This window comes from Staurois parvus, unplaced genomic scaffold (assembly GCF_062004578.1).
Source record: "Staurois parvus isolate SC_StPar_1 unplaced genomic scaffold, SC_StPar_1.0 ptg000575l, whole genome shotgun sequence".
Classification (NCBI taxonomy): Eukaryota; Metazoa; Chordata; class Amphibia; order Anura; family Ranidae; genus Staurois; species Staurois parvus.
In genome coordinates, this window is record NW_028318371.1 from 6,777,915 (window position 1) to 6,847,812 (window position 69,898).

A 69,898-nucleotide genomic window follows, 5' to 3' on the forward strand; every position below is an offset into this window, starting at 1 on the left:
ATGACCTGCTCCCCCGCAGTACAGAGATTGTTTGCCCGACGTCTCTGGCGTTCTTCAACCGTTAATGACGGTCGCGTCAATCCCAATTGCACGGGTTCGGGCATCTCGGTGGCTTCCGGGTTCCGATTCCCAACAGGAGAGGTAGACTGGAACGGAATGCTAGGTAGTACCCATGTTGGTCTCTGACCCTGGCTGGACCTAGCGTTCCCGCAATCTGCAGTCGATCTGGACGGCCAGAGTTATGAGGTCTTCTAAGGTATCGGGTATGCCCACTCTGGCTAGTTTGTCTTTAAGTGACTCGGATAAGCCCATGCAGGGCTGCATCATTCCAATGGGTGTCCCCCATCCAACGTCTGAACTCCGAGGCGTACTCTTCCGCTGCTCAGCGACCTTGTCTGAGTGTATGCAGGGCTGTTTCAGCCGATGCTGCCCGCTGCGGGTCGTCATATAACACTGCCATTGCTTTAAAAAACGTTGTTACCGAATCCAGATGTGGATGGCGGATCTCGAGTAGTCGGTGGGCCCAGCCCTGGGGTTCATCTTGCAGTAGGGATATAATGAACCCCACCTTCACAGATTCTGCAGAAAATGTCCGCGGCTGCAGCTCAAAGTATAGTTGGCATGCATTGCGGAATGCCCTGAATTTTCCTCGATCCCCATTGAACCGTTCCGGCATCGGTACACGGGGTTCCGGTGGAGGCATTGAGACCATTGCTCCGACAAGAGGTTCCGAGGGGTTCCTGGTCGAAGATGGAGTAACCGGTTTCTGAGATGTGGATGCCGGCGAGGCTAGCGTTTGAATACGACCTTCCAGATGTGTGTAACCCTCCTGTAGCATTTTAACCGCTTGGATGAGCGCCGCCAGATGTTGGCATATATCGTCCAGCGGGGATGGTCCTCTTCCAGGCTCAGTCATGGCCGTATGGTTCTGTCACGATCCACCCGGCGGTATCTCTAGCAACCCACAGAATGGGATTCCCCAGGGTGCGGGGTCTAAGCCCCAGTCTGCTTATTCACCAGGGACCCTGATGGTGGGGATGGACTTGGAACAGACTGAGACCAGGTCGGGACTCCTGAGTACACCCGACTGTGGTAGAGTGAACCACCGGAGGTATGTATCGGAAGAGAGCCTGATGTGAAGAGGCTGGCAGACCTGGGCAGTGGTGAGCGGATCCGTGCAGGATGGATGGATGACAGAGTATGTGTAGCGTAGTCAGGCAGGCCGGGTCGGTAACAGCAGAGGCAGAACGGTACAGAGCAGCAGACAGAGAGTAGTCGGGTCACAAGCCAGGTTTCAGCAACAGGAGGTCAGGTAATCAGGAGTAAGCAAAAGAATAGTCAGACGAGCCAGGGATCAGAGCAGGAGACGGTCAGCAGAGGTCAGAGTCAAGCAGGGTCGGCAACAAGGTATCTCACACAGGTACAGACGAGCAGGGAATAGGGAATGAAGACCATACGGCAATGTGAGCATTGCATGAGCTGGTTTAAATAGCCCGCCCAGCGCCAACAGGCGCGCCTGGGTCCTAGTGCCTGTCCGGCCGTCATTGGTGACAGGCGCGCCTGGGTCCTAGTGCCCACCTGCCTGTATGTCTTGTTGGGATCCTACAACTGTGCAGATTCGTGCGCCGTGGTGATCTCTGGGATTCCTGACAAGGGCCCTTAAACCCCTCGCGTATTTTATTGTATTGTTACTGTACTGTCCCATGTATTGTCTCCCATTGTAATGTACAGCGCTGAGCAAACTGTTGGCGCTATATAAATACTGTATAATAATAATAATAATAATAATGTCATCAGAACAGGATGCAAGAAGGTTACCAGTGGGATCCCACTTTATTGCGGTCACTTCATTTGTGTGTCCCTGGAATGTGTTTATTGGCCTGTCTTGTCCCAATTTGCAGACATGAATGCACATATCTGTACTGCATGATGCAAACGTGTTGTTACTTTGCCAGTCCACATCTAACGCTGGTGCCGTGTGAAAAGGAAACTGTTGTTTTGCCCCCCCTGTGTGCGTCCCAGATTATGGTCGTCTTGTCTACGCCTGCACTTTAAATAATATTTCCTTTCTTGTCCCATTTCAAGGCAAATATAGGTCCTTTGTGTTGCCCCAAGGTGCTTGCAAGGGTTCCATCTTCTGTCCAGATTCTGGCAAAGCCATCATAGGATCCAGTGTCTAGAAGTGTTCCTTCACTATTGCAATCTAAGGATCCTTGTTACTAGGACCATCTTGCCCCCCCCCCTCGTATACAGTGTCTAAGGACCAGCTGTGTTGAAGCACTAGTGCTGTTTTCACTGAGATTCCATATCCGTGCCGTCCAATCACCTGACCCTGATGCCAATAGATCACTAACTGGGTTCCAGGCACAAACCAACACTTCTGATTCCTGACCACGTAATACTACTGCTTTGCTAGATGGGATTTCTACATCTCCATCAACTTCCATCCTATCAGTGTGGTTATTTGCCAGTCCCTGTCCTCCATTCTCCTCCCCGTTTGCTGCATTTTCCCCATTCTTCGCAGATGGCTGCTGGTTGTTTGCCGTTGCAGCGGCTGCCTGTTGCTGCACAAGCTTGTCTCTGTATGCCTGCTGTCTTGTCTGTACCACATCAGGTATAACTGCATCAATCAGGGAGATTCCATCGTCCTCCCGTCACAAAGTGTGCCATCCTCATCAATGCTCACTTCTGCCTCAACATACTGCAATCCTTTGTGAATGATGGAAATGAAAGCAGCAGGTGGCACCAGGGCACCATTGATATCAGACCGGCTGATATGGCTCTCTATACCAAAAGTGAATGCTGAATGGGAGAATCCCGACTCCTGCAAGTATCGCTACACCACAAAGTATCCTCATCACGGCTTATACTCATCTTTATGCCACCTAAACCAGGACTTCCCAGCAAACTGAGAAAAGACACCTTTGCAACCTTTGACTTCAGATGTTATGGCAGTCCTTCCATGTGATGGCTGCATTAGTTTTCTCTTTTCAAGCCAAGCACATCTTCTCGTCCGAAAGTCACACTCTAAAAGCCGGTATAGTACTGGAGCAAACAACAAGGGAATCTTGGCTCCGTGATGGAGGAACCGCGTGTGCACCCGGATTCGCCTTCCTTGGTTACACGTCCATCACTCCCGGGGCAGCGGCAGCCGGTAAGCCGCTTATGTGGAGGAAGATCGGTAAGAGACGAGGGGGGGAGACAGGAAAGTGCGACCCCCCCTCAGAGTTCCACAACAATAAAAAGTGTTAAGTGTTTAACCCCTCGCCTACAGAGCACTTCTACCCCCTTCTTTACCAGGACAATTTTCAGCTTTCAGCGCTGCCGCACTTTGATTGACAATTGCACGGTCATGCAACATTGTACCCATATGAAATTTTTATAATTTTTTTCTCACAAATAGAGCTTTCTTTTGGTGGTATTTAATCGCCGCTGGGTGCTTTACTTTTTGTGCTATAAACAAAAAAATTGCAAAAAATTAAAAAAAAAAAAAAGTTTCTTTGTTTCTATTATAAAATTTTTCAAACAGGTAATTTTTCTCCTTCACTGATGTGCATTGATGAGGTAGCACTGATGGGCACTAATAGGTGGCACTGATAGGCAGCACTAAAGGGCACTGATAGACAGTACTAATGAGGTGGCACGGATAGGTGGCACTGATAGGCATCACTAATGAGGTGTCAGGGATAGGCGGCACTGATAGGTGACACTGATGATGGGTACTGATAGATGGCACTGATAGGTGGCACTGACTGGCATCACTGCTGGGCACTGACTGGCACAACCACTGGGCACTGACTGGTGGCACTGACTGGCAGCTCTGCTGGGCTGCACTGGTGGGTGGCACTGGTGGGCAGAGGTAGGTGGCACTGGTGGACACAGGTGGGTGGACACAGGTGGGTGGCACTTATGGGCACAGGTAGGTGGCACTTATGGGCACAGGTAGGTGACACTTATGGGCACAGGTAGGTGCACTGCTGGGCACAGGTGGGCAGAACTTGTGGGTGGCACTGCTGGGCACCGATCATCAGGGCACTGATCGTCAGTGCCCTGATGATCGGTGCCGATCCCTGCTCTGACAACTGCCGGTTCTCGGCAGTACTTTCCTCACAATCTGACAGCGTGAGGAAAGTGCAGCCGAGAACCGGCAATTGAATTTCCCGCTGATCAGCGTGTCATTGGACACGGCTGATCACGTGGTAAAAGGCCGCTGTGATTGGCCTTTTACCACATCATGTGATCAGCTGTGTCCGTAGGACACAGCGATCACGGAGATAGCTGGGGCGCGCAGGAGAGCGTGTTCTGGGAGGACATCATATAACGCCCACCCAGAACTGGCCGGCCGCACTGTAGCCGTCATCTGGCTATCTGCGGTCGGCAAGAAGTTAAAAAATTAAAAAAAAGACAAGTTTTAAAAATAAAAAAGGTTTTACTGATAAAAATGTTTTAGTTTTACACAAAACAGTTTCAGTGTTAAAAAATAAATAAAACAAAAAATAGTTTATGTGCTAAAAAATAAAAAAAAATGCTTTAGTGTTAAAAAAATAAAAACATTTATTATTGTTAAAAGATAAAAATAAAAACTATTTCATCCCTGCCCCCCCTTCTCTCTCCCCGCCCCCCTCTTCCTCGCTCCTCCTCTGTCTATCCCTAACTCCCCACGTAGCTCTGGAGAGTCATTACCCCCACCGATCAAATTCTTTCTGATATGTTACTACCTCTTACTAATATTTGTATTCACTGGACACCATCAGATATGCTGCATTGTTTTCTTGGCTCTTCCCCTCCCCCTCTATATACAGACATTGATACTCTGCATACTTACCCCTGAATCTTGTTGTCAATATAATGTCTAATGCCTCCTGCTAATGTCTCCATCCCCATGTTATCATGACAAGAAAATTGTTTGAACAAGAAAAATAAAAAATGTTAATAAAAAAAAGTGTTAAAAAATAAAAAATGTGTAGTGTTAAAATTAATTTTTTTAAGTGTTGGGGTTAAAAATAAACAATTTTATTGTTAAAAACTAAATAAAAACAAAAAATGTTTTTGTGTGAAAAAATAGAAAATGTTTTAATGGTATTTTTTTTTTAAACTTGTAGTGTTAAAATAAATTACAAAAAATTTTAATGTCAAAAAAAAAATAAAACGGTTTTATTGTTAAAAAAATAAAAATAAAACATTATGTTAAAAAATTAAAAGGTTTAGTGTTAAAAAAAAGTAAAAAATTAAGTTTTAGTGTTAAAAGTAATAGAAATAAAAAAAGTTTTATTGTAAAAAAAAAGAAGTTTCGTGTGTCCTGTGTTGTGTATGGATTGGTGCAGGTCAGGACTACAATCCCCTCCCCCCTCCATACGAGGACAGGTGTGTGCTGTGGGTGGGGAGTTGTAGTTCCAGCTCACGCCTGCAGTACCCATGTTCCCACACTAGATGTCTCCCCCGCTCAGCCCCGCTCCGCCGGCTCTCCATCCCCGGCTGTCCTCATTAACCCCTGTGTGTCCGGCGGGCGGGGTGCCGGTGGGGTGTCGGTCCCTCCTCCCCGGTGTGCTCAGTATGGAGGGATGGCGGTAGAAGGCGGGGTGGAGGTGCTGCTCCGGGACGGTTGGTACACAGTTGCGGGGAAGTTGTCGGAGGTCTCCCCGGTGCTGAGCGCGGACCGGTCCGGGGACAACGGGGTGACCAATGGATCGTTCCGGGGCCCCTCCGAGCCCCCCCAGCCCGAGGCCATCGCCAACCAGAAGCGGACGGTGCGGGTGGTGGAGCCGGGCGGGCTGGGGATCCATGAAGGGGGGCCGGGAGAACAAGATGCCCATCCTCATCTCCAACATCTTCCGCGGGCTGGCCGCCGACCTCACCCACTCCCTCTGTCGGGGGCGCCATCCTCTCCGTCACTGGCACCGACCTCCGGGATGACACACGTGACGAGGGCGGGCAGGGAGGTCACCCTGGAGGGTAAGTACCACCTGTGACATGGGATGGGGGGGCATGCATGTGTAGGGGACATGGGGGGGTAAGTACCACCTGTGACATGGGATGGGGGGGCATGCATGTGTAGGGGACATGGGGGGGTAAGTACCACCTGTGACATGGGATGGGGGGGCATGTATGTGTAGGGGACATGGGGGGTAAGTACCACCTGTGACATGGGATGGGGGGCATGTATGTGTAGGGGACATGGGGGGTAAGTACCACCTGTGACATGGGATGGGGGGAGCATGTATGTGTAGGGGACATGGGGGGGTAAGTACCACCTGTAAAATGGAATGGGGGTGCCATGTATGTGTAGGGGACATGGGGAGGGTAAGTACCACCCGTGACATGGGATGGGGGGCATGTATGTGTAGGGGACATGGGGGGATAAGTACCACCTGTGACATGGGGTGAGGGGGTGTCATGTATGTGTAGGGGACATGGGGGGGGTAAGTACCACCTGTAACATGGGATGGGGGCATGTATGTGTTGGGAACATGGGGGGGTAAGTATCACCGATGGGATGGGGTGCCATGTATGTGTAGGGGACATGGGAGGGTAAGTACCACCTGTGACATGGGATGGGGGGGCATGTATGTGTAGGGGAAATGGGGGGGTAAGTACCACCTTTGACATGGGATGGGGGGCATGTATGTGTAGGAGACATGGGGGGGGTAAGTACCACCTGTGACATGGGATGGGGGGGCATGTATGTGTAGGGGACATGGGGGGGGGGTAAGTACCACCTGTGACATGGGATGGGGGTCATGTATGTGTAGGGGACATGGGGGGGGGGTAAGTACCACCTTTGACATGGGATGGGGGGGCATGTATGTGTAGGGGACATGGGGGGGGGTAAGTACCACCTGTGACATGGGATAGGGGGACATGTATGTGTAGGGGACATGGGGGGTACATACCACCTGTGGCATGGTATGGGGGGCATGTATGTGTAGGGGACATGGGGGGGGGGTAAGAACCACCTTTGGCATGGAATGGGGGGCATGTATGTGTAGGAGACATGGGGGGGTAAGTACCACATGTGGCATGGGATGGGGGGGCATGTATGTGTAGGGGACATGGGGGGTGCATACCACCTGTGGCATGGGATGGGGGTGCCATGTATGTGTAGGGGACTTGGGGAGTAAGTACCACCTGTGGCATGGGATGGGGGGCATGTATGTGTAGGGGACTTGGGGGGTAAGTACCGCCTGTGGCATGGGATGGGGGGGGCATGTATGTGTAGGGACATGGGGGGTAAGTACCACCTGTGGCATGGGATAGGGGGGCATGTATGTGTAGGGACATGGGGGGTAAGTACCACCTGTGACATGGGATAGGGGGCATGTATGTGTAGGGGACATGGGGGGTTACGTATCACTGATGGGATGGGGGGAGTCATGTATGTGTAGGGGACATGGGGGGTAAGTACCACCTGTGGCATGGGATGGGGGGGCATGTATGTGTAGGGGACATGGGGGGGTAAGTACCACCTGTGACATGGGATGGGGGGCATGTATGTGTAGGGGACATGGGGGGGGGTAAGTACCACCTGTGACATGGGATGGAGGGGTGCCTTGTATGTGTAGGGGACATGGTGGGGTAAGTACCACCTATGGCATGGGCTAGGGGGAATATATGTGTAGGGGACATGGAAATGGGGGGGCATGGGGGTAAGTACCATGTATGATATGGGGGGTGCCATGGCAGAGTCCTATTCTGTTGCCATTGGAGGGGGGAGGGTTGCCATAGCAATGGAAAAGTTTTATGAGGGGGAGTGGCCCCTCAGTCTACTGTGGATACTGTATACCATGGGGGGGAGGGGGACCTGGCATGGCAGAATCTTTTTGGGGGTCTTGCCATGGCATTGGGGAAGTCTTACCCAGACGGTTCTGCCATGGTAAAGTCTTGTTCTGTATGTCATTGGAGGATGGAAGGACCTACCATGGTAATAGGGGAGTCTTACTGGGAGGGGTCCTGCCCTGGGAAAGTCTACTTTGAGTACAATATTCCATTGGGGGACTCTGGACCTGCCATTGTAATGGGAGAGTCGTAGTAGGTGGTCCTGCCATGGGAACCATTACAAAGTCATCTTCTGGTACCAATGGGGGGAGGGGGGACAAGTCTTATTCTGTATGTCATTGGAGGGTGGAAGGACCAGTCATGGTAATAGGAGAGTCTTACTGGGGGTCCTGCCATGGGAAAGGCTTGTTCTGTATACCTTTGGGGGGGCCGGGTACCTACCATGGCAATTGGAGAGTCTTATGTGGGGTCCTGCCATAGCAAAGTCTATTTTGAATACTGCATACCATGGGGGGGGGGGACCTGTCATGGTAAAACGGTCAACACATGTACAAAGGATTTGCAGATGAACGTTTGACAATCTACTAGTGTATAGCCAGCTTTACTGCTCTCCAGCCAACCAGGTTGGATGGGTTGACTGCCTTCTTCCTCATCTCAAACAATGGTTCTTCCCACCACGCTGGCTATGATGTGGCTGCAGGATGCCTGGACCACCATTTTCAAATATATATATAAAACAATGCCTTCAGTTATGACTGCGATCTCTTCTACAGGAGGAGGGATGCCCGCCCCCCTCCCCCGCCACCAATTCCTTTCCTGGGCTCTCTCATTCCATTGGGGATCCTGGGACCGCTCCAACCGGCAGCACCGACTTCAATACACACAGAGAAAGGAGCTGATGTAGTTCCTCCCTCTCTGTGGGATCACAAAATGGAAGCAACAAGGATTTTGTCACTTTTGGTTCTGGTTCTGTGTTTACTGGGCAGTTGCCGACCAGCTACTGTGCTGACCCATATGTGTCTGATCAGCTGCATTGGAGGCCAGAGGAGAGATCTGGGGTCTGATAGAGCCAGATGTCTCCATAAAGAGGACCTGTCATAGCCCATGCTGTCACAAGGGATGTTGTACATCCCTTGTGATAGCAATAAAGTTGATTTATAAAAAAAAAATAAAGGGACAGTTAAAAAGTTTAAAATAAAAGATAAAAAACACATTTTAAAGTGTCCCCCCCCCCCCCCGTGCTCATGTGCAAATGCATACACATATGTAAGTCCCGCACACATATGTAAATGGTGATCACACCATACATGTGAGGTATCGCCACGAACGTCAGAACAAGAACAATAATTCCAGCACCAGACCTCCTGCATCACTCTAAACTAGTAACCTGTAGAGGCTTTTAAAGTGTCACCTGTGGAGATTTGTAGGTCCCGTAGTTTGTAGATGTTCCACGAGTGTACTGCACAGTCTATTCCAAATCAAAACAGAAAGAAAAATGTTTCAAATTTGTTATTACTTTACAAAAAGTGAAGAAAAAGGAATATTTGGCTGTTCAAAAGAAAACATGACCTCTTCAAGTATCTGGATGTGTTCAATCTGATCCATGATCCCTGGTATGCGATAAATAGGCCCAACACCGTAGTATGAGAAACATCCCCATATCATGATGCTTGCACCACCATGCTTCACGGTCTTCACAGTGTACTGTGGCTTGAATTCAGTGTTTGGGGGTCGTCTGACAAACTGTCTGCAGCAGATCCAAAAAGAACAATCTTACTTTCATCAGTCCACAAAATGTTGCACCATTTCTCTTTTGCCAGTCAATGTGCTCTTTGGTAGATTGTAACCTCTTCAGCACACGTCGTTTTCCCAACAGTGGGACTTTGCGGGGGCTTCTTGCAGATAGCTTGGCTTCACATAGGGGTCTTCTAATTGTAACAGTCCTCACAGGGAACGTCACACCTTCTTTCATCACCCGGAGCTGATCATTGGCTGTCTTTGCCATTTTGGCTATTATTCGATCCATTCAAATGGCAGTTTTCTGTTTACTTTCACGTTTTGGTTTCCATTTTACAGCATTTGAGATCATTTTAGCTGAGAAGCCGATCATTTTCTGCACTTATTTATATATTTTCTCCTCTCCAATTAACTTTTTAATCAAAGTCGCTGTTTTTCTACACTTTGTCTGGAATGAGCCGTTCCTCAGATTTGTAGAGATATATTATATATAGAGGTATATTCCTTTCAGCAACACTGGCTATATCCATATGAACGTCCAACCTCCAGGAGCCACAATATACCGGGCAGAAAACAAACCTTCCTCACAAATTCACTATTCAGTGTCTCTCCAAAGAAAAGCCAAAGGGATCTGCAATAATGTTCTGCCATAAAAAATGTTCTTTATTAAAACCCGACCGGTACTTACATAATAGGAAGAAACAAGAGCGACAATCATACAAAACGCACTCATATCTACATCTCATTGGTTGGTTTGTATTCCCACAGATGGGGGGCCCAGTTTTTATTTCTGGGGCCTGTTTGTTGCCACCTTAGGCAGACTGTAATGGTTATTATATGGGATTTATTTTGTTATTATATACAGTACATGTTGTTCCTTAAAGCAGTTAGGGTGGATCCTGTCATCTCTAGGTGCATGGAGTACACTCACAGTCCTAGAAAGCTGGACTCTAAATACAGATATGAGAAATGTTTTCCTGTCAGAAGATTTTTATATCTGTTCATCCATTGCTGGGATTTACACAGCTCTGCCAGACAGCACAGCCAAGCAGACAAGACTACTTACAGTTAGGAAATACAGTGGTGTCCTCTGTTCACCCCCAACCGTCTGATTGGATGGTGAAACAACAGCAGCAGACTGATTAGGTCATCTCTTTGCTCTCTTCTCCTATCAGTATGTTCTGTGTTGGTACATGTGCATGCAGCACACCTGATTGGCTCTCGGTTCTGCCCCTTCTTCTTCCAGTGCTGCTGCATAGTAAGAGGCTGATACCAAATCAATTTCAGGCACTTCCACTAGTGGCATTAAAAACACACATTTCCAGATGTATTAACCCCTTCCTGTCGGATGTATGTATATATGTGGCAGCACAGAGATTGGCCGTATTCTGTGCCTCCACGTATACACATACCTGTTTTGTGTTGGCAGCATGCCCCCAGCACTCTGACAGCACCGTCACTGACAATTGGAAGCTGGTAGGATGGGCTTCCAATGATCTAATCATCCAATCACAGTGATCACATGGTGCGGAAGCTGAGCAAGCAGGTAACGATGCTCCGGTGTTACTATCTCTTAAAAGGCTGGGAAGAAGGGGTTAATGAATACAGAGTTGTATTCATTTGTGTCTGTTATATCTGTCTGGAGATTAGTCCAAAGATGTACAGTTTTTATTCAACTGTGTGTGGCAAAATATCCTAAAAATCCAGAGCTATGAACAGGGGATTCTAAGAAGATCCTGGGATTTCCCGCTGTAAACGCATGTGTTCTGTATTGCAGACATCTAGAACTGCATTCACCTGATGCCAAGCATACTGCGGTGCTGCGAGCAAAAGATCCTGCGGCGGCCCAGACCTGGTTCAACGCAATTCACGGGGCGGTGACGGAACTTCTTCCCAAGGTGATGGCCGAAGTCCAAACTCAGCTGGGAAAAAACGGAATCTCTGGAAGTCATGAAATTCGGCACATGGGCTGGCTAGCAGAAAAGGTCAGTTTGTTGTGTCTTTGGCTTTATATTGTTTATCTCACGAGCTAAATGACCACAAAAATGTCTCATCTGAAGTCCCTTTAACCCTTTTCCGCCTACTCCGGTGTCCTTGTACAAAGTTCTGAGTGCCTGGGGGGCGGGAAGATTTTCGATCATGTGACTGCTGTGTTTTGCTGTCATAGTGGTCACATGATCAGGAGTCGTTCCACCGGCTATGGATTATTAGTGAGGGCCGAGAGCTGTCTTTGACAGCCCAGTGTCTGTGCTGGGAGCTTGCAGTGAGCTTGTTCTCAGCACAGAAACATTGGCTGCCCAACAACGCACATGTGGGGGTGTTAAAGCCTGCCCCTGTGGCTGCAAATATGTGTTATTTGGGTGACAACAGGTTAAAGTGGAACTTAACCCCCCCAGGTTTAATTTTACTCTAAACCCCCTACTACCTTGTGTGCTGGGGGGAACTTAAATAACATACCCAGCCATCAACTGCAGCATTGCCCTGCAGTAATCTGCTGAAAGCGGAACCCACAGGGCCTTGTGCCGCCATCATTGGAGCCAGCTTTCTCTTCCAGGTCCTAGCAAGCAGCTCCCGATGACACTCCACTGCGCATGCACAGCGTATTGTACATAGCCCCAAAGCCACCTGAGACACATGATGTTGGTATCCTAGGGGGCTTCAGGTGGGGTGGGGAGGATGTCATTCTTACCTAAGCGAGGAAGGCAGAAGCATGGGGTGTGTTCTCCTAATGAAAGAAAGAAAGAAGTACAGGAGTTGGACAAAAATATGGAAACACTACATGATTTGCAGGTGTGAAAGTAACGACATGGTTTACGTTGAAAGTAGAAGTGACGTAACATTCTTTTGCTTCCGCTATGTGATGAGACACCTAGCTAACAGGTGGAAAGCCTCACTTCCATCATTTACTGCGTGCGCAGCTAGTAATATGGAGTCATGTCAGAGCTTACTGAGCTTCAAAGAGGGCAAATTGTTGGTGCCACTTAGCTGGTGACTGAAGTTGCCAGTTTATTTGCCGTGTTACGAGGTACAATATCAAAGGTTATGGCGGCATATACAGTTTCTGGGAAAACGATGTCTGGGCAGCCTTATCTTGGTATTCTGCAGGTCCCATTGTCACCTTGAAAGATAGAGTCACTGCCAGTGACTATATACAAATTTGGCCGACTATGTGCACCCCATGGTGCAGACATTGTTTCCCGAAGACCGCGCCATTTACCAAGCTGACAATGCTCCGAATTCACACAGCCGGCGTTGTCAAATCATGGTTTGGCGAGGATGCAGACAAAGTCTCACACCTTCCCTGGGCGCCACAGTCGCCGGACCTCCATATCATAGAGCCATTATGGTCAACGAGATTTGGGCTCGTTTTCCGCCTCTGACATCTTTGCGAGAACTGGAACGATTTGTGTATGAAGAGTAGTATCAGATTCCATTATCTACCACCCAAGACTTATATTTGTCAATTCCCAGGAGAATTCAGACTGTCTTGGGTGCTAAAAGGCACTTTTCCTCCCCCCCCCCCACTGACACCAATGATGGGGCACTATTCCACCCCCCACTGACACCAATGATGGGGCACTATTCCACCCCCCCCCACTGACACCAACGATGGGGCACTATTACTTTCCCCCCCCCCCCCCACTGACACCAATGATGGGATACTATTCCTCCCACTGACACCAAAGATGGGGCACTATTCCACTGACACCAATGATGGGGTGCTATTCCCCCCAATGATACTAATGATGGGGCAATATTCCTGCCACTGATACCAATGATGGGGCACTATTCCTCCCACTGACACCAATGATGGGGCACTATTCCTCCCACTGATACCAATGATGGGACACTATTCCTCCCATTGATACCAATGATGGAGGCACTATTCCTGCCACTGATACTAATGATGGGGTGCTTTTCCTCCCACTGACACCAATGATGGGGCACTATTCCTGCCACTGATACTAATGATGGGGTGCTATTCCTCCCACTGACACCAATGATGGGGCACTATTCCTCCCACTGACACCAATGATGGGGCACGATTCTTCCCACTGATACCAATGATGGGACACTATTCCTCCCACTGACACCAATGATGGGACACTATTCCTCCCACTGACACCAATGATGGGACACTATTCCTCCCACTGGTGTGCACTGGAAGAGGGGTAGTCTTAAACGGCGAGTATAGCCCAAACACTACATTTTAACAGGAAAAGTAGGGGGTCGTCTTATACGCCGGAAAATACGGTAGTTTGACTTCATCGTGTTCTTGCTCTATCTGTTTAATGTGCTGATTGTCTGCTTGTTATTTGGGTCCACTTTAAACTATGACCAGTTACTTAGGAGGAGACCTTTCTCTGCCACCTACTGGAATTTGTCATTTCTGTGCAATGTATGCGATTAAAGAGGGGACTCCGTATGCAGCTTTCATTGAATGTTGCCACCTAACAGCAAGCACTGAACACATCAAATATGCCACAGTCTCCTGGGAAGTGTAATTAGTCGGTTTGTTTGAATTTGGGGTTTTACTGTTACACTTAGGAATCGGGGGAGGCTGAGGATAGGGCCACTGTAGCTGACAAGCCCCCTTTGCCAGTCACACTCCGTGAACAGGGGATTGTGGCAGCTATGCTGTGTCTGAGATCAATGTTAGTGACGCCCACTAATTGGGCATTCGTCGGGGAGGAGCAGAGAAGCTGGAGATTAGGGACCAAAAAGAGATTTACTTCAAATTTCAATACTGTTTCATTGGAGAAGTGAATACAGGCATTTAGACATGCAAGGATGGATCTGTATTTATGTTTTTAATTCCTTCAGGAGTTAATTTTTTAAGGCCCAACACTGGAAACACATTTTAGTCAGTTATTGTGTACCGAGAATACTATCTCTACAGTCACTGACCTTACATTTTCCAAAATACAATATTTTTCCCTAAAGCGGGCCTTTAACGTCTTAAGGGGCCATGCACGGTGCTTACAAGAAGGTGTCCGTTCCGATATTGGGAGCACGTGTAAAGGTAAAGGTACTCTGGGCTCTGATTTGGGTCACGCCGTGTACATCGTTCTCTGGGGAGGTACAGTAGTAAGTGTAGATGGTGAGACGACTTGTTCAGCTGAGCCAATGCAGATTTAATGAGCATCACACTTGTTAGCGTTGGCGGTTGGATTGGCTGGATGTCCGTAAAGACAGATGCATCCAGTGAATGCTTCCTGTTAATATGGAAGATGGACAGTCTAGGTGTTGATAGACATCATTTATGTATTTACTTTGTACAGTTATTATTTGCTTTTTATGAACACGTAATTTCCAAAGGTTTTGCCCATTTATAACAGTCCCTGAGCGATTTCTCTGCTCCTTTTTTGTTATGTTTCCACAGAAGTTGAAGCGTATCTAAACCCGAGAACAAAATCTTTTCCAGTTTACCAATCTTTAGATTTGATGGCTGCCATTGTTTTATTTTTATTAGGATTATCTACTTTTTATGTTAAGCTGGTAATCATGTTCACTTCCTGTCCTAGAGTGACAACACTCAATGTACTATATCTATTGTAATGTTTGAAGGTTGTTTAGCTCAGGGTAGCGCTAATCTAGTCCCAGGATTGCAGATTTCTTCCCACCAAGATCACTTTGAAATTTCCAGGCTCCAGGTCCCAAAATTGGACCTTTCTGAAACAATGAAGAAACTGAAAAACCAGTTTCCTCTGCATTACACAAACCCCCTGGAGCCCCTTAACCTGCCTTGTTGAGGATCCTGGGTAGCATAATATCCTTTTACCAACATGACAGATCACCGCACTGTCACACTATGGAGAGCAGCATTGTCACCCTAGGACAAGAAGTGTGTCAGGGCTACAGAACAAACACGTGTCGGCTTGTGAGCTGCTATGTGAGTAATAAATCTTACCAAGTGCTGATTGTGAATCGCCTGCACCTAACACATGCTCATACTAGTGTGTAAAAAAACAAAAACCCACAATGTGCCGCACTTCACTTCAACAATAATATGTATCCAATCACTAATATTTCTAATGCATATCCAAATATATAAATGAATATAAATATATGTAATTGTGCATCCAGTTACTATTAGTTATGTATCAAAATAAATGAAAAAGTGAATAAACCAATGATGATTGTCAACAACAGTGTCCATATGATTGTTATAAGCAGTCAAAAGAAAAATCCATATATGAGTTCCTTCAAACGTGCAAACTTTGCTTTACCGTATAATATCCCGTGCTTCTTAAAAAGTATTTGGTGCGAATAACTTGCATAAACGTCCCCCCCCGGTTGTGCTCTCACCTCCAATATATGAACAAACCGTTAAGTAAGGTCATATAGCTCTTGTGTCCCTTTAAATGGACCAAAGTGTGGATGGGACGATATCCTGCTGTTTGGGGTCCTTCTCCACTCAGACGATAAACTCCCCTTCCACGGTGGTTATTATAGAGGAATACATCAAATCATAGTGTATTACCCTTTAAAAATCATTTTCATTAATAAAGGTAATGCACTCACATGTACTCTATGTTAAAACTGCTTTGTGCACAAAATGTGTCCTCCAGAACTTTTTCCCAGGTGAAAATCCTAAAATTGCCAGCTGGTGTCAGTATGGTACCATCGAGCATCGTGAGGGGCTTTGACGTCATGACGCTGGATGGAGCACGTTTATGCAAGTTATTCGCACCAAATACTTTTTAAGAAGCACGGGATATTATACGGTAAAGCAAAGTTTACACGTTTGAAGGAACTCATATATGGATTTTTCTTTTGACTGCATATAACAATCATATGGACACTGTTGTTGACAATCATCATTGGTTTATTCACTTTTTCATTTATTTTGATATATAACTAATAGTAACTGGATGCACAATTACATATATTTATATTCATTTATATATTTGGATATGCATTAGAAATATTAGTGATTGAAAACACATTATTTTTTAAGTAAAGTGCGGCACATTGTGGGTTTTTAGGACTACAGAACACCTCCCCCTTTCTCCATCTATACAAGGCTAGGTTCACACCCTCTCTATGCTCTTTCTCTAAAAAGTTATTCACTATATCGTATGGATGTTTGTATATTAATAGCCATAGGAATGACCGTTTCGGGATTCTCACCCCTTTCTCAAGCTCAATGTACATTTGAAATTGTGAAAGGGCAGGGATTCCCAAAACTCGAGAAGCGGCTGATTAGGCGGTCATGCAACACTATACCCATATTACATTTTTATCTTTTTATTGTGACAGATAGAACTTTCTTTTGGTGGTATTTGATCACCACGGGATTTTTCATTATTTGCTATATAAACAAAAAAATACTGAAAATTTTGAAAAAAAACCCAAAACATTTTTTGCTTAGTTTTTGTTTTATATTTTGCAAATAGATCACTTTTCTTCATAAATTTAGGCCAAAACGAATTCTGCTACATTTTTGGGATAAAAATAACCCAAAACAGTTTATATTAATTAGTCTGTGTGAAAGCTATAGAGTCTATAAACTATGGGATATATATTTGAAATATATGGCATATGGCTGTGATCAGGATGCTGGTATGGGGTGTGGCTGTGATCAGGATGCTGGTATGGGGTGCGTCTGTGATCAGGGCTCTGGTATGGGGTGTGACTGTGATCAGGATGCTGGTATGGGGTGTGGCTGTGATCAGGATGCTGGTATTGGGTGCGGCTGTGATCAGGGCTCTGGTATAGGGTGTGGCTGTGATCAGGATGCTGGTATGGGGTGTGGCTGTGATCAGGATGCTGGTATGGGGTGTGGCTGTGATCAGGATGCTGGTATTGGGTGTGGCTGTGATCAGGATGCTGGTATGGGGTGTGGCTGTGATCAGGATGCTGGTATGGGGTGTGGCAGTGATCAGGGCGCTGGTATGGGGTGTGGCTGTGATCAGGATGCTGGTGTGGCTGTGATCAGGATGCTGGTATGGGGTGTGGCTGTGATCAGGACGCTGGTATTGGGTGTGGCTGTGATCAGGGCGCTGGTATTGGGTGTGGCTGTGATCAGGATGCTGGTGTGGGGTGTGGCTGTGATCAGGACGCCGGTATTGGATGTGGCTGTGATCAGGGCGCTGGTATGGGGTGTGGCTGTGATCAGGATGCTGGTGTGGCTGTGATCAGGATGCTGGTATGGGGTGTGGCTGTGATCAGGATGCTGGTATGGGGTGTGGCTGTGATCAGGATGCTGGTATGGGGTGTGGCTGTGATCAGGATGCTGGTATGGGGTGTGGCTGTGATCAGGATGCTGGTATGGGGTGTGGCGGTGATCAGGATGCTGGTATGGGGTGTGGCTGTAATCAGGATGCTGGTGTAGGGTGTGGCTGTGATCAGGATGCTGGTATGGGGTGTGGCTGTGATCTGGATGCTGGTATGGGGTATGGCGGTGATCAGGATGCTGGTATAGGGTATGGCGGTGATCAGGATGCTGGTATGGGGTTTGACTGTGATCAGGATGCTGGTATGGGGTGTGGCTGTGATCAGGATGCTGGTATGCGGTTTGGCGGTGATCAGGACGCTGGTATGCGGTTTGGCTGTGATCAGGACGCTGGTATGGGGTTTGGCTGTGATCAGGACGCTGGTATGGGGTGTGGCTGTGATCAGGACGCTGGTATAGGGTGTGGCTGTAATCAGGATGCTGGTGTGGGGTGTGGCTGTGATCAGGATGCTGGTATGGGGTGTGGCTGTGATCAGGACGCTGGTATGGGGTGTGGCTGTGATCAGGATGCTGGTATGGGGTGTGGCTGTGATCAGGATGCTGGTATGGGGTGTGGCTGTGATCAGGACGCTGGTATGGGGTGTGGCTGTGATCAGGATGCTGGTGTGGGGTGTGGCTGTGATCAGGATGCTGGTATGGGGTGTGGCTGTGATCAGGATGCTGGTATGGGGTGTGGCTGTGATCAGGATGCTGGTATGGGGTGTGGCTGTGATCAGGATGCTGGTATAGTGTATGGGGGTGATCAGGACATTGGTATGGTGTATGGGGGGGGTGATTTGTTTGCACTGGGACAGGTGACAAGGCCTCCTGAATGATGTATTATTGATACTGTGGGGCAGTGATCAGGGACACAGGGGAACTAAACTGGGGCACTGGGGAGGCTGGCAGTGCAGTGTGTGAGGGTACAAGCAGCCTGACATTCAGTGTAAACTCACACACTGCAGGATCGTTCACACTGAGAGCAGAGAGAAGCGATTGGTCACAGCAGTCACATGTGATACACCACGTGATCGCCCTAACACAGCGGTAATGTGATCCACTGTGTCCGGGCGACACACCGATCACCGGGTTTCGTGGTGAGCGCTCTGTGAGCCGCACACGAGCCATCGATGCAGCCTAACGTACAGGAACATTAGCCCGCATCGGCGCTGCTTCCCGTCTGCCGTCTATGTAGAATGGGCAGACGGGAAGAGGGTAAGGAGGGGGCCAGGTAGCTGGCTGCTTGTCCTGGTTTGGTATGCATTTTGAGGGTAACCCCATGCCAAAAAGAAAATCCTTATCCGAGTATGTGGCCGGGCTGGCCAGTAAAGGGGGGAGACCCCCAGATCCTGCCAACCCAACCCCCCCCCCCATGTGAATGACTATGGGGTACGTTGGGCATTTTTTCGCTATTCGCCACTTCGCTTTATCTGGCAATAGCAACGCTGTACATGAATGACATTTTTTTTTCCCCACAAAAATAGAGCTTTCTTTTGGTGATATATGAACACCACTAGGTATTTATTATATAAATGAAAATTTTGAAACAAAAAAAACTTTTTGTTATAAAACATATCCAATAAAATTGTAAGCAAAAAAATCTAATTTCTTTATAAATTTAGGCCAACATATATTCTGTTACATGTTTTAGGTAAAAAAAAAACAAAACCACAAATCAGTAAATGTGTATTAATTGGTTTGTGTGAAAGTTGCAGCGTCTACAAACAATGGGATAAATAATAAATACTGGAATTTTTCTTTATCTTTTACATTTATTTATGTTTATACTATTAATGGCGATGATGAGTGGGGCTGTGATAGTGCGCCGAGCAATCTGACACTTTGTCACAACTGACACTGACATCTCCAGTGACACTGATACAGTGATCAGTGTTAATACTATACACTGTGACTGTATAAATGACACTGACTGGGAAGGGGTAACATCTAGGGGCAATCAAAGGGTTAGCGGTGTGTACTGTGTGTAGTATGGGCTGCTTTTACTAATCCATGTGGATGTTTTTACTCTCTGCTTTGCAGGAAGAAAAAAATAGACACATCGCTGCTGTTTGTAGAGAGGTCTGTGTTGCTTGTCAACACAGAGCTCTGCTAAGTCATTGGGTGTGGCTGTGGTCAGGATGCTGGTATGGGGTGTGGCTGTGATCAGGATGCTGGTATGGGGTGTGGCAGTGATCAGGGCGCTGGTATGGGGTGTGGCTGTGATCAGGATGCTGGTGTGGCTGTGATCAGGATGCTGGTATGGGGTGTGGCTGTGATCAGGACGCTGGTATTGGGTGTGGCTGTGATCAGGGCGCTGGTATTGGGTGTGGCTGTGATCAGGATGCTGGTGTGGGGTGTGGCTGTGATCAGGACGCCGGTATTGGATGTGGCTGTGATCAGGGCGCTGGTATGGGGTGTGGCTGTGATCAGGATGCTGGTGTGGCTGTGATCAGGATGCTGGTATGGGGTGTGGCTGTGATCAGGATGCTGGTATGGGGTGTGGCTGTGATCAGGATGCTGGTATGGGGTGTGGCTGTGATCAGGATGCTGGTATGGGGTGTGGCTGTGATCAGGATGCTGGTATGGGGTGTGGCGGTGATCAGGATGCTGGTATGGGGTGTGGCTGTAATCAGGATGCTGGTGTAGGGTGTGGCTGTGATCAGGATGCTGGTATGGGGTGTGGCTGTGATCTGGATGCTGGTATGGGGTATGGCGGTGATCAGGATGCTGGTATAGGGTATGGCGGTGATCAGGATGCTGGTATGGGGTTTGACTGTGATCAGGATGCTGGTATGGGGTGTGGCTGTGATCAGGACGCTGGTATGCGGTTTGGCTGTGATCAGGACGCTGGTATGGGGTTTGGCTGTGATCAGGACGCTGGTATGGGGTGTGGCTGTGATCAGGACGCTGGTATAGGGTGTGGCTGTAATCAGGATGCTGGTGTGGGGTGTGGCTGTGATCAGGATGCTGGTATGGGGTGTGGCTGTGATCAGGACGCTGGTATGGGGTGTGGCTGTGATCAGGATGCTGGTATGGGGTGTGGCTGTGATCAGGATGCTGGTATGGGGTGTGGCTGTGATCAGGACGCTGGTATAGGGTGTGGCTGTGATCAGGATGCTGGTGTGGGGTGTGGCTGTGATCAGGATGCTGGTATGGGGTGTGGCTGTGATCAGGATGCTGGTATGGGGTGTGGCTGTGATCAGGATGCTGGTATGGGGTGTGGCTGTGATCAGGATGCTGGTATAGTGTATGGGGGTGATCAGGACATTGGTATGGTGTATGGGGGGGGTGATTTGTTTGCACTGGGACAGGTGACAAGGCCTCCTGAATGATGTATTATTGATACTGTGGGGCAGTGATCAGGGACACAGGGGAACTAAACTGGGGCACTGGGGAGGCTGGCAGTGCAGTGTGTGAGGGTACAAGCAGCCTGACATTCAGTGTAAACTCACACACTGCAGGATCGTTCACACTGAGAGCAGAGAGAAGCGATTGGTCACAGCAGTCACATGTGATACACCACGTGATCGCCCTAACACAGCGGTAATGTGATCCACTGTCCGGGCGACACACCGATCACCGGGTTTCGTGGTGAGCGCTCTGTGAGCCGCACACGAGCCATCGATGCAGCCTAACGTACAGGAACATTAGCCCGCATCGGCGCTGCTTCCCGTCTGCCGTCTATGTAGAATGGGCAGACGGGAAGAGGGTAAGGAGGGGGCCAGGTAGCTGGCTGCTTGTCCTGGTTTGGTATGCATTTTGAGGGTAACCCCATGCCAAAAAGAAAATCCTTATCCGAGTATGTGGCCGGGCTGGCCAGTAAAGGGGGGAGACCCCCAGATCCTGCCAACCCAACCCCCCCCCCCATGTGAATGACTATGGGGTACGTTGGGCATTTTTTCGCTATTCGCCACTTCGCTTTATCTGGCAATAGCAACGCTGTACATGAATGACATTTTTTTTTCCCCACAAAAATAGAGCTTTCTTTTGGTGATATATGAACACCACTAGGTATTTATTATATAAATGAAAATTTTGAAACAAAAAAAACTTTTTGTTATAAAACATATCCAATAAAATTGTAAGCAAAAAAATCTAATTTCTTTATAAATTTAGGCCAACATATATTCTGTTACATGTTTTAGGTAAAAAAAAAACAAAACCACAAATCAGTAAATGTGTATTAATTGGTTTGTGTGAAAGTTGTAGCGTCTACAAACAATGGGATAAATAATAAATACTGGAATTTTTCTTTATCTTTTACATTTATTTATGTTTATACTATTAATGGCGATGATGAGTGGGGCTGTGATAGTGCGCCGAGCAATCTGACACTTTGTCACAACTGACACTGACATCTCCAGTGACACTGATACAGTGATCAGTGTTAATACTATACACTGTGACTGTATAAATGACACTGACTGGGAAGGGGTAACATCTAGGGGCAATCAAAGGGTTAGCGGTGTGTACTGTGTGTAGTATGGGCTGCTTTTACTAATCCATGTGGATGTTTTTACTCTCTGCTTTGCAGGAAGAAAAAAATAGACACATCGCTGCTGTTTGTAGAGAGGTCTGTGTTGCTTGTCAACACAGAGCTCTGCTAAGTCATTGGGTGTGGCTGTGGTCAGGATGCTGGTATGGGGTGTGGCTGTGATCAGGATGCTGGTATGGGGTGTGGCAGTGATCAGGGCGCTGGTATGGGGTGTGGCTGTGATCAGGATGCTGGTGTGGCTGTGATCAGGATGCTGGTATGGGGTGTGGCTGTGATCAGGACGCTGGTATTGGGTGTGGCTGTGATCAGGGCGCTGGTATTGGGTGTGGCTGTGATCAGGATGCTGGTGTGGGGTGTGGCTGTGATCAGGACGCCGGTATTGGATGTGGCTGTGATCAGGGCGCTGGTATGGGGTGTGGCTGTGATCAGGATGCTGGTGTGGCTGTGATCAGGATGCTGGTATGGGGTGTGGCTGTGATCAGGATGCTGGTATGGGGTGTGGCTGTGATCAGGATGCTGGTATGGGGTGTGGCTGTGATCAGGATGCTGGTATGGGGTGTGGCTGTGATCAGGATGCTGGTATGGGGTGTGGCGGTGATCAGGATGCTGGTATGGGGTGTGGCTGTAATCAGGATGCTGGTGTAGGGTGTGGCTGTGATCAGGATGCTGGTATGGGGTGTGGCTGTGATCTGGATGCTGGTATGGGGTATGGCGGTGATCAGGATGCTGGTATAGGGTATGGCGGTGATCAGGATGCTGGTATGGGGTTTGACTGTGATCAGGATGCTGGTATGGGGTGTGGCTGTGATCAGGACGCTGGTATGCGGTTTGGCTGTGATCAGGACGCTGGTATGGGGTTTGGCTGTGATCAGGACGCTGGTATTGGGTGTGGCTGTGATCAGGATGCTGGTATGGGGTGTGGCTGTGATCAGGACGCTGGTATAGGGTGTGGCTGTGATCAGGATGCTGGTGTGGGGTGTGGCTGTGATCAGGATGCTGGTATGGGGTGTGGCTGTGATCAGGATGCTGGTATGGGGTGTGGCTGTGATCAGGATGCTGGTATGGGGTGTGGCTGTGATCAGGATGCTGGTATAGTGTATGGGGGTGATCAGGACATTGGTATGGTGTATGGGGGGGGTGATTTGTTTGCACTGGGACAGGTGACAAGGCCTCCTGAATGATGTATTATTGATACTGTGGGGCAGTGATCAGGGACACAGGGGAACTAAACTGGGGCACTGGGGAGGCTGGCAGTGCAGTGTGTGAGGGTACAAGCAGCCTGACATTCAGTGTAAACTCACACACTGCAGGATCGTTCACACTGAGAGCAGAGAGAAGCGATTGGTCACAGCAGTCACATGTGATACACCACGTGATCGCCCTAACACAGCGGTAATGTGATCCACTGTCCGGGCGACACACCGATCACCGGGTTTCGTGGTGAGCGCTCTGTGAGCCGCACACGAGCCATCGATGCAGCCTAACGTACAGGAACATTAGCCCGCATCGGCGCTGCTTCCCGTCTGCCGTCTATGTAGAATGGGCAGACGGGAAGAGGGTAAGGAGGGGGCCAGGTAGCTGGCTGCTTGTCCTGGTTTGGTATGCATTTTGAGGGTAACCCCATGCCAAAAAGAAAATCCTTATCCGAGTATGTGGCCGGGCTGGCCAGTAAAGGGGGGAGACCCCCAGATCCTGCCAACCCAACCCCCCCCCCCATGTGAATGACTATGGGGTACGTTGGGCATTTTTTCGCTATTCGCCACTTCGCTTTATCTGGCAATAGCAACGCTGTACATGAATGACATTTTTTTTTTCCCCACAAAAATAGAGCTTTCTTTTGGTGATATATGAACACCACTAGGTATTTATTATATAAATGAAAATTTTGAAACAAAAAAAACTTTTTGTTATAAAACATATCCAATAAAATTGTAAGCAAAAAAATCTAATTTCTTTATAAATTTAGGCCAACATATATTCTGTTACATGTTTTAGGTAAAAAAAAAACAAAACCACAAATCAGTAAATGTGTATTAATTGGTTTGTGTGAAAGTTGCAGCGTCTACAAACAATGGGATAAATAATAAATACTGGAATTTTTCTTTATCTTTTACATTTATTTATGTTTATACTATTAATGGCGATGATGAGTGGGGCTGTGATAGTGCGCCGAGCAATCTGACACTTTGTCACAACTGACACTGACATCTCCAGTGACACTGATACAGTGATCAGTGTTAATACTATACACTGTGACTGTATAAATGACACTGACTGGGAAGGGGTAACATCTAGGGGCAATCAAAGGGTTAGCGGTGTGTACTGTGTGTAGTATGGGCTGCTTTTACTAATCCATGTGGATGTTTTTACTCTCTGCTTTGCAGGAAGAAAAATATAGACACATCGCTGCTGTTTGTAGAGAGGTCTGTGTTGCTTGTCAACACAGAGCTCTGCTAAGTCATTCGCTCAGCCGTTCAGCAGGTCCCAGCCATAAATCATTTGGCTGAACCTGCTGATTGGCTTGGGCTGTAGCGAATGGCAGCACAGATGGGGGTAACGGGCACACATGCCCCCTACCTAGAAATGAAAGATCACATACATGTACGTGATGTGGTGCAGAGGAGACCCCAGGCTGCTGTATATTTGCATGGGCCTGTCGGCAGCTGGTTAATTCATGGAACAGAGTTCTACTACCTAATAGTCTCTTATATGTTGTGGTGAGATGTCTGGAATCGGGATCCCAGATCTTCACATCCAGTGCAGCCATGACTAGAGGGTTCAACTCTTCTAGATGTGGGATTCATTGTATTGGATGGTCCATGCAGCAGAATTAGTGGGAACAGATGATACTATGAGAGACAGAAGAGGCCAGAGGGTGACTAAGCCCCGTAGACTCCACTGGGAACTAAAATATCACTTTTGGGTGGACTGACCCTTTAACTGTACAGGATATGGTGGTGGTACACAAATGAAAGGAGTACGGGACACACGGAATGATAGAAATGCCAGTCACCACAGACTTGGAATTACACTGTATCTGAGCACCACAAAGAGAAAATGATCATTTATTCATTTGTAATAATCAAAGAAAACTCCCCCATCCATCCATGTTTCCATGCTTTATTTTACTGAGAAATCACTTTGAAAAACTCTTGTCTAGATTTCTGGCTGTGACCACCTTGAGTAAGGGCAGATGATTGATTTGGCATTTACTTCCTGGAATCCATCTGCCCTTAGCTCAGGCACAAATGTGTGCTTAGCTGAGAAAGCCCCTGCTCCACTCCTGAATACTCCTGGGATGTATGACTTTATTTGCCTAGGCTGGAAACCAGGAAGTAACTGAGGAATTGTTAATAAAAAAGAATACGTTTAAAACAAGTAAATGTGATCTACGTTCCTAAATACACTGCTCAAAAAAATTAAAGGAATGCTTTTTAATCAGAGTATAGTGTCAAGTCAATTAAACTTCTGGGATATTTATCTGGTCAGTTAAGTAGCAGAGGGAGTTGTTAATCAGTTTCAGCTGCTTTGGTATTAATGAAATTAACAGTTGCATTAGATGGGCAACAGTGAGACGACCCCCAACACAGGAATGGTTTTACAGGTGGAGGCCACTGATAATTTTTTTCCCTACTCATCTTTTCTGACTGTTTTTCACTAGTTTTGTATCATATGACGCCCTCCCAGAACTGGACAACCGCGCTCTATCCGTTATTCAGCTATAGTGCGCTTGGCAAGTGGTTAAAAAGATATTCCAGCATCCTCTGAGATCTCATGTTTCAGTCCATCTGATGCTGCCACGTTGCACCTCAGACTGTCCAGGAGCTCAGTGGTGACCTGGTCCAGATCTGGGAGGAAATCCTCCAGGACACCATCCGTTGTCTAATTAGAAGCATGCCCTGACGTTGTCAGACATACATACAAGCACGTGGGGGCCATACAAACTACTGAGGACCATTCTGAGTTGCTGCAATACAATTTTAGCAAAATGGACTCGTCTGCTGCATTTTTTTTTTCACTTTGATTTTCGGGGTGTCTTTGAATTCAGTCCTCTGTTGGTTGATCATTTTCATGAAACGATGGGGCGTCCTTATGTTCCTAACACATCACCCCGTCCATGTCAGTATAGAGATCCAACATGAGATTTTCCCCATTGAGATCTGATGTGTTCTCAAAGTGTTCCTTTATTTTTTGAGCCGTGTATTTGCTAAGGATAGCAGCAGAAGGATTGAAAATAGCTCATGTTTATTGAGATTGAAGTGTATTTTATTTATTATTTATTTCAGGTACTTCTATATCGCCGTCAATTTACACAGCACTTTACATATATATTGTACATTCACATCAGTCCCTAACCCTCAAGGGGCGTCCAATCTAAGGTCCCTAACTCACATCCATACATACACTGTCTGTCTATCTATCTATCTATCTATCTATCTATCTATCTATCTATCTATCTATCTATCTATCTATCTATCTATCCAGTTGTATCCAACCCTTGGCGATTGCATGGACCGTCACTCGTAAGCGACTTTTTCCATGAATTCTCTTAGCAGTTATTTTACAGGGTAGGTTGCCAGGTCTTTCTCCAACCCCCACCATGCAGGAGATCCCACATGACCAGGGATGAAACTAGGACAATTTAGACAGGAGCCAATTCACCTACCAGCATGTCTTTGGAGTGTGGGAGGAAACTCACACAGGCACAGGGAGAACATGCAAACTCCAGGCAGGTGGTGCCATCTTTGGGATTCGAACCAACGACCCAAGTACTGCCAGGCGGAAGTGCTAACCATTTAGCCACTATGCTGCCCAAGTTGTGCATTAAAGTTTTTCTGTTGCCTGAAGTTGCCCCCCCTCTGATCAATTTATTGTGTTCCATTGAACGGGCTGCCGACACACGCCAGAATAGACCAAATATCGGACACGCATCGTTTCTTCTGACTAGATGTGCAGTGTGGTGCGCTGCAATGCATGTTTGTCAGATGTGCGTTCGGTTCCTATTGACAATGGATGGCACTGCAACACGCTAATGCATGGACCATGTGTCGTCCTATGTTGTAGTAATGCATCTTACCGCAACACAAAAGTGTGATTGGATGCTTCATGTAAGGTGCACATAGGCAGGGCAATTCACAGAACGTTCCAATACACAGAGTCCTCCAGCATACTTACCAGCCAGCCAGCAAAATTGGAAAAAGCCGAAAATGTTTCAGCAATTTGTGTTCAGTTTGTTGGATACATTTGCAAATATATGTGAAGCCGCACTGCCACGTCAAGGCTCCTCTGTACAGTGCGGTCCCTAACTCCACTCTAATGTCATTTCCAAATTGTGACATACAGAGCAAGAAATACATTCAGAATGTAAACTAGTTCAACAAAAATTAAATCAAAAACAGAGGTTTTGGTTGCATATATTTGCAATTATATACAAAACTACCATCTATAGACGTCTGAAACATGACTGAAAAAAAATACTGGCCTCCAACCTCCCCTTATAGCCAGTCCAACACACGCCTTTAAAAAAGAATACCAGCCTCCAACCTCCCCTTATAGCCAGTCCAACACACGCCTTTAAAAAAGAATACCGGCCTCCAACCTCCCCTTATAGCCGGTCCAACACACACCTGGAAAAAAAATATTGTAGCTCTCTTGTGGGTGAAGAGAGCTGGTGTAATTGCTTTCTTGGAGGCAGGTGCTGATGACAATCCTTCAATAGAGCGATGACGGAGCCTCCACGTGAATATCACATGCTGACGAAGCCTCCACGCGATTGGCACATGCTGTGGGAGCCTCCACGTGCTCGGCACAAGCCGTCGGAGCCCCCACGTGCTCGGCACAAGCCCTCGGAGCCTCCATGTGCTCGGCACAAGCCCTTGGAGCCTCCACGTGCTCGGCACAAGCCCTCGGAGCCTCCACGTGCTCGGCACAAGCCCTCGGAGCCTCCACGTGCTCGGCACAAGCCCTCGGAGCCTCCACGTGCTCGGCACAAGCCCTCGGAGCCTCCACGTGCTCGGCACAAGCCCTCGGAGCCTCCAGGTGCTCGGCACAAGCCCTCGAAGCCTCCAGGTGCTCGGCACAAGCCCTCGGAGCCTCCAGGTGCTCGGCACAAGCCCTCGGAGCCTCCAGGTGCTCGGCACAAGCCCTCGGAGCCTCCACGTGCTCGGCACAAGCCCTCGGAGCCTCCACGTGCTCGACACAAGCCCTCGGAGCCTCCACGTGCTCGGCCCAACCCCTCGGAGCCTCCACGTGCTCGGCCCAACCCCTCGGAGCCTCCACGTGCTCGGCCCATGCTGTCGGAGCCTCCACGTGCTCGGGCCATGCTGTCGGAGCCTCCACGTGCTCGGCCCATGCTGTCGGAGCCTTCCAGGCGGAAGTGCTAACCATTTAGCCAATGTGCTGCCTCCAACCATTTAGCTACCGGCCTCCAACCTCCCCTTATAGCCGGTCCAACACACACCTTGAAACAAAATATTGTAGCTCTCTTGTGGGTGAAGAGAGCTGGTGTAACTGCTTTCTTGGAGGCAGGTGCTGATGACAATCCTTCAATAGAGCGATGACATAGGAGACTTTCCGATGATGAAGATCCTCCTCTGCTTCACCTCCTAGTGTAAAATTTCTTCCAACTTCTTGGCCATCTTAACTCCCAGAACAGTCGCACCCTGGCCATTTAAGTGCAGTCCGTCCCTGCTGTAGAGCTGGTAACTGAACGAAAAGTCTGCCCAGTTCTCCATGAACTCAAACCCCTCCTCTCTGCACCAGTTCTTCAGCCACTTGTTAAGCTCTCTAATCTCATTCTGCCTCACTGGTGTGGCTCGAGGTACAGGCAGTATTTCTGAAAATACTGCCTTGGAGGTTCTTTTCTTCAATATAGCTCCCAAGTCTCTGAAATCTTTTTGTAGGGCGTTCCATCTTCCTCTGACTTTGTCGTTGGTACCGACATGTACGATGACAGCTGGGTCCTCCCCAGCCCCTTTCAGCAATCTGTCCATGCGATCTGCAATGTCCCGAACCCGAGCGCCTGGTAAACTACAGACTGTTCGGCAATGACGGTCTTTGTGACAAATTGCTTTCTCTGTACCTCTAAGAATGGAGTCCCCTACCACCAGTATATGTCTATCCTTTCTTGTATCCTTGTCCTTATCTTCACTGGAGGAGATGTTCCCCTGGCATTTTGGTAGGGTCTTGTCATTAACGTCGCGTTCTGTCGGAGTCTCCACGTGAATGTCACATGCAGATGGAGCCTCCACGTGAATGTCAACTACTGACGGAGCCTCCACGTGCTGGGCACATGCTGTCGGAGCCTCCACGTGCTGGGCACATGCTGTCGGAGCCTCCACGTGCTGGGCACATGCTGTCGGAGCCTCCACGTGCTGGGCACATGCTGTCGGAGCCTCCACGTGCTGGGCACATGCTGTCGGAGCCTCCACGTGCTGGGCACATGCTGTCGGAGCCTCCACGTGCTGGGCACATGCTGACGGAGCCTCCACGTGCTGGGCACATTCTGTCGGAGCCTCCACGTGCTCGGCACATTCTGTCGGAGCCTCCACGTGCTGGGCACATGCTGTCGGAGCCTCCACGTGCTCGGCACATTCTGTCGGAGCCTCCACGTGCTCGGCACATTCTGTCGGAGCCTCCACGTGCTGGGCACATTCTGTCGGAGCCTCCACGTGCTCGGCACATTCTGTCGGAGCCTCCACGTGCTCGGCACATTCTGTCGGAGCCTCCACGTGCTCGGCACATTCTGTCGGAGCCTCCACGTGCTCGGCACATTCTGTCGGAGCCTCCACGTGCTCGGCACATTCTGTCGGAGCCTCCACGTGCTCGGCACATTCTGTCGGAGCCTCCACGTGCTGGGCACATTCTGTCGGAGCCTCCACGTGCTCGGCACATTCTGTCGGAGCCTCCACGTGCTCGGCACATTCTGTCGGAGCCTCCACGTGCTGGGCACATGCTGACAGAGTCTCCACGTGCTGGGCACATTCTGTCGGAGCCTCCACGTGCTGGGCACATGCTATCGGAGCCTCCACGTGCTCGGCACATTCTGTCGGAGCCTCCACGTGCTGGGCACATTCTGTCGGAGCCTCCACGTGCTCGGCACATGCTGTCGGAGCCTCCACGTGAATGTCACATGCTATCTGAGCCTTTACGTGCTCGGCACATGCTGACGGAGTCTCCATGTCGATATCATATCTCTTCTCGCTCACTGTGGCAAGCCTGCCGGGTGAGCTGTGTTTGCAGTAAATAATATTTACATCTACAATAAAAAAGAATTGAATTTAGCACCTTAATCTACATTTTATATATTTTTCTTTATACAAAATCAAAATACAGAGAAAGTTAGAAACACCTGTGCCAGGGACAGTAAGGAGACCTGACATGATAGGGACACAGGGATGACTATAGTGGCCTTCATATAAAAATGCTAGTTGGGTGGCAGTTATGCCAAGCCTCTACAATTAAATGACTGAAGAAACCGGCAAGTTAAATGAGTGGGCGGGTCACAAGGGAAGTGGCAGTAGGAAGTAGTGGTGTCACCCGCCTGGCTCTGCATTGTGGCTGGGGTTTGTGAATCATTGGGCCAGCTAAGCACAGCCTTTTTTTACTGGCAGTTTTGCCCAGAAAGTGTCATTTATCAGCCCTGAGGTCAGGCAGGATACGGGTCACCCACTATGGGGGGGTCATACACCAGCCTGACAACAGCTGATTGTTTACATTGGCAGGGAGAGTACACACGTGACTAATGTAGTAGGAATATTTATGTCTAGTCATATGTTTTTATCAATGTTATATGGATATTCATACTTTTGCTGGTCGAGTTGCAATGTGAGCGTCACGTGTATTCATGACCATCCGTATACATGTGTGCATATGGGAATGTCAGCCGTCATCAGTGTCTATGGCCATCCGTATACATGTGTGCATATGGGAATGTCAGCCGTCATCAGTGTCTATGACCATCCCTATACATGTGTGCATATGGGAATGTCAGCCGTCATCAGTGTCTATGGCCATCCCTATACATGTGTGCATATGGGAATGTCAGCCGTCATCAGTGTCTATGACCATCTCTATACATGTGTGCATATGGGAACGTCAGCCGTCATCAGTGTCTATGGCCCAGGGATGATGAATTCCTATCGCCCTACACCTGGGACATGTAGTCCCGGGCGCCGGGTGGGCATTTTTTCTTTTATCTTCAGCCCTGCTGCGGGTAAAATAAAAATTTGTTTTCTATTTTTTTAATTGTAAAAATGAAAGGTACACCCAAGTACATATCATCCAATCCCTCCCCCCCAGACATATACACATGTACAAATGTAAAAGCACACGCTGGGGCGCCTACACATGAAAACGTTGATTGCAATACACGTTACATATCGCCGCACACGCCAGAATGAGCGCAATAATTCTAGCAGCAGACCCCTCCATACACTATACTGATCACCTAGAAGAGGCTGTAAAAGCGTCAACTACAGAAAATGTCGGACTGTTACAGCCCCTTCTAGGTGATCAGTATAGTGTATGGAGGGGGTCTGCTGCTAGAATTATTGCGCTCATTCTGGCGTGTGCGGCGATATGTAACGTGTATTGCAATCAATGTTTTCATGTGTAGGAGCCCCAGCGTGTGCTTTTACATGTGTACATGTGTATATGTCTGGAGGGGGGGGGGGTGTTATGTGATTGGGGGGAACTTTAATTTTTTCAATTAAAAAAAATATATATTTTTTTTTCCTAATTTGTTTCCATGACATAGGGAACAATGTGCCGTCTGGGATGTATTTTGGTGACAGGTTCTCTTTATGGAGACATCTGAGGTGTAATAGACCCCGGATGTCTCCCCTGTACTACACTGGATGGACTGCAATGCACATCGGATTCCATATGTCCCGCCCTCGGTGGGCGGGGATCTCTGACCGGTAACCAGGAAGTGACATCACACCATCACTGCCTGGTCAGGACCAGACGGGGACGGGCGCTCTTCTCCTTCCTCTCCTGCTGAGGGCGGTGAGTCGGCCCCGGGGCCCGCAGATGAGGGGGTGGAGCCCGGGAGATAGTGGGCGGGGGGAGGGTCACACGGGGCGGGGGGGGCGGCACTGTGTGGAAGCGGCTGCCCTGCCCCTCCAATGCTTCCACCTGACAGGTGAGCCCCGCAGCAGGGCTGAAGGGGAGAGGAAACTACCTGCCCCACCCCCGGGACGTGTCCGGACATGCCCGGCCATATGAATTCCCCATCCCTGCTGGAATGTCAGCTCTCCTCAGTGTCTATGGGGATCCCTGTACATGTGTCCATATGGGAATGTCAGCCGGGAAAAAGGGGAAAAAAGGGTCCAGTGAGAGGAGGTGAGTTCCCTCGTCTCTCTCTAGATCCACAATACATACCATTTTGGTGTTCTGCCTTGTGGTGGCGCCCATTGACTTTCCAGCCGGCGCCTAAACATCCAGCAACGGCTCTGAAGCAGCCGCGCAGAAAAGCCCGAGTCCTCTTCATGGTGGTGGGCCTCTTGGTGGTGGGATCTGCAGACTGCTCAGTGATCCCTCCTTCCATAGGGGGCTTTCCTTCCCCCGATTCCTCTTTGGTGGTTTTCTGAGAAATAAACGTTTTAATCTTCAATTGTCTCATTACGGAAAATAATGAAACCCGCTTCAACCTGTGTGAGAGAGGAAGTGCAGCCAATCGGATCAAATCCGAACCGATGAGACTGCAAGCCAAACTCAGGAGAAGGACCAATCACGTCTGCTCTGTACCGGGTACAAGGAGCGACTGAAGGGACTCTGGGAGAGCTGGCTTAGGGGGGAGAAAGGGGGGGGGGAAGGGGGAGGAGTCAGGTGATGACATCACGGTGCTGGAGAGCCTTTTTTTTTTTTCCAAAGTTTTCTTAAAGGGGCCACGTCCTGTTTAAATTCAGCCACCTGCAAGTTTAACTCAAAAACAAGGACGTGGCCCCTTTAAGAACTCTAGGTGACTGTTTTTTTTTTGTTTTTTTTTCAAATCTCCTGGTACTCAGACAAACACAACTGACGATTTTTCCTAAAGGGGTGGCAGTTATGTGAATGCAGCCTCAGTATATAGATCTCATATACCAGGAGAAGAGGTTTTTTCTTTTTTTTTTTTAATTTAAGTGAGTTATTTTGATTGATATTTCAACCTTACAGTCCCACGGCTTAAAATAAAGGTCTTTATTCCTATGAGAACTCTGTGATTGGAGCCTTATCGCTGAATAGAAAGATTTCCTGCAGAACAAATATTTTCATTTCTGTCTTGCTCTTTTTATTTATATTGTCTTTTATCGTTATTTCCCTAAATGGTGGAATTTTTTTTTTTTTCAATGCAAAAACATCTCCCATAGACTTTACTGCAAAATCCCCTCCCATAGACTTCAATGTGAAATCCCCTCCCATAGACTTTAATGCGAAAACACCTTTCAGTAGCCATCCTATGTGAACACTTCTCTTCTCTTGAGGCTCTGCACTATCACTTGTGATTCTGGAACGCACCACAACAAACTCGCACGGAACCCTTTCCATAATAGCACTCAAAGCACAATGCGTGTGGGTGGCATCTGTGTGAACCTCCTCAATAGGAGCACATAATATCTAGCCTGTCATGTCAATCTGTGAGTTTGAAAATGCATCCAGAATGGCATATGTGTGAAGCAGGGCTGCTCCTTTCACATTTGGGCATTTTGGGATTGCGGCAGAATCGCTGTGATCGCAAAACGCAGGTTCAGGCGCCATTATTTATTATTAGGGCTCATGTACACGGGGCGTTTGGAAAACTCTTCTGACCTCTGGAAACTGACTGCTAGAAAACGTAGGTTATAAAATGTCAGTTTAGCTGCGTTTGCATACCGCGTTTATGTGCGTTTGCGTTTAGATGTGTTTTTAAACAATAGCGTCAGGAGACCTTCCAAATGCCCAGAATGCACTGAAAATAGTAAATATTGAAGTATTTCAGACATTTTGAGAGGAATAGAGAGAGCAGAAGCAGAGAGAGCAGTATGTGTGGAGATGACCTGTCTCTTCTGGTTGTAGTCACTATGGATCCCATCATAATGCGGCGCGTTTTACCATTTTTTCCTTCACGCGAAACCTGGACCTGACTGCGCTGGTGTACCGGGTCCATTGGAATACATGGAAAACGCTTTGCATGCATTTTTGATGAAGAAAATCGTCTCTGGACAGCATCTGGATATGGACCTGTCAAAAATCGCGTCTAAACGCAAACGCTTGTAAAGGCGGTTAACAGCGTTCATAAACGTTTGGCGTTTGAAATGGCCGTAAAATCTACTCCTGAATGCAATTTTGGGGCGTTAAAAAAAAGCCGACTAAACTGATCTGCCTGTAAACGTCTGTAAACGCCTGTGTGTACATGGACACAGGGAGACATAAAGGAGAGTTCAGGGGCTGCTGAAAAATCTGCTCCACAGTTCCTGAACGTCAGTGTAGCAGCTGCAGTGTACATGAGCCCTGAAAACGTTTCAGTTTTGCCGTGATTGTCGTGCGGTAAGTCACATCGTGTGAATCTTGTCCCCCAAAAGTCGCCTTGCCCCAGGAGCTGACAATCCACGCTACTCTTTACAAAAATCAGTCCGCTGGGTTGAATGAAAACAAAGCTTGTAGTGTGTACCCGGCTACAGCGCCCTCTGCTGGAGGTAGTGAGTAAACAGATGAAGGACTCCATCTCTTCCACTCTCTGCCCCTGATAACAGTCAGGTCTGCGATGGTTGAACAGTGACTGATGAAAGGTTATAGCCTGTGATAGCCGGGTGTGAAGAAGGGCAATAAACTCACAAATGATAATGTGTTCATTTCCAGGTCTTATCCCAGAGAGGTGCCTCTATGTCTGTACCACAGGGTGTTGCAGTTCATCTGCTCAGCCGGGATCAACTCTGTTGTCTCTCTTGTTACAAACTGTTCATGACCACTGTGGTTCTGGGTATGGTGCCGTGTGGTTCTGGGTATGGTGCTGTGTGGTTCTGGGTATGGTGCCGTGTGGTTCTGGGTATGGTGTTGTGTGGTTCTGGGTATGGTGCTGTGTGGTTCTGGGTATGGTGCCGTGTGGTTCTGGGTATGGTGCCGTGTGGTTCTGGGTATGGTGCCGTGTGGTTCTGGGTATGGTGCTGTGTGGTTCTGGGTATGGTGCTGTGTGGTTCTGGGTATCGGGCTGTGTGGTTCTGGGTATGGGGCTGTGTGGTTCTGGGTATGGTACTGTGTGGTTCTGCGTGTGGTGCTGTGTGGTTCTGGGTATGGGGCTGTGTGGTTCTGGGTATGGTGCTGTGTGGTTCTGGGTATGGTGCTGTGTGGTTCTGGGTATGGTACTGTGTGGTTCTGCGTGTGGTGCTGTGTGGTTCTGGGTATGGGGCTGTTTGGTTCTGGGTATGGTGCCGTGTGGTTCTGGGTATGGTGCTGTGTGGTTCTGGGTATGGTGCTGTGTGGTTCTGGGTATGGTGCTGTGTGGTTCTGGGTATCGGGCTGTGTGGTTCTGGGTATGGGGCTGTGTGGTTCTGGGTATGGTACTGTGTGGTTCTGCGTGTGGTGCTGTGTGGTTCTGGGTATGGGGCTGTGTGGTTCTGGGTATGGGGCTGTGTGGTTCTGGGTATGGTGCTGTGTGGTTCTGGGTATCGGGCTGTGTGGTTCTGGGTATGGTGCTGTGTGGTTCTGGGTATGGTGCTGTGTGGTTCTGGGTATGGTGCTGTGTGGTTCTGGGTATCGGGCTGTGTGGTTCCTGGTTATCTGACTGTGTGTGTGGCTCCTGGGTATCGGGCTCTGTGTGTGGCTCCTGGGTATCTGGCTGTGTGTGTGGCTCCTGGGTATCGGGCTGTGTGTGTGGCTCCTGGGTATCGGGCTGTGTGTGGCTCCTGGGTATCGGGCTGTGTGTGTGGCTCCTGGGTATCGGGCTGTGTGTGGCTCCTGGGTATCGGGCTGTGTGTGGCTCCTGGGTATCGGGCTGTGTGTGGCTCTTGGGTATCGGGCTGTGTGTGGCTCCTGGGTATAGGGCTGTGTGTGGCTCCTGGGTATCGGGCTGTGTGTGGCTCCTGGGTATCGGGCTGTGTGTGTGGCTCCTGGGTATCGGGCTGTGTGTGTGGCTCCTGGGTATTGGGCTGTGTGTGTGGCTCCTGGGTATTGGGCTGTGTGTGTGGCTCCTGGGTATCGGGCTGTGTGTGGCTCCTGTGTGTCCTGACCCGGAAGTGACGTGATGATATGACTTCTGGGGCCCCATTGACAGACTCCTGACCATGGAGGCCAGGATAGAATGTAATGCAGTGCACTGTATTCCTGTCAGTGTAGTACAGGGGACACACCCGGGGCTTTTAGACCTTTGATGTCTCAATAAAGAGAACCTGTCACACAGAAAAAAAGTAAGTTAAAAAAATAAAAGTTATGTAATAAATGAAAGTTACACCCAAGCACATCTCCTCCCCCCTCCAAAAAATAAAAATTGAGACCCCCCACATATATGCACGTTGAAACGTCAAAGCACACAGTGGGCCCCTACACATGAAGATGTGGATTGCGATACACGTTACATATCAGCGCACACGCCAGGATGAGGCAATAATTCCAGCACCAGACCTCCTCCATACACTACACTGATGACCTTTAAGGGGCTCTAACCCCTCCCACCTGACCAATGTACATAAACGGCCAGCTGGGAGCTCCCCCGTTCTGATTGGACGTTCCTGTACGTCCCTCAGAACATGCGCTTGTGTGCGGCTCCGGGGCCACGCAACAGCACGGATCTGTGATGGCCGCGCCCGTCGGACTCAGCCCATTACGGATCGGGATATGGGCTCTCTGATTGGACCTTCCAATGGTGATGGCAGTGTCCAATCACAGCCATCTCTGAATGTCAGCTGACACGTGTCTCTGTAGCTGTTCCCTCAGCTGAGGTCTGTGAGAGCTGGGGGAGGGGGGGAGGGGGGGATGCTGCAAATTGTGACAGTTGATGTGTGTAGCTGATGATTTTATTCCTCCATTACACAGCTCTGCAGCCCCCCCACACCAGGACACCAAGCAGCATCTGTCCCTGTCCACATGTCAGCGTCTGTCAGTGTCCCACAAACATGTCATCACCTGTCAGTGTCCCACAAACATGTCATCACCTGTCAGTGTCCCACAAACATGTCATCACCTGTCAGTGTCCCACAAACATGTCATCACCTGTCAGTGTCCCACAAACATGTCATCACCTGTCAGTGTCCCACAAACATGTCATCACCTGTCAGTGTCCCACAAACATGTCATCACCTGTCAGTGTCCCACAAACATGTCATCACCTGTCAGTGTCCCACAAACATGTCATCCCCTGTCAGTGTCCCACAAACATGTCATCATTTGTCAGTGTCCCACAAACATGTCAGCGTCTGTCAGTGTCCCACAAACATGTCATCGTCTGTCACAGTGTACACAGCACAAAAACATAAATAATAAAAAACATGTAAAGTGAACGCAGGCATTGGTGTCATACACATACATGACCAGTGATCACACCACACATGTGAGGTATCGCGGTGAATGTCGGAGGAGAGCAATAATTCTATCACCTGACCTCCTCTGTAACTCTAAACTGGTAACCTGGAACGGCTTATAAAGTGTCTCCTATAAAGATTTGTAAATCACGTAGTTTGGCGCCATTCCATAATCGTGACAATTATAAAGCGTGACGGGTTTTATCTATTACTTGGTGCAACACCAGATTTTATATTTTACCAAATATGTGGGTATTATATAGTGTTTGTGCATCAAAATTCTTTAACCGCTCCCCCCCCCCGACCACTGCACATAATCGGCCAGGTGGGATCATCGCTGTTCTGATTGGACGTTCCTGAACAGTAGTAAAGTACAGGCACAGTGTTGAGGGGTCTGTGCTTTGTGCAGGCATGGAGTCACAGAGGGGAGGAGGGGAGTTATGAGAGGAGGGGACTGGCATGGAGGGTAAAGCAGGGGGTGTAGGAATGGTGCTAAAAGGTGAAGAGGAGCCTGCAGGTGCAATGCTGACAGTGAAGGGCTGGGGGTCAGTTGGAGAGAAGGGGGGTGCAGGCATAATGGTGTTAGGGGGGCAGGTGTGCTGTCTGCAGGGGGGGGGCAGGGTGCAGGCATAATGGTGGGTACTATAAGCATTGGGTGTGTACAAGGAGGGGGTAGGCAGTAGCAGTGATTACAGACAGGCTCCCTCACTTGCTGCCACTAACTGTCATTGCCGGTTTATAATACACCCGCTGACTTTTTTTTTTCTCCACTTTATAGATCGGAGGAGGAGCTGTCATTCGCCCGCCACTAAAATAAACAAAGGGGCGGGGTCATTAAGTGATGTCACTGGGTGACCCCACCCCTTTGTTTACTTTAGCAGTTGACCGCTCCTTCTCGGAGATTTAAAGTGAAAAAAAAAAAGTCGGTAATTGCTTTTAAAAACCGTCAATGATATTTATCAGCAGCCAGTGAGGGAGCCTGTGTGTGTACACTGCATCCTCACTGTATACACTGCTTACCCCCCCTCCTGCCCCCTCCCCCATGTGCAGTACACACAGCCCCCCCAACCCCTCCGGCTGTAATAATCGGCACCTGTATCGGCTCACTTTTTTCTGTAAGGCTTTTTTCAGCCGATTATGTTTTGATATTTCAGTGCATCCCTACACACAGTGGGCTGGATTTACTAAAGGCAAATAGACTGAGCACTCTGCAAGTGCAATTGTTTCACAGCTTAGTAAATGAGCAGAAGATCTGCTGACTTCCATCATCCAATCATGTGCAAGCAAAATTGCTTTATTTATTTATTTGTTTTCCTTGCACATGATTGGGTATTCTTGGCAAGGTAGAGCTTTACCTCATTTACTAAGCTCTGGAGCAACTGCAAAGTGCACCGTCTATTTGCCTTTAGTAAATCAACCCCAGTGTGTGTACACTTGACAAGCCGTCTGTCAGCTTTCTGATGAAAGTGATTGGATGGCTGTACAGGGTGACCCCCGAAACTGTGTCTGCTCCTCCCCCTTGTGTTCTGTCAGCTTCATTGGAAGGCAGGTGAGACATCAGGGGTGTAAAAGGCCTCTGATATTCCATCCAGCATTTCCCATCCATAGGATGCACTTGTACGTCCTTCATTGGGAAGGGTGATATCTCCGTCATCTCTGCAGCTGCAGAGCCAACAATTCCCTTCTATGCAAAAGTAATCCTAGCAGCTGGATTACTTTTAGAGGCGGCAGAAGGGTGTCCCCTCCCCCCTCCCGACGCCTCCTCCGCCTTTACTGCAAAACAATTGTGATTTTTACATGAGAGAAATGTCAGAATTGGCCGGGGTGGCAAGTGGTTAAAGTGGAACTTCACTCTCTCAATCAGCATTGACTGTTTTTAATCCGACTATTTCTGCCTGAGCTAAGGGCAGATGCATTTCAGGAAGTAAATGCTGCGTGAATCATCTGCCCTTACTCAAGAGGGTCACAGCAAGAAATGCGGGGGGGGGGGGGGATTCAAAATGAATTCTCAGCAAAATAAATCATGCAGACATGGATGGATGGGGGGGTTTGCTTTGAATATTAACAATGGGTTAAATAGCATTCTTGATTTGTGGTGCTTAGATGCAGCGCAGTTCCACATTACAGAGAAGCTGTCACACAGAGTTGGTCACATGGGGTAGATTTCATTTGTGTGCCAGAATCTTAAAGCGATTCTAAAGATTTTTTTTTTTTTTTTAAATAACAAACATTTCTATACTTCCCTACTGTGTGCGGTGGTTTTACACAGAGCAGCCTGGATCCTCCTCTTCTCGGGTCCCCCGCAGGCTCTCCTGGCCCTTCGTTTCTGTTGGGTGGCCCCACAGCAAGCATTTTGCTATGGGGGCACCCGCTGCTCCTTGTGTCCATTCACACATGGAGCTGTGGCTTGACCCTGCCTTCTCTCTCTCTTGATTGGCTGACTGGCTGTGATTGACAGCAGCAGGAGCCAATGGCTCTCAATTGCTGTCTCAGCCAATAAGGAGGCAGAGACCTGGGACAATTGAGGCTGTCATTCCCATTGCTGGATCAGGTAAATATTGGGGGGCTGGGGGGGCATTGCTGCACTCAGTAGGTTTTTTACCTTCATGCATACAATGTACGAAGGTACAAATCCTTGAGCCTTTACAACCACTTTAACTTTAGTTACTGTGCCCCTGATAACCCATTGCACAAATAACACGTGACATACAAAATTGGAACTGCCATCATTTCATTCTCCAGGGTGTCTGCTTTCAGAAAATGTGTGAAGTTTGGGGGTTTTAACTAATCTTTAGGCCTAAAATGATGTTTTAAATGTGTGCAGAAAAAGCAAAAATGTCTCTGGCAGCGGAAAGGTTAAAGGGCCGCCTCCCCCGGCTGGTAAGGGTTAATGATGGGGCAAAGGGCCTACATGGAGTACGCGGATCTTGCGTTTTTTCTGTGTCGGCTTAGAGGGCGGACCATGGTGAAGAAGTCAGCATTACCTTTGTATGTTGGTAGTTTTCATCAGAACTGGGGATTCCTTTTAAGTCGATGAGACACAATAACCTGGCAGATGATCTGACTTCCCATTAAGCCGGCATGTAGATAGAAGGCGCGGTGACGTCACTTCCCCCTCCCCAAGGGGCAGTGACGTCACCGCGCATTCTATCTACGATACGGCGAGTACTGAAGGTGTGTGGACACACCCCCTCCGCTCTGTTTTAGCTGCAAGCTGTGGGATCTTATAAATACAAAGCGCAATTGTATTATACTAAATGTGAGTGCAACATGGAAGCACATTAAAGCTGCTTTACCCCGGGGATGAGACACTATATCTTTTAGCCCTTTTTTTTGCAGGAGACATACGAGGAATACAAAGGCAGAGGACTAAGGAGTGGATCAAAGGAGGGAGTATCCCTCACAGTTCTGCAGCCACACAGGTTTACAACATCACTGCAAAGATCTGATCTTCACACCGAAGGAGAGTATATCTGTTCAGGCTGGAGATTCATTTGCACATTGGGACAGTTTTCTCACAATAGACTTTTTGTTTTATTTATTTTTTAATTATCTTTCAGATTATTGCATTTTTATATTATATTATTGATTTTTCTTGAGGTTTACAAATGGAAGATTTGCACATTGTCATAAGGATTGCACATATAGGGATCTAGATAATGAAACAAACTCCTGCGCTCAATGGAACACCTATTAATAAGCAGCACACACTCACCTCAACCACAAGGAAAGAACATAAAAATACAAAAAATAGTGCAGCGCTAACAACCTATACTAAAATACAAATGAGATAAATGGAAATATCACATATAGAATGCACAATAAATATTCAGTGTTAGGTGCTCATAAAATGAATACTATGTGCAGCAGTCCATAAATGCCAATGATGGTGAAAAATCACAGCAAAACTCCGTGAGGTGATCACAGTGCCACTCAGTGTGCGGTCAATCCACAGATGGCCAAGATGGCCCCTCACCTCCTTGATGCGACCCACGGGGCCAAACAGCTATGTAGGTGACCTTATACCCCCGATAAGGTATCATCAAAGGATGGAACGTATGGATAGATCCCTCCAATATCTTCTCCTATCTCCTAGGTACTCGATTCCACAAAACCAACAAATCCTTTTCGTGATAAAACATATAAATCCCCCATAAAACTCAAAATAAAATCTACAAATATAATCAATTTATACAATCAAAATTTGTATAAATTTGTTGGATTGTATACTTTCTAGGGAGAAAGTGTGACTTTTTGGTGGGAGTGGAAGTGAAGGAGTTTATTGATTGATTTTTACACCAGGGGGTGTTAAGTTCTCCTTTGGGTAGGTGGATTTGGGTTAAGAATAGAGAGATTATTATAGAATTTTGGGTATTTGAATATTGGTTTTCGGATTTATTGAAAATGGATGTGTTTAATTTTATGGATACTACGAAAATAAATTTGTAGGAAGTATTCTCAACTACTCAGCCTGTGATGCAAATTTTGAGTTATTGATGAAAAAAGTGGGCTACACTATGGAAAGGAAGTTGCAATTATGGTGGGATATTGTAACATTTGAGAAATACATTGCAGAGGGTATAGTACCAAGGAGATTAAGATGGGATCTAATTCCCAATGATGGACTTAATGATGAAGATTCCTTGACTGAGTGGAAGAAATTCTTTCACACATGTGAGGAACAATTACTTACTATGCTGATAGAGAGGAAAAAGAGGAAATTAAGGACGGTAGAAATAAAATTGGAGGAGATGAAAAAGAAGGTTGAAGAATTTAAAGATAAAAGGGATCTAAATGGACTATTTCAGACTTTACAGGAACAGCTTAATAAGAAAGATGGGGAAATTAAGAAAAAGAAACATAAAAATTTGTTAGAGATATGGGTGATTATCAGGCTAACAAAATTTATAAATGGCAAGAATCGGCTACTATTAATAATTGTCCATCAACTGAATCATCACCAGCTAAATCATTATCAGAGGATAATGAAAGGAATAGGCCAGTACAAGGACAGATTTCCCAGGGTCAAAATAGGAATAAGGACAGTTTGTCAATCCCAGGGAAAAGAGTGGAATCAAAAGTAGTGTCGGGGAGAGATAACCCTAAGCCTAAGAACTCATCTAATCGGGCATTTAGTATCCCGGTACAAAATAGGTTTCAGCCTCTAGAGGGCTGGAATAATTACTATAGCCCAAGGGGTAATTTTCATAGCCCAAATAGGAATAGAGGAAGGGGAAATTTTTTTCAGAGGAACTACAGAGGCCGTCCCCCAGGCCCGCCACCGTTCATGAGACCATTTTATCAACCCCAATGGGGAAGAGGAGGACCGAGGAATCCTCCATATTATCAGAGGAGGGAATGGGAAGAAAGTTATGCTCCAAGAGAGGAGGAAGGAAGCGGACCCCAGAACTATTATACAGGGGACCAAACACAAGACAAAGGGAATACAAACAAAAGAAAGAGAAAGGAGGTATAGGAGAAGGTATTTATAATTTAAGTTCGGTTCCTTTGACAGAAAATGAAATCTTGGTGTTAGATAAGGGTCTTAAGTACGCTCCAAAATTGAATTTTAATAAGTTTGAGACATATATCGATATAAATATATTAGGAAATTAAATATTAAAAAATATTTTGCTTCCTTACCAGGCCCAACGCAAACTGCGAACCCCATGTCAAGGTCTAAATATGCTGATAGTGACTTAAAAAATAAGTCTACTTTTAACCCGTCGAATTCTAGGAATATGAATATAGAAGTATTCAAGCAGATGGTAGTAGATGATTTATATGAAGCAAATGTACGTAACTTTAAGGAAGTAGAATCTATACATCAGGGTTTGGTCGCTTTAACTAGTTGCCGACCGCAGATAGCCGAATGACGGCTGCACTGCGGCCGGCCAGTTCTGGGTGGACGTCATATGACGTCCTCCCAGAACGCGCTCTCCTGCGCGCCCCAGGGGGCGCGCACCCGGCGATCTCCATGATCGCTGTGTCCTACGGACACAGCTGATCACGTGATGTGGTAAAAGGCCAATTACAGCGGCCTTTTACCACGTGATCAGCGGTGTCCAATGACACGCTGATCACAGGGAAATGCAAGTGCCGGTTCTCGGCTGCACTTTCCTCACGCTGTCAGATCATGAGAACCGGCAGTTGTCAGAGCGGGGATCGGCACCGATCATCAGGGCACTGATGATCAGTGCCCTGATGATCGGTGCCCAGCAGTGCCACCCACAAGTTCCGCCCACCTGTGCCCAGCAGTGTGCCCACTAGCTCCACCCATCTGTGCACTGTGCCCAGCAGTGCACCCACCTGTGCCACTCTGCAGTGTCACACACCTGTGCCCAGAAGTGCCACCTACCTGTGCCCAGCAGTGCCACCCACCTGTGCCCACCAGTGCCACCCACCTGTGCCCACCCACCAGTGCCACCCACCAGTGCAGCCCAGAAGTGCTGCCAGTCAGTGCCACCAGTCAGTGCCCAGCGGTTGTGCCAGTCAGTGCCACCAGTTAGTGCCCAGCAGTGATGCCTGTCAGTGCCGCCTATCAGTGCTGCATATTAATGCCGCCTATCCGTGACACCTCATTAGTGCTGCCTATCAGTGCCGCCTATCCGTGCCACCTCATTAGTACTGCCTATTAGTGCCTTTTAGTGCTGCCTATCAGTGCCCATCAGTGCCGCCTATCAGTGCCCATCAGTGCTGCCTCATCAACGCACATCAGTGAAGGAGAAAAATTACCTGTTTGAAAAATTTTATAATAGAAACAAAAAAACGTTTTTTTTTTTCAATTTTTTTGCAATTTTTTTATTTATAGCGCAAAAAGTAAAGAGCCCAGTGGCGATTAAATACCACCAAAAGAAAGCTCTATTTGTGAGAAAAAAATGATCAAAATTTCATATGGGTACAATGTTGCATGACCGCGCAATTGTCAATCAAAGTGCGGCAGCGCTGAAAGCTTAAAATTGGCCTGGTAAATAAGGGGGTATAAGTGCCTGGTAGGCAAGTGGTTAAAGAAAAAGAAGAACATTGTTATTAGACCAGCAGATAAGGGTGGAGGGGTGGTGATAATGGATAGAATCAAATATGAAGATGAAATGGACCGGATTTTAAGTGATACTGAAACGTGAAGATTTTAAAAAATCCAATTATTTTATATAAAAAACAGCTCCAGAAATTAGTTAAAAAAGCAGAGGAAGATAAGATTATTAATGAAAAAGAAGCTCTATATCTGGTTCCTTCATTTTGTAAGGTACCATATATGTATATTTTACCAAAAATTCATAAGAGTTTGATAGAACCTCCAGGTAGGCCCATCATTAATGGGATTGGTTCGATACATTCAAGGGTGGGACAATACATTGATTTTTATTTACAACCAGTGGTTAAGAGAATGCCGTCATATTTGAAAGATATGTTTATACAAAAAAACTTATTCCTGCGCCAAAACTTTCCAAATAACACTCTAAAACTGCTGCTGTGCCAATCGTGAAAACACAAACAATATGAATATAAATAAACAGCGCAAATTTAGATGATTAATCAATATAATAAAAAATATACAATAGGTGCATAAATTAATCGTGTTTGTCCTTAATCTTAAACAAAGACACCCAAAAGTCCATGTGCTGAAAACATAATTAAATTGTAAAAATAAAAGTGCAAACTTCTTTTCTTCAAAAAATACTTTCACCTTCCACCCGTGCACAAACCAACATCGAATACACTCACCAGAACTTGGTGAGTAAAAGACCTTTAAGGAATTTTTAGGGATCCTAAACCCTCTTTGGTGCCACGCTAGGGAAAATCTTCACCCTCCGAATAGACTCCACCATCCAACCAAAAGAAAAAAACTCACATAGCATAATATTGTCACACAATAGTAACTTTTTCCAAATGGAGATTAAGGCCACTCACATGTTAAACACTTGTTAAAGGCATGTTTATTATGTATAATAGGCTTCAGTTCCAGCAAATATACAAACTTTTCCTTCTAGGGATGTGAGATTCCTGATGTGAGGTTTGTGCACGGGTAGAAGGTGAAAGTATTTTTTGAAGAAAAGAAGTTTGCACTTTTATTTTTACAATTTAATTATGTTTTCAGCACATGGACTTTTGGGTGTCTTTGTTTAAGATTAAGGACAAACACGATTAATTTATGCACCTTTTGTATATTTTTTATTATATTGATTAATCATCTAAATTTGCGCTGTTTATTTATATTCATATTTGAAAGATAGTCAGGATGTTATTAATTTATTGGAAGGAATGGAAAGTACTCAAGAAATGTATCTAGTCACCATAGACTTGAACTCCCTATACACAAGTATTAAGCATAAGGATGGAGTAGAAGCTATCAAGTGGGCTTTAAAAAACTATACTGATTTGCATATCAAACAGAGGAAATTCATTATCCAATTGTTGGAATTTACAATGGGAAAGAATTACTTCTGGTATAATGGAGATTATTATGAGCAAAAGAAGGGTGTTGCAATGGGCGCTAAATTCGCCCCAAGTTTGGCCAACATTTTTTTAGCTAAGTGGGAGGATAAAGAAATCTATGGTAAAAGTTGGGAAGGGTTAAAAATATGGAAAAGATATATTGATGATATTCTGGTAATTTGGGAAGGGACAGAGGAGAGTTTACAAGGGTTTTTGAATTTTATCGGGACTAATAGTTATGAATTGGAATTTACTCATAATATCAGTACCGAATTGGCCAATTTTTTTGGATTTAACTATTTTTAAATTTAATAATAAATTATGTTTTAAAACTTTTTTTAAAGATACGGATAGAAATGGATACATTCCTACGAGTAGCTGTCATCATCCTCATTGGATTCAGGGTATACCGAAAGGACAGTTTACAAGAATTATGAGAAATTGTTCTAGGTTGGAAGACTATATTGCACAATCTGATATCATCAAAGACAGGTTTTTGTCCAAGGGTTATGACCCAAATAAATTGGAGGATTTGAGATTTAAAATCAGTCAGAACTATTTAGGGGATGGAAAAGTTAAGAAAAAATTGAAAATGAAAGAAAATAATACAAGAATAGAGTATGCATTCATTTCGCGTTTTAATTGTCAGTTTAAAGAAATTGAAAAGGTTTTTATGAGACATTGGCCAATATTGCAGAAAGATAATGTCCTGGGTCCAGTTTTACCAAAGAAACCAACTTTTATATATAGGAAAACAAATAATTTAAGAAGTACTCTGGTTAAAGGAATAATTTCCCCACCAAATAAAAAGGTTATTAAAATGTTTGATTTAAAAGGATTCTATCCTTGCAAAAAATGCAGGATGTGTAAAACCACTGGAATTAGGAATAGGGTGATTTCATCCTTTAGGTCCTACTCAACCGGAGAAGAGGTTTTTATAAAACAATTCATTACATGTAATACACGGTATGTTACATACATGTTGGAATGTCCGTGCCAATTCCAATATATAGGTAGAACAAAGAGAAATTTATGCGTGAGGCTTGAAGAACATGTTAGGAATATTATAAAGGGCAAAAAAGATCACAGTGTCTCGAGACATTTCAAAGAATTTCACAACTCGGATCCGAGTTTGTTAAAATTTTGTGGAATTGATACTGTGGAAGGACACTGGAGAGGGGGTAATAGAATTCAGAAATTATCTCAGAACGAAACCTTTTGGATTTTTCGGCTAAATACACTCAAACCTAAGGGATTAAATATAGAGTTGGATTTAAATTGCTTCATTTCGGATAGATAGTAAAATATATGGTCGGATATATTTTAATTGAGGAGATAGGATATAGAGCTTGAGATAATATGAGTGGGGGTTTTATATTTTATTTATTTATTTTAGTCTATTTTATTTATTTTAAATTATATTATATATATAGATGAGTTATATATGAGCTGTGGTTTTAATAACTTGGGTATTTGTTGTAATAGTACTGAATTAATGATGAGTTCTAAGTATATTTTATTTATTTTGTATACTGGAGTGTAATGTAGAGGGCTATGACAAGAAGGACCAGTACAGAGAGTATTTGAATGTATTTAATAGATTTCTAATGATGAAGGGATATTAAAGATTGTATTTACTGATTTTATTTATTTATATTTATAATTTTTGTTAGGGTGACTATCTAAGTATTAGTTTATAAAATAAATGTAATTAATTATAGGAATAAATATCGTATGTGGTGAAATAGGATATAATTGTTGATAGATTTATAATATACTTTATCTTATGTATTTGTATGTAGAGAGATTTTGAATGTAAACCTATTATGTAGTGAGGTTAGATTGAGATAATAAGGAAGGTATCCGGCATTTCCGGATTTGCGATAGGTAGAATCATGTTTTGCGGTATTTTTCCATCATCCAAAATGGCGGTGTTAGCCTCAGTTAATTAAGAGACATTCTGATAAAAGGAGAGGCCAATGAGACGTCGGTATCCCTTCAGACGAAGTCCGGAAGTGACAAAACGCGTTAGAGAGTGACGTCAAGACGCACGCACGCCAACCGGAAGTGTCGCCGCGGCCATTTTGTTGGTTGTATACATGTGGTTTCAACCAAAAGTTTGTTCAGTTAGTACAGAGCCATTGAGAGAGCAATGTTGGAAGCTGGATTTTCCTGTTTTTAATGTAAGTTACGATTAAATTTAGATAAAATAAAATAAACTTATATATAAAATATATATATAAAATCGAGCGCAGTATGTGGATGTTGATAGGGTAGCTGCTGGCACTAAAAGGCACCTCGTGAACCTCCAGAGTAAATGGTAAAATATGAAAGTGCAGCGCTAACTTAAAACAATGATTACACATATGATAGATCCCATATGAATGTGGATCGGCAAAAAGACGGCGTCAGTTCATCAGATGTGCTAAATACGTATACAGTCTCCAACACTTGAGGAGCCAGGGATAGTAGATATCAGAAATGATAAAGAAAAGCCAAGTAATGCACTAACCAGATAGCGCATGTTAAAGCGCATGGGACATTTAAGACCTGTCCCTGGTACTCAGCCACTGTATCACTGGAGCAAGGCTCGATTAAATTTGTTTCTATAATGTGGACTCTGCCTAAGAGCCTTTATTTCTTTATGAGGAGTTTGGAGGAATACCCCTGAAATGAAGGATTGAAAGATATGGATTCCCTATGTTAGCCCATGCTTGAGAATAACTTCAAGAGGGTAATAGTACCTGCTATCACTTTTGGCTGGATTATAGAGGGTACTAGTACCTAGGATCACTATTCACAAGTGGTTGGAGTGATCACGAGTTTTTCACGTTTTGGGTTTTATTTATTCATTGATTTATGCAGTGGGAGAATAAGTATACATTTATATTACTTGCACGAGTTTGTTTTTTTTTTTTGAGTGATTTTGTGTTTTGCACAGAGTGAAGTACATATATTTAAAAAAGATAATACACTATGAATTTTCTTTTTTTTGAGGTTTTCATGGAATATTTAGGATCAATTTCCTTTAACTGGATTGAAGTGAAAAATTTGGAACTTGGATTTTGGACACATTGGGATTTTATTTTATTTTGTTTTATGAATTTTATTTTGTGATTTTGAGACATAACTGGGAGTGAATTTAATTGAACACAATTTTTAAATTTCTAAGTTTAAGTGATTAACATTTATTTTGATTGTATAAATTGATTATATTTGTAGATTTTATTTTGAGTTTTATGGGGGATTTATATGTTTTATCACGAAAAGGATTTGTTGGATTGTATGCTTTCTAGGGAGAAAGTGTGACTTTTTGGTGGGAGTGGAAGTGAAGGCGTTTATTGATTGATTCCACAAAACCGTTTAAGATACCATTAAAAACAAAGAAGATCATCCATAGTGTAATCCAGTTTTAATAACATGAATATAAATAAAATGCCCACTCATATGTAAAATGACAAAGATCAGCTTTTTCCCATATCATGGGTGTGTTTCCATGGTTCTCATGCTAAGAAATGCATGCAGCTCCACTTGCTCCACAATCCCTCCAGAAATGGCACCGACGCCAGAAATGACGTCACCGCGCCACCGGAAATGATGTCAGCGCGTACCTTAACGCGTTTACGTCACGATCCACGTGACTTCTTTAGAGTGAAACGTCCATACTGACACATCAGCCATTTATAGGCTGCAGGGGCGTCACCCTGCCCAGTGGGAAGACGCCCACCGCAGCCATGATAACGGAGCACAATACACTACTTGCAGCGATGCATTAATGCCCACTATGTCCTTATAACTGGCAGAAAAAAACAAAAACACCAACTTTAATATTTAAAACCAAACCACTTTAAATGGCAAAACGCCCTGAGAAAGGTAATCTAAATCTAAATTAATTTCATGGGAATTTGCAAAGAGTATATATATATATATATATATATATATATATAATCATGAAGGTGCGGGACAGCCTTCATCATAGACAGAATAGGCTAAAATACCTGCAATCTTTACCATAAATAATCAGAAGGTGCGGGAAATCCTTCCTCCCTATAAAAATCTAAATATGTGTATATATAAACATATACACACATGTATATTTGTCTTTATAGCATCATGCCCCATGTAAACACACACATCCCAGGATCACAGATATAATGAACTATATATATTTAAAAACATAAAATGCCATTACAATAAAAATAAATTAAATAAAAATAAAATAAAATAAAAATTCCACATATCCTCAGAGTTAGCAGCATACAGTCATGGCCGAAATTGTTGGCACCCTTGATATTTTTCCTGAAAATCAAGTATTTCACACAAAAAAGGTATTGCATTAACACATGTTTTGCTATACACATGTTTATTCCCTTTGTATGTATTGGAACAAATATAAAACAGAGGCAGAAAAGCAAATATGACATAATGTCACACAAAACCCCAAAAATGGGCTGGACAAAAGTATTGGCACCCTTAACTTAATATTTGGTTGCACACCCTTTGGAAAACATAACTGAAATCAGTCGCTTCCTATAACCATCAATAAGCTTCTGACACCTCTCACCCGGAATTTTGGACCACTCTTCCTTTGCAAACAGCTCCAGGTCTCTCTTATTGGAAGGACACCTTTTCCCAACAGCAATTTTAAGATCTCTCCACAGGTGTTCAATGGGATTTAGATCTGGGCTCATTGCTGGCCACTTCAGAACTCTCCAGCGCTTCTTTGCCATCCATTTCTGAGTGCTTTTTGACGTATGTTTGGGGTCATTGTCCTGCTGGAAGACCCAGGATCTTGGACGCAAACCCAGCTTTCTGACACTGGGCCCTACAGTGCGACCCAAAATCCTTTGGTAATCCTCAGATTTCATGATGCCTTGCACACAGTCAAGGCACCCAGTGCCAGAGGCAGCAAAACAACCCCAAAACATCATTGAACCTCCACCATATTTTACCGTAGGTACTGTGTTTTGTTCTTTGTAGGCCTCATTCCGTTTTCGGTAAACAGTAGAATGATGTGCTTTACCGAAAAGCTCTATCTTGGTCTCATCTGTCCACAAGACGTTTTCCCAGAAGGCTTTTGGCTTACTCAAGTACATTTTGGCAAACTGTAGTCTTGCTTTTTTATGTCTCTGTGTCAGCAGTGGGGTCCTCCTGGGTCTCCTGCCATAGCGTTTCATTTCATTTAAATGTCGACGGATAGTTCGCGCTGACACTGATGCTCCCTGAGCCTGCAGGACAGCTTGAATGTCTTTGGAACATGTTTGGGGCTGCTTATCCACCATCCGGACTATTCTGCGTTGCAATCTTTCATCAATTTTCCTCATCCGTCCACGACCAGGGAGATTAGCTACAGTGCCATGGGTTGCAAACTTCTTGATAATGTTGCGCACTGTGGACAAAGGCAAATCTAGTTCTCTGGAGATGGACTTGTAACCTTGAGATTGTTGATATTTTGCCACAATTTTGGTTCTCAGGTCCTCAGACAGTTCTCGTCTCCTCTTTCTGTTGTCCATGCTTAGTGTGGCACAGACAGACACACAATGCAAAGGTTAAGTGAACGTCTCTCCTTTTTATCTGCTTTCAGGTGTGATTTCTATATTGCCCACACCTGTTACTTGCCCCAGGTGAGTTTACAGGAGCATCACATGCTTGTAACATTCTTATTTATCCGCAGTTGTGAAAGGGTGCCAATACTTTTGTCCAGCCCATTTTTGGAGGTTTGTGTGACATTATGTCGAATTTGCTTTCTTTCCTCCCTTTTTTTGTTTTGTCCCAATACACACAAAGGGAATAAACATGTGTATAGCAAAACATGTGTTAATGCAATACGTTTCGTGAGAAATACATGATTTCCTGGAGAAATATCAAGGGTGCCAACAATTTCGGCCATGACTGTATATTCAAATCTTCAAAAAAAACCCCAAAAAATACATTATTTATTTGTCACACAATTCTGCAGATAAAGAAAAATGTTCCATTCCTAATAGTCACTGATGAAGCAGTTAAGGTCAAACTCCACATTGAGACCCTTAGGTGTCAAAGTTTGCATTAAAAAAATCCACTTCGATTCAGTTCTACTGAGTGACCTCACTTTGTGACTGCCCCTCCAATGACCATTATATTTTTCAATCCCCCAAAAGTGGAGAGAAGAAGGGTCCTTATTATGATGAATCAGAAAATGCTTCGTAACATTATGTTTCAGGAAACCTTTTTTAATGTTCTGTATATGTTCACGAATACGTTTCCATAACGGTCTCTTTGTCCGACCCACATACTGCAACCCACATTTACATTGTAGGCCATATACCACCCCCTCCGTATTGCATGAAATGAAGTCTCTGATCTTAAATTCCACTATGGGTGGTTGTAAAGGTTTTAAGCCTCGTGTTAGTACCTCTCGTCTCTTTACAGGCAAAGCACCTCTTACAGGGATAAAAACCAATATGGTCCAAGGAAGTGACAGATTTGTTCTTCCCCGCTATATAGATGAAGTGTTTATCCTCTGGGAAGGTGATTTTGAAGCTCTATCTATGTTTCTAGATTCGCTCAATTCTAACAATAAAAATATAAAATTAACTTGGGAGGTCGGTGATGTGCGGATCCAGTTTTTGGATTTGGAAATCAATCTAAATGAGGGAATTATCAATACAAAAAATGTGGACCGTAATGGCTATATTCCCTGGGACAGTTGCCATTTTCCTCCTTGACTTTGTAACATCCCCAAGGGACAATTTGTTAGATTGAGAAGGAATTGTACGGACAAGGAAGTATATATGGAACAAGCTGAAAAGATAAGAGACAGATTTTGTGACAAAGGGTATACATATAAGGAAGTGGAGGCCAAACGTAAGATGGTGGCTGATATGCCAAGAGAGTCGTTACTGCTGGATAATACTAGGGACAATAAGGTAGCTAAAGATAATCAGGTGGCCAGAATTCTGGACTATAATATACATTATAAAAGGGTAGAAAGAATTTTTAAAAAACATTGGCCACTGTTGAGGATGGACCCCATTTTAAATAATATTTTGACCCAATATCCAAAATTTATATATAGGAAAGCCCCCACACTTCGGACAAAACTAGTGAAAAATGTTCTCGACCCACCGGGGAAAAACAAATCACTTTCTTGGACCATATTGATTTTTATCCCTGTAAGAGGTGCTTTGCCTGTAAAGAGACGAGAGGTACTAACACGAGGCGTAAAACCTTTACAACCACCCATAGTGGAGAGGAATTTAAGATCAGAGACTTCATTTCATGCAATACGGAGGGGGTGGTATATGGCCTACAATGTAAATGTGGGTTGCAGTATGTGGGTCGGACAAAGAGACCGTTATGGAAACGTATTCGTGAACATATACAGAACATTAAAAAAGGTTTTCTGAAACATAAAGTTTCAAAGCATTTTCTGATTCATCATAATAAGGATCCTTCTTCTCTCCAATTTTGGGGGATTGAAAAATATAATGGTCATCGGAGGGGCAGTCACAAAGTGAGGTCACTCAGTAGAGCCGAATCAAAGTGGATTTTTTTAATGCGAACTTTGACACCTAAGGGTCTCAATGTGGAGTTTGACCTTAACTGCTTCATCAGTGACTATTAGGAATGGAACATTTTTCTTTATCTGCGGAATTGTGTGACAAATAAATAATGTATTTTTTGGGAGGTTTTTTTGAAGATTTGAATATATGCTGCTAACTCTGAGGATATGTGGAATTTTTATTTTATTTCATTTTTATTTTATTTTTATTTATATTTTTTTATTTTTATATTTTTATTTATTGTAATGGCATTTTATGTTTTTAAATATATATTATTATTATTATTATACAGTATTTATAAAGCGCCAATAGTTCGCTCAGCGCTGTACATTACAAAGGGGGACAGAACAATACCAATACAATGCAAAACATGAGGGGATTATAGTTCATTATATCTGTGATCCTGGGATGTGTGTGTTTACATGGGGCATGATGCTATAAAGACAAATATACATGTGTGTATATGTTTATATATACACATATTTAGATTTTTATAGGAGGAAGGATTTCCCGCACCTTCTGATTATTTATGGTAAAGATTGCAGGTATTTTAGCCTATTCTTTCTATGTTGAAGGCTGTCCCGCACCTTCATGATTTTATATATATATACACTCTTTGCAAATTCCCATGAAATTAATTTTGATTTAGATTACCTTTCTGAGGGGGTTTTGCCATTTAAAGTGCTTTGGTTTTAAATATTAAAGTTGGGGTTTTTGTTTTTTTCTGCCAGTTATAAGGACATAGTGGGCATTAATGCATCGCTGCAAGTAGTGTATTGTGCTCCGTTATCATGGCTGCGGTGGGCGTCTTCCCACTGGGCAGGGTGACGCCCCTGCAGCCTATAAATGGCTGATGTGTCAGTATGGGCGTTTCACTCTAAAGAAGTCACGTGGATCGTGATGTAAACGCGTTAAGGTACGCGCTGACATCATTTCCGGTGGCGCGGTGACGTCATTTCTGGCGTCGGCGCCATTTCTGGAGGGATTGTGGAGCAAGTGGAGCTGCATGCATTTCTTAGCATGAGAACCATGGAAACACACCCATGATATGGGAAAAAGCTGATCTTTGTCATTGTACATGTGAATGGGCATTTTATTTCTATTCATGTTATTAAAACTGGATGACACTATGGAGGATCTTCTTTGTTTTTAATGGTATCTTAAATGGTTTTGTGGAATCGAGTACCTAGGAGATAGGAGAAGATATTGGAGGGATCTATCCATACGTTCCATCTTTTGATGATACCTTATCGGGTGTATAAGGTCACCTACATAGCTGTTTGGCCCCGTGGGTCGCATCAAGGAGGTGAGGGGCCATCTTGGCCATCCGTGGATTGACCGCACACTGTGTGGCACTGTGATCACCTCACGGAGTTTTGCTGTGATTTTTCACCATCATTGGCATTTATGGACTGCTGCACATAGTATTCATTTTATGAGCACCTAACACTGAATATTTATTGTGCATTCTATATGTGATATTTCCATTTATCTCATTTGTATTTTAGTATAGGGTGTTAGCGCTGCACTATTTTTTGTACATATAGGGATCTGCTAATATGATATGATTGTATCAATTTTTCACATGCTTTAATTTATTTATTTAATTAGCCACGGCACATCAATAATTATTATTATTTATATTTATTTATAAGCACTTTTTGATTACCGTATATACTCGAGTATAAGCCGAGTTTTTCAGCACATTTTTTGTGCTGAAAAACGGCCCCCTCGGCTTATACTCGAGTCAACGTCTGTAGATGTCTAGCAGGGGGCGCTGCTTCTAAAGCAGCGGTTCTCAACCTGTGGGTCGCGACCCCTTTGGGGGTCGAACGACACTTTCACAGGGGTCGCCTAAGACCATCGGAAAACACATATTTCCGATTGCCTTAGGAACCGAGACACCGCTCCTCTATCCGTCTCCAGGTGTGGGCGGGATGACATGCCGTCCCTGTCATCTGGACACACCCCCGGGATCAATCCTCGCCGGTGATTGGCCGCCGGAACTGTAGCTCAGGAGAGGCACACAGGTGCCCAAACACCGGCGAGGAGGTGGAGCTTGGAGAGGAGGAGCCGAGCGGCACCGCGAAGATCGAGCGAGTGAAGAGTAGGAGAGCGGCCGGAGAAGGAAGGCATCTGACCGGTAAGTGTGTACCATGGGAGAGGGAGGGAGCGAGCGAGCCCAGGCTGGAGCAGGGGTCAGCAAGGTAAGTATCATTGGTGTCAGTGGGAGGAATAGTGCCCAATCATTGGTGTCCCTCCCCCCACTGACACCACCGGCTTATACTCGAGTCAATAGTTTTTCCCAGTTTTTTGTGGTAAAATTAGGTACCTCGGCTTTTATTCAGGTCAGCTTATACTCGAGTATATACGGTACACCTTTTTGATGATATTAGAGTGCGGTAATTATTTAAATATTTTGTTGATGGTAACTGTAGTTTCCTTTTACTGCAGAGAGAGGAGAGGATATGATGTCATCCCGGCTGTTACTCCTCCTCCTTGGTACAGAAGATACTGTTATCTTTTGAATTACAGAGATGAGGTCATGAAAATTCAATGAGACTTTTCTCCCAAATGGTAAAGATTTTCAACATTTTATTATCTGTTTAGTGTTTTGTGTAGGGTGGTGTACTAATGGGGGATTTTTATGCCTATCCCGGAGTTCTTCTTTTAAAATGTCAAGGACTGCACTTGAGGCTCTTCGTATTAAGCAAGTTGACCTCCACCGGAATAAATGGGTCCGCATGGAGTAACTACTTCAAGTGTTTGTTCACCTTCTCATTCTGTTCATTCTTTCTGGAAAGGTGAAGCAACCCTTTAAGGAGCCTGTAGCAGCAATCAGTCTGGTAGGATTGCACATTGCTCCATCCATGTGTGCTATGATCCATTGCTTTGGAATACCGATAGCTATTGGTGGAGCTCACCACCAAGCAAACCATCGTAAACGAGATGGTGAATGCATCTGGCCATACACCAGGATGTTCGTTTGAAAATTGTTCTTTTTGGGTGTTGATTTGAATTCCCAAAGGGTAGTGGGTTCAAATCGATGTTTGTTTCCAAATGTAGTGATGAGAAAATTCAAAGGATCAGGATGGAAGATTGCTTTAAATAAATGACCTTCTAACAGAGAATGCGGATTTTGTTCAGGAAATTACATTTCATTCCAAAACTGAGTGTTAAAAGGAAGAGAAATTTTGAAGTCGGATGTTCGCACGGTCAACACATGTACAAAGGATTTGCAGATGAACGTTTGACAATCTACTAGTGTATAGCCAGCTTTACTGCTCTCCAGCCAACCAGGTTGGATGGGTTGACTGCCTTCTTCCTCATCTCAAACAATGGTTCTTCCCACCACGCTGGCTATGATGTGGCTGCAGGATGCCTGGACCACCATTTCCAAATATATATATAAAAAATGCCTTCAGTTATGACTGCGATCTCTTCTACAGGAGGAGGGATGCCCGCCCCCCTCCCCCACCACCAATTCCTTTCCTGGGCTCTCTCATTCCATTGGGGATCCTGGGACCGCTCCAACCGGCAGCACCGACTTCAATACACACAGAGAAAGGAGCTGATGTAGTTCCTCCCTCTCTGTGGGATCACAAAATGGAAGCAACAAGGATTTTGTCACTTTTGGTTCTGGTTCTGTGTTTACTGGGCAGTTGGCGACCAGCTACTGTGCTGACCCATATGTGTCTGATCAGCTGCATTGGAGGCCAGAGGAGAGATCTGGGGTCTGATAGAGCCAGATGTCTCCATAAAGAGGAACTGTCATAGCCCATGCTGTCACAAGGGATGTTGTACATCCCTTGTCATAGCAATAAAGTTGATTTATAAAAAATAAGGGACAGTTAAAAAGTTTAAAATTATTATCTTGCAGATAGCTTGGCTTCACATCGGCGTCTTCTAATTGTAACAGTCCTCACAGGGAACGTCACACCTTCTTTCATCACCCGGAGCTGATCATTGGCTGTCTTTGCCATTTTGGCTATTATTCGATCCATTCAAATGGCAGTTTTCTGTTTACTTTCACGTTTTGGTTTCCATTTTACAGCATTTGAGATCATTTTAGCTGAGCAGCCTATCAGTTTCTGCACTTCTTTATATATTTTCTCCTCTCCAATGAACTTTTTAATCAAAGTACGCTGTTTTTCTACACTTTGTCTGGAATGAGCCGTTCCTCAGATTTGTAGAGATATATTATATATAGAGGTATATTCCTTTCAGCAACACTGGCTATATCCATATGAACGTCCAACCTCCAGGAGCCACAATATACCGGGCAGAAAACAAACCTTCCTCACAAATTCACTATTCAGTGTCTCTCCAAAGAAAAGCCAAAGGGATCTGCAATAATGTTCTGCCATAAAAAATGTTCTTTATTAAAACCCGACCGGTACTTACATAATAGGAAGAAACAAGAGCGACAATCATACAAAACGCACTCATATCTACATCTCATTGGTTGGTTTGTATTCCCACAGATGGGGGGCCCAGTTTTTATTTCTGGGGCCTGTTTGTTGCCACCTTAGGCAGACTGTAATGGTTATTATATGTGATTTATTTTGTTATTATATACAGTACTTGTTGTTCCTTAAAGCAGTTAGGGTGGATCCTGTCATCTCTAGGTGCATGGAGTACACTCACAGTCCTAGAAAGCTGGACTCTAAATACAGATATGAGAAATGTTTTTCCTGCCAGGAGATTTTTATATCTGTTCATCCATTGCTGGGATTTACACAGCTCTGCCAGACAGCACAGCCAAGCAGACAAGACTACTTACAGTTAGGAAATACAGTGGTGTCCTCTGTCCACCCCCAACCGTCTGATTGGATGGTGAAACAACAGCAGACTGATTAGGTCATCTCTTTGCTCTCTTCTCCTATCAGTGTGTTCTATGTTGGTACATGTGCATGCAGCACACCTGATTGGCTCTCGGTTCTGCCCCTCCTTCTTCCAGTGCTTCTGCATAGTAAGAGGCTGATACCAAATCAATTTCAGGCACTTCCACTAGTGGCATTAAAAACACACATTTCCAGATGTATTAACCCCTTCCTGTCGGATGTATGTATATATGTGGCAGCACAGAGATTGGCCGTATTCTGTGCCTCCACGTATACACATACCTGTTTTGTGTTGGCAGCATGCCCCCAGCACTCTGACAGCACCGTCACTGACAATTGGAAGCTGGTAGGATGGGCTTCCAATTATCTAATCATCCAATCACAGTGATCACATGGTGCGGAAGCTGAGCAAGCAGGTAGCGATGCTCCGGTGTTGCGATCTCTTAAAAGGCTGGGAAGAAGGGGTTAATGAATACAGAGTTGCATTCATTTGTGTCTGTTATATCTGTCTGGAGATTAGTCCAAAGATGTACAGTTTTTATTCAACTGTGTGTGGCAAAATATCCTAAAAATCCAGAGCTATGAACAGGGGATTCTAAGAAGATCCTGGGATTTCCCGCTGTAAACGCATGTGTTCTGTATTGCAGACATCTAGAACTGCATTCACCTGATGCCAAGCATACTGCGGTGCTGCGAGCAAAAGATCCTGCGGCGGCCCAGACCGGGTTCAACGCAATTCACGGGGCGGTGACGGAACTTCTTCCCAAGGTGATGGCCGAAGTCCAAACTCAGCTGGGAAAAAACGGAATCTCTGGAAGTCATGAAATTCGGCACATGGGCTGGCTAGCAGAAAAGGTCAGTTTGTTGTGTCTTTGGCTTTATATTGTTTATCTCACGAGCTAAATGACCACAAAAATGTCTCATCTGAAGTCCCTTTAACCCTTTTCCGCCTACTCCGGGGTCCTTGTACAAAGTTCTGAGTGCCTGGGGGGCGGGAAGATTTTCGATCATGTGACTACTGTGTTTGGCTGTCATAGTGGTCACATGATCAGGAGTCGTTCCACTGGCTATGGATTATTAGTGAGGGCCGAGAGCTGTCTGTGACAGCCCAGTGTCTGTGCTGGGAGCTTGCAGTGAGCTTGTTCTCAGCACAGAAACATTGGCTGCCCAACAACGCACATGTGGGGGTGTTAAAGCCTGCCCTTGTGGCTGCAAATATGTGTTATTTGGGTGACAACAGGTTAAAGTGGAACTTAACCCCCCCAGGTTTAATTTTACTCTAAACCCCCTCCTACCTTGTGTGCTGGGGTGAACTTAAATAACATACCCAGCCATCAACTGCAGCATTGCCCTGCAGTAATCTGCTGAAAGCGGAACCCACAGGGCCTTGTGCCGCCATCATTGGAGCCAGCTTTCTCTTCCAGGTCCTAGCAAGCAGCTCCCGATGACACTCCACTGCGCATGCACAGCATATTGTACATAGCCCCAAAGCCACCTGGGACACATGATGTTGGTATCCTAGGGGGCTTCAGGTGGGGTGGGGAGGATGTCATTCTTACCTAAGCGAGGAAGGCAAAAGCATGGGGTGTGTTCTCCTAAAGAAAGAAAGAAGTACAGGAGTTGGACAAAAATATGGAAACACTGCATAATTTGCAGGTGTGAATTGACATGGTTTACTTTGAAAGCGGAAGTGACGTAACATTCTTTTGCTTCCGCTGTGTGATGAGACACCTAGCTAACAGGTGGAAAGCCTCACGTCCGTCATTTACTGCGTGCACAGCTAGTAATATGGAGTCATGTCAGAGCTTACTGAGCTTCAAAGAGGGCAAATTGTTGGTGCCGCTCAGCTGGTGCCTCTGTGACTGGATTTGCCAATTTATTTGCCGTGTCACGAGGTACAATATCAAAGGTTATGGCGGCATACACAGTTTCTGGGAAAACGATGTCTGGGCAGCCATACTGTATGTACAAATTTTGGCAGACTATGTGCACCTCATGGTGCAGACATTGTTTCCCGAAGACCGCGCCATTTACCAAGCTGACAATGCTCTGAATTCACACAGCTGGCGTTGTGAAATCACGGTTTGGCGAGGATGCAGACGAAGTCTCACACCTTCCCTGGGCGCCACAGTCGCCGGACCTCCATATCATAGAGCCATTATGGTCAACGAGATTTGGGCACGTTTTCGCCTCCGGCATCTCTGCGAGAACTGGAACGATTTGTGTTGAAGAGTAGTATCAGATTCCATTATCCATTATCCTATAACTAAAATCTAGTCCCAGGATTGTAGATTTCTTCCCACCAAGATCACTTTGAAATTTCCAGGCTCCAGGTCCCAAAATGGACCTTTATGAAACAATGAAGAAACTGAAAAGCCAGTTTCCTCTGCATTACACAAACTCCCTGGAGCCCCTTAACCTGCCTTGTTGAGGATCCTGGGTAGCATAATATCCTTTTACCAACATGACAGATCACCGCACTGTCACACTATGGAGAGCAGCATTGTCACCCTAGGACAAGAAGTGTGTCAGGGCTACAGAACAAACACGTGTCGGCTTGTGAGCTGCTATGTGAGTAATAAATCTTACCAAGTGCTGATTGTGAATCACCTGCACCTAACACATGCTCATACTAGTGTGTAAAAAAACAAAACCCACAATGTGCCACGCTTCACTTCAACAATAATATGTGTATCCAATCACTTATATTTCTAATGCATATCCAAATATATAAATGAATATAAATATATGTAATTGTGCATCCAGGTTCTATTAGTTATATATCAAAATAAATGAAAAAGTGAATGAACCAATGATGATTGTCAACAACAGTGTCCATATGATTGTTATAAGCAGTCAAAAGAAAAATCCATATATGAGTTCCTTCAAACGTGCAAACTTTGCTTTATCGTATAATATCCCGTGCTTCTTAAAAAGTATTTGGTGTGAATAACTGGCATAAACGTGCTCCCCCCCCGGTTGTGCTCTCACCTCCAATATATGAACAAACCGTTAAGTAAGGTCATATAGCGCTTGTGTCCCTTTAAATGGACCAAAGTGTGGATGGGACGGTGTCCTGCTGTTTGGGGTCCTTCTCCACTCAAACGATAAACTCCCCTTCCACGGTGGTTATTATAGAGGAATACATCAAATCATAGTGTATTACCCTTTAAATATCATTTTTATTAATGAAAGTAATGCACTCACATTTACTCTGTTAAAACTGCTTTGTGCACAAAATGTGTCCTCCAGAACTTTTTCCCAGGTGAAAATCCTAAAATTGCCAGCTGGTGTCAGTATGGTACCATCGAGCATCGTGAGGAGCTTTGACGTCATGACGCTGGATGGAGCACGTTTATGCAAGTTATTCACACCAAATACTTTTTAAGAAGCACGGGATATTATACGGTAAAGCAAAGTTTGCACGTTTGAAGGAACTCATATATGGATTTTTCTTTTGACTGCTTATAACAATCATATGGACACTGTTGTTGACAATCATCATTGGTTTATTCACTTTTTCATTTATTTTGATATATAACTAATAGTAACTGGATGCACAATTACATATATTTATATTCATTTATATATTTGGATATGCATTAGAAATATTAGTGATTGGATACACATATTATTTTTGAAGTGAAGTGCGGCACATTGTGGGGTTTTAGGACTACAGAACACCTCCCCCTTTCTCCATCTATACAAGGCTAGGTTCACACCCTCTCTATGCTCTTTCTCTAAAAAGTTATTCCCTATATCGTATGGATGTATGTATATTAGAAGTCATAGGAATGACCGTTTCAGGCATTCCCGCCCCTTTTTCAAGCTGAATGCACATTTGAAATTGTGAAAGGGCAGGGATTCCCAAAACTCAAGAAGCGGCTGATTCGGCGGTCGCCTAATGCCTCACCCTCACAGGGGCTTTGCGGCAGCATAATTTGCCTACGGCTAGGTTCACACATGCCTGGTGTGAATTTCCTGGTCATTTTCACTGCCCATTTCCAATGCTGCTATTCAGCGGTTCAGCTGCGGTTTCCAAATATGGTTCAGATGCAGATTTATGGAGCTGCTGGCCACTGGCGTCTTTAACAATACCTGGTCCACTTCAGGTCCAGACACTTGCACCCCCTTCCAGTCTCGGACAATTTTCAGCTTTCAGCACTATCACACTTTGAGTGACAATTACTCAGTCATGCAACACTATACCCATATTACATTTTTATCTTTTTATTGTGACAGATAGAACTTTCTTTTGGTGGTATTTGATCACCACGGGGTTTTTTTTATTTTTTGCTATATAAACGAAAAAATACTGAAAAGTTTGAAAAAAACAAAACATTTTTTGCTTAGTTTTTGTTATATAATTTTACAAGTAGATAATTTTTCTTCATAAATTTAGGCCAAAATTTATTTTGCTACATTTTTGGTATAAAAATAACCCAAAACAGTTTATATTATTTAGTCTGTGTGAAAGCTATAGAGTCTATAAACTATGGGATATATACTTGAAATATATGCCTTAATGTCATATAGCTGTGATCTGGGCGCTGGTATGGGGTGTGGCTGTGATCAGGACGGCGGTATGACAGTAGCCAAGACGCTGTTATGTGGTATGGGGGTGATTAGGATGTTGGTATGGGGTATGGCTGTGATCAGGGCTCTGGTATGTGGTATGGCTGTGATCAGGATGCCGGTATGGGGTGTGGCTGTGATCAGGATGCCGGTATGGGGTGTGGCTGTGATCAGGATGCCGGTATGGGGTGTGGCTGTGATCAGGATGCCGGTATGGGGTGTGGCTGTGATCAGGATGCCGGTATGGGGTGTGGCTGTGATCAGGACGCCGGTATGGGGTGTGGCTGTGATCAGGATGCCGGTATGGGGTGTGGCTGTGATCAGGACGCCGGTATGGGGTGTGGCTGTGATCAGGACGCCGGTATGGGGTGTGGCTGTGATCAGGACGCCGGTATGGGGTGTGGCTGTGATCAGGACGCCGATATGGGGTGTGGCTGTGATCAGGACGCTGGTATGGGGTGTGGCTGTGATCAGGATGCCGGTATGGGGTGTGGCTGTGATCAGGATGCCGGTATGGGGTGTGGCTGTGATCAGGATGCCGGTATGGGGTGTGGCTGTGATCAGGATGCCGGTATGGGGTGTGGCTGTGATCAGGATGCTGGTATGGGGTATGGCTGTGATCAGGACGCCGGTATGGGGTGTGGCTGTGATCAGGATGCTGGTATGGGGTGTGGCGGTGATCAGGACATTGGTATGGGGTGTGGCGGTGATCAGGACATTGGTATGGTGTATGGGGGGTGTTTTGTTTGCACTGGGACAGGTGACAAGGCCTCCTGAATGATGTATTATTGATATTGTGGGGCAGTGATCAGGGACACAGGGGAACTAAACTGGGGCACTGGGGAGGCTGGCAGTGCAGTGTGTGAGGGTACAAGCAGCCTGACATTCAGTGTAAACTCACACACTGCAGGATCGTTCACACTGAGAGCAGAGCGAAGCGATTGGTCACAGCAGTCACATGTGATACACCACGTGATCGCCCTAACACAGCGGTAATGTGATCCACTTTGTCCGGGCGACACACCGATCACCGGGTTTCGTGGTGAGCGCTCTGTGAGCCGCACACGAGCCATCGATGCAGCCTAACGTACAGGAACATTAGCCCGCATCGGCGCTGCTTCCCGTCTGCCGTCTATGTAGAATGGGCGGACGGGAAGAGGGTAAGGAGGGGGCCAGGTAGCTGGCTGCTTGTCCTGGTTTGGTATAGATTTTGAGGGGAACCCCATGCCAAAAAAAACCCCTTATCCGAGCATGTGGCTCAGCTGGTCAGTAAAGGGGGGAGACCCCCAGATCTTGCCAACCCAAACTCACCCCCCCCCCATCCATGTGAATGAGTATGGGGTACATTGGGCATTTTTTTGCTATTTTCCACTTCGCTTTATCTGGCAATAGCACGGTCATGCAACGCTGCACACGAATGATGTTTTTCTTTTTTCCCCACAAAAATAGAGCTTTCTTTTGGTGATATATGAACACCACGAGGTATTTATTATATAAATGAACATTTTAAAACAAAAAAATATATATTTTTTACTTTTTGTTATAAAAAATATCCAATAAATATTAAAAAAAAAAATGTCTATAAATTTAGGCCAACATATATTCTGTTACGTTTTAGGTAAAAAAAGAAAAAGCGCAAATCAGTAAATGTGTATTAATTGGTTTGTGTGAAAGTTGCAGCGTCTACAAACAATAGGATAAATAATAAATACTGGAATTTTCTTTATCTTTTACATTTATTTATGTTTATACTATTAATGGTGATGATGAGTGGGGCTGTGATAGTGCGCCGAGCAATCTGACACTTTGTCACAACTGACACTGACATCTCCAGTGACACTGATACAGTGATCAGTGTTAATACTATACACTGTGACTGTATAAATGACACTGACTGGGAAGGGGTAACATCTAGGGGCAATCAAAGGGTTAGCGGTGTGTACTGTGTGTAGTATGGGCTGCTTTTACTAATCCATTTGGCTGTTTTTACTCTCTGCTTTGCAGGGAGAAAAAAATAGACACATCGCTGCTGTTTGTACAGAGGTCTGTGTTGCTTGTCAACACAGAGCTCTGCTAAGTCATTCGCTCAGCCGTTCAGCAGGTCCCAGCCATAAATCATTTGGCTGAACCTGCTGATTGGCTTGGGCTGTAGCGAATGGCAGCACAGATGGGGGTAACGGGCACACAAGCCCCCTACCTAGAAATGAAGATCACATACATGTACGTGATCTGGTGCAGAGGAGACCCCAGGCTGCTATATATTTGCATGGGCCTGTCGGCAGCTGGTTAATTCATGGAACAGAGTTCTACTACCTAATAGTCTCTTATATGTTGTGGTGAGATGTCTGGAATCGGGATCCCAGATCTTCACATCCAGTGCAGCCATGACTAGAGGGTTCAACTCTTCTAGATGTGGGATTCATTTTATTGGATGGTCCATGCAGCAGAATTAGTGGGAACAGATGATACTATGAGAGACAGAAGAGGCCAGAGGGTGACTAAGCCCCGTAGACTCCACTGGGAACTAAAATCTCACTTTTGGGTGGACTGACCCTTTAACTGTACAGGATATGGTGGTGGTACACAAATGAAAGGAGTGCGGGACACACGGAATGAGAGAAATGCCAGTCACCACAGACTTGGAATTACACTGTATCTGAGCACCACAAAGAGAAAATGATCATTTATTCATTTGTAATAATCAAAGAAAACTCCCCCATCCATCCATGTTTCCATGCTTTATTTTACTGATAAATCACTTTGAAAAACTCTTGTCTAGCATTTCTGGCTGTGGCCACCTTGAGTAAGGGCAATGACTGATGTAGCATTTACTCCCTGGAATCCATCTGCCATTAGCTCAGGCATGAGGGTGTGCTTTGCTGAGAAAGCCCCTGCTCCACTCCTGAATACTCCTGGGATGTATGACTTTATTTGCCTAGGCTAGAAACTAGGAAGTAACTGAGGAATTGTTAATAAAAAAGAATATGTTTAAAACAAGTAAATGTGACCTACGTTCCTAAATACACTGCTCAAAAAAATTAAAGGAACGCTTTTTAATCAGAGTATAGTGTCAAGTCAATTAAACTTCTGGAATATTTATCTGGTCAGTTAAGTAGCAGAGGGGGTTGTAAATCAGTTTCAGCTGCTTTGGTATTAATGAAATGAACAACAGTTGCATTAGATGGGCAACAGTGAGACGACCCCCAACACAGGAATGGTTTTACAGGTGGAGGCCACTGACATTTTTTCCCTACTCATCTTTTCTGACTGTTTTTCTGACTGTTTTTCACTAGTTTTGTAACATATGACGCCCTCCCAGAACTGGACAACCGCGCTCTATCCGTTATTCAGCTATAGCGCGCTTGGCAAGTGGTTAAAAAGATATTCCAGCATCCTCTGAGATCTCATGTTTCAGTCCACTGATGCTGCCACGTTGCACCTCAGACTGTCCAGGAGCTCAGTGGTGACCTGGTCCAGATCTGGGAGGAAATCCTCCAGGACACCATCCGTCGTCTAATTAGAAGCATGCCCTGACGTTGTCAGACATACATACAAGCACGTGGGGGCCATACAAACTACTGAGGACCATTCTGAGTTGCTGCAATACAATTTTAGCAAAATGGACTCGTCTGCTGCATTTTTTTTTCACTTTGGTTTTCGGAGTGTCTTTGAATTCAGTCCTCTGTTGGTTGATAATTTTCATGAAATGATGGGGCGTCCTTATGTTCCTAACACATCACCCCGTCCATGTCAGTATAGAGACCCAACATGAGATTTTCCCCATTGAGATCTGATGTGTTCTCAAAGTGTTCCTTTATTTTTTGAGCCGTGTATTTGCTAAGGATAGCAGCAGAAGGATTGAAAATAGCTCATGTTTATTGAGATTGAAGTGTATTTTATTTATTATTTATTTCAGGTACTTCTATATCGCCGTCAATTTACACAGCACTTTACATATATATTGTACATTCACATCAGTCCCTAACCCTCAAGGGGCATCCAATCTAAGGTCCCTAACTCACATCCATACATACACTATCTATCTATCTATCTATCTATCTATCCATCCATTTGTATCCAACCCTTGGCGATTGCATGGACTGTCTCTCGTAAGCAACTTTTTCCATGAATTCTCTTAGCAGTTATTTTACAGGGTAGGTTGCCAAGTCTTTCTCCAACCCCCACCATGCAGGAGATCCCACATGGCCGGGGATGAAACTAGCACAATTTAGACAGGAGCCAATTCACCTACCAGCATGTCTTTGGAGTGTAGGAGGAAACTCACACAGGCACAGGGAGAACATGCAAACTCCAGGCAGGTGGTGCCATCTTTGGGATTCGAACCAACGACCCAAGTACTGCCAGGCGGAAGTGCTAACCATTTAGCCACTGTGCTACCCAAGTTGTGCATTAAAGTTTTTCTGTTGCCTGAAGTTGCCCCTCCTCTGATCAATTTATTGTGTTCCATTGAACGGGCTGCCGACACACGCCAGAATAGACCAAATATCGGACACGCATCGTTTCTTCTGACTAGATGTGCAGTGTGGTGCGCTGCAATGCATGTTTGTCAGATGTGCGTTCGGTTCCTATTGACAATGGATGGCACTGCAACACGCTAATGCATGGACCATGTGTCGTCCTATGTTGCAGTAATGCATCTTACCGCAACACAAAAGTGTGATTGGATGCTTCATGTAAGGTGCACATAGGCAGGGCAATTCACAGAACGTTCCAATACACAGAGTCCTCCAGCATACTTACCAGCCAGCCAGCAAAATTGGAAAAAGCCTAAAATGTTTCAGCAATTTGTGTTCAGTTTGTTGGATACATTTGCAAATATATGTGAAGCCGCACTGCCACGTCAAGGCTCCTCTGTACAGTGCGGTCCCTAACTCCACTCTAATGTCATTTCCAAATTGGGACATACAGAGTAAGAAATACATTCAGAATGTAAACTAGATCAACAAAAATTAAATCAAAAACAGAGGTTTTGGTTGCATATATTTGCAATTATATACGAAACTACCATCTATAGATGTCTAAAACATGAGTGAAAAAAAATACTGGCCTCCAACCTCCCCTTATAGCCAGTCCAACACACGCCTTTAAAAAAGAATACCGGCCTCCAACCTCCCCTTATAGCCGGTCCAACACACACCTGGAAAAAAAATATTGTAGCTCTCTTGTGGGTGAAGACAGCTGGTGTAATTGCTTTCTTGGAGGCAGGTGCTGATGACTAGAGCGATGACGGAGCCTCCACGTGAATGTCACATGCTGACGGAGTCTCCACGTGAATATCACATGCTGACGAAGCCTCCACGTGCTCGGCACAAGCTGTCGGAGCCTCCACGTGCTTGGCACAAGCCGTCGGAGCCCCCACGTGCTCGGCACAAGCCCTCGGAGCCCCCACGTGCTCGGCACAAGCCCTCGGAGCCTCCACGTGCTCGGCACAAGCCCTCGGAGCCTCCACGTGCTCGGCACAAGCCCTCGGAGCCTCCACGTGCTCGGCACAAGCCCTCGGAGCCTCCACGTGCTCGGCACAAGCCCTCGGAGCCTCCACGTGCTCGGCACAAGCCCTCGGAGCCTCCACGTGCTCGACACAAGCCCTCGGAGCCTCCAGGTGCTCGGCACAAGCCCTCAGAGCCTCCACGTGCTGGGCACAAGCCCTCGGAGCCTCCACGTGCTCGGCACAAGCCCTCGGAGCCTCCACGTGCTCGGCCCAAGCCCTCGGAGCCTCCACGTGCTCGGCACAAGCCCTCGGAGCCTCCACGTGCTCGGCACAAGCCCTCAGAGCCTCCACGTGCTCGGCACAAGCCCTCGGAGCCTCCACGTGCTCGGCACAAGCCCTCGGAGCCTCCACGTGCTCGGCACAAGCCCTCGGAGCCTCCACGTGCTCGGCACAAGCCCTCGGAGCCTCCACGTGCTCGGCACAAGCCCTCGGAGCCTCCACGTGCTCGGCCCAAGCCCTCGGAGCCTCCACGTGCTCGGCCCATGCTGTAGGAGCCTCCACGTGCTCGGCCCATGCTGTCGGAGCCTTCCAGGCGGAAGTGCTAACCATTTAGCCAATGTGCTGCCTCCAACCATTTAGCTACCGGCCTCCAACCTCCCCTTATAGCCGGTCCAACACACACCTTGAAACAAAATATTGTAGCTCTCTTGTGGTTGAAGAGAGCTGGTGTAATTGCTTTCTTGGAGGCAGGTGCTGATGACAATCCTTCAATAGAGCGATGACATAGGGGACTTTCCGATGATGAAGATCCTCCTCTGCTTCACCTCCTAGTGTAACATTTCTTCCAACTTCTTGGCCATCTTAACTCCCAGAACAGTGGCACCCTGGCCATTTAAGTGCAGTCCGTCCCTGCTGTAGAGCTGGTAACTGAACGAAAAGTCTGCCCAGTTCTCCATGAACTCAAACCCCTCCTCTCTGCACCAGTTCTTCAGCCACTTGTTAAGCTCTCTAATCTCATTCTGCCTCACTGGTGTGGCTCGAGGTACAGGCAGTATTTCTGAAAATACTGCCTTGGAGGTTCTTTTCTTCAATATAGCTCCCAAGTCTCTGAAATCTTTTTGTAGGGCGTTCCATCTTCCTCTGACTTTGTCGTTAGTACCGACATGTACGATGACAGCTGGGTCCTCCCCAGCCCCTTTCAGCAATCTGTCCATGCGATCTGCAATGTCCCGAACCCGAGCGCCTGGTAAACTACAGACTGTTCGGCAATGACGGTCTTTGTGACAGATTGCTTTCTCTGTACCTCTAAGAATGGAGTCCCCTACCACCAGTATATGTCTATCCTTTCTTGTAT

General features: G+C 45.7%; 1 protein-coding gene and 1 pseudogene across 1 annotated transcript; one reads left to right on the forward strand and one right to left on the reverse strand.

Annotated features, from left to right (window-relative positions):
• Positions 1 to 382: 382 nt before the first annotated feature.
• LOC149450401 (F-box-like/WD repeat-containing protein TBL1XR1 pseudogene) lies at positions 383 to 2,874 on the reverse strand (annotated as a pseudogene).
• A 2,687-nt stretch (positions 2,875 to 5,561) lies between these two features.
• LOC149450402 (beta-1-syntrophin-like) lies at positions 5,562 to 29,251 on the forward strand. Its single transcript, XM_089692013.1, has 3 exons — positions 5,562 to 5,956; positions 11,288 to 11,495; positions 29,126 to 29,251. The coding sequence occupies exons 1-3, from the start codon at positions 5,562 to 5,564 to the stop codon at positions 29,249 to 29,251; spliced, it is 729 nt and encodes a 242-aa protein (XP_089548139.1).
• The last annotated feature ends 40,647 nt before the right edge of the window (positions 29,252 to 69,898 follow it).

Bases quoted from the DNA above. Each gene is read 5' to 3' on its own strand.
- LOC149450402 (XM_089692013.1), top strand. From the start codon at position 5,562: ATGGCGGTAGAAGGCGGGGTGGAGGTGCTGCTCCGGGACGGTTGGTAC. The intron at 5,957-11,287 runs GTACCACCTGTG...TCTGTATTGCAG, and splicing joins GAGGTCACCCTGGAGGGTAA to ACATCTAGAACTGCATTCAC. The intron at 11,496-29,125 runs GTCAGTTTGTTG...ATCTTTTTGTAG, and splicing joins TGGGCTGGCTAGCAGAAAAG to GGCGTTCCATCTTCCTCTGA.